Raw genomic sequence first — 72,089 nt, 5'->3', positions numbered from 1 at the left:
AAAGTGAAGCTTGTCGCATGCAGCATAAAACATAGTTTCAGCAATTATTTTTTTCGTTTTTTTTTTTAAATTCGTTATTTTTAAAAATACGTACAATAGCAATGAATATGATATCACAAAATTATAAATTTTGGACTTGCATCTTGCCAACTACACCGAATTTCCAATGAGGTACGAACATCGCGCGTAACGTCATAGCATTCCATTCTACAGATGCAGGATCATTCAAACATAAATTTTTGGGGGTGCTCGTGTTGTTTATTCTTTAGTTTTCTATGTTGTGTCATGTGTCATTTTTTTGTCTGTTTGTCCTTTTCATTTTTAGCCATGGCGTTGTCAGATTATTTTCGATTTATGAGTTTGACTGTCCCTCTGGTATCTTTCGTCCCTTTTTTATAGTCATTATATGTCAAAAATAAGGGTACAGTAGCTAACAATGAGTTATCATCTTAATCACTATAAATAACAAATAATTGTTAAAAAGAAGAATGGCATATATACACTATATGGACAAAGTACATAAGATAAAATGAAACGCACAAAAATACAAAATGCCTCTGCAGAATTACACAATAGCTGAATATATAAAAACCGACTCACGCAAAAGTATATACCCAAGATTGACCTAACAATAATTGTTAAACAAAAATACAAAGACAAATCAATACCACGATAAAAACTTTCACTTTTTTTCCTGTCAAACAAATACAACACAAAGAAAAGCTAACTGCGTTGATGCAAAATTCCCTCATTGTTGAGACACAATTATACTACGCGAAAACAATCCCACTCAGATTCAAATTAAACATTACTGGAAACTGACATCATCAATATACTTTTTTTTTTAATTAAGAACCCACATGTTTTGTGATATATCTTATTCAATACATCACCAGTCATTTGTTTTATCCCTTGGACAAGGTTCTATGTTCGTTTAAGTGAAATTTAAGACACGAGCTTTCAGGAACAATTCGCAGAAGTAGACTTATCCCTATATCGTGTATATTTGGTAGTGACTCGTGTTTATGTTCTGTTATATAAATGAAATTTTTGACTTAATATCTTTTAAGTTCATTGACTTACGTAAGGCAATAAAGTATCGTATTTAAAACACGAACCATCTCCTGTTCACGGGGGATTACTTCCTATATTTTATAGAGGTATGAGTGTGTCGCAAAAAAAATATTTGTATGGAACAGGATCGCTTATTTAACTCTTTTATATACAGTCTAGAACCCGGGTGTAGAACTGCATCTATTTTAAAAAGTCTAGAACAGGGTAAACATTTTCTGAGCTTGTATAGAACCGGGTGTATTTTTCATTATTAATTAACTACACTGTTATTGGACTTTATATGATGAAAACTGCCTATGCAATATAATGTGTAGACCCGGCCAATACAGAATAACTCGACCAATACAGATTTTTTTTCTGTATTGGCCGAGTTATTCTAGGTTTTGACACAAGTGCAGGATTTCGGAACGTCTCTAGATTCTACATCGAAAGTCACGATAAACACAAACTGAAAGTAAACAGTTGTTTGACGCAGTTGTCATTTAGTTATCTTAAACATGCTGAAAATATCAGTAAGGCATACATTTCAGGCGAAAGACGGCCACATTCATTTAAAATGTATTTGAACGCAGACGATAGAACTATTTCAGGTTTGGGGAACGAGTAGATTATCACAAAGTTCATTTCTTGACGACCTCATAATTTTCTCGATTGTACACATCGATTTTAAATTAGTTTCTGCATAACACATGCAATGGCAGTACCCTTCCAATTACTATTTATGTGTTGCATCTAAATTTAAGTTGTAACACTTTATAGTGACTGAAAAGGGTAGAAAAATTCATCAGATGGGAAAATGCTGAAGACACCTGGAAACAGCAACAGATCATTATACATGTATTGGATCTAATAAAAAGAAAGAAACTGAGATTTGGATAGTTCCACTTCAAGGTAAAAATATTTATTCTTTTTGAAACAAAATTAAAAAAATATTGAAACACTGTAGTTAATTAATAAAGATACTATTACGTGTATTTCTGTATTGGCCTTGTTATTGGTCCTCGGTCAGCTGTATTGGCCTTCGGCTTCGCCTCAGACCAATACAGCAAGCCTCGGACCAATAACAAGGCCAATACAGAATTACTTACGTAATAATATCATAATATTTTTGTTTAGAACAGGGTTTGTTTTTCAATGTCCCCCCCCCGGGGAACTGTTCTGGTTATATATATATACTTAATGACCGTTGGCGTATGTCTAATTGATTCTTTATTTCTTATTAAACGGTGAATTTTATAGCGATATTGAGTACCAGGCTAATCACGGTAATATCGTTGAACGGTCTTGCATAGATTGTATCAACCATGCTTTTCTCATAGCTTATCGCATACATAATGGTAAATTGTAGTTTAACACTAACCAATATTTTAAGTTTGCCTCCTCATTATATATATATATATGTTTCAGGGAATTTGTAAAATCACTGAACTGATTAGTGATTTTATAAAATCCCTGAGTTTGACTAGTGATTTTAAAAAATCCCTGAAATAAGTAAGATCTTTTTTACAGATTCACTGATTAAATTCAGGGAATTTGTAAAATACATGCATTAATTTTTATTAAGAATTTCTGTGTAAAAAGACTACAACAGTAACGGTGAGCGGTTTTTATGCACAAAACAACTAACATACTATAAAACAATAGCTCAGGCACAAATGTCCTGATATCAAGAGCAAACATACACACAAAAGTTGCTTCAAATAATTGAGGTAAAATCAAAGTGCAATATATGGAACCAGGGAAAATATGATAAACATTTTGAATATTTTGTCAATGACTACAGAAACAAGACAAAACAAGTTCTTATCACTACTGTGTTTGAAAGAAAGTTACTGTTTATTATAGTTTTTCTGTATAATTACTGTAGAAAAAAAAACAACTATATCATTTTTTTTAAATCAAATATAAAAACTGAACATTAGGTTGATTGCTGTCATTACAGAAGAAAAACAAATATGTAAGGTATAAGAAATTGAGTGGGTTAGGGTATGTGATCCAGTGGCAAATATTACATGCATATCAGATCAAGAGCATCTTATTGTTGCATAAAAATTGATATATAAAAAGCAAATAAGTATTGTATAATTAATTTGCTGCCTACAAAATAACATTTATATTCACAAAATAATAGTAAAAAAGACAACAGGAAATATTTGTAATAATACTTTGTTTTGTACTTGCATGTTTATGAATAGGTTAATCTAACCAAGCAAAACTAAACAAAGTTTTACCTACTTTGGTAATTTATCAGACACATGTATTCTATCACAAAGTGGTATTACTTTGAATAAGTTTTTAAAATTTCTCAACTCTTTTAATCCAAATGAAGTAAATATTTTGTTGATAAATGAAGGTATGAAGTTCTTCAATGTGGAGATTTGAAAAAAAAATGTTAACAAAGATGGTTTAAAAATATTATGTATGTCTTGAAGACATGTACAGCATAGTTAAGAAAATTCACATATCAATAGCTTATAGTGGTAGGGATGTCACCCAAACTTGTCTTGCAAAAATAAGCAAATTCAGAGTGGTCTAAATACCCGTTTAAATGCCTTTTAGCATCAATCAAAGACGGGCTTCAAAGTTATTGTGAAACTGCCTATTCTAGAGGGGGCGTGAATCAGATGTGGATACTTAAAAATTCCAAAGATCTTTTAGAGTACATACAATCTAACTCTCTTTCATCTTGTAACAGTATTAAAACATTTGACTTTTCTACTCTGTACACTAGTATTCCACATTCCAAACTAAAAGACAAATTGAAAGAGTTGGTATTGCTTTGCTTCGTAAAAAAGAATGGCCAACGTAGATACAAGTATCTTGTCTTAGGAAAGGATAAATCCTACTTTGTAATGGATCACTCTGATTCGAACAAAAAATTATCTGAAACTGATATTATCAAGATGCTTGATTTCTTTATTGACAACATATTTGTTAAGTTCGGAGGACGTGTTTTTCAACAGACTGTCGGCATTCCAATGGGAACAAACTTTGTCCCTCTACTTGCCGACTTGTTTCTTTATTAATATGAGGCTGAATTCATGCAGGAACTTCTTAGGAAGAAAGATAAGAAGTTAGCAATATCCTTTAACTCTACTTTTTGCTATATAGATGATGTTCTTTCACTAAATAATTCAAAATTTGGTGACTATGTGGAACGCATCTATCCTATCGAGCTAGAGATAAAGGATACTACAGATACAGTTAAGTCGGCCTCATATCTTGACTTACATCTAGAAATTGACAATGAGGGTCGATTGAAAACAAAACTTTACGACAAAAGAGATGATTTCAGCTTTCCAATTGTGAACTCTCCACTTCTAAGTAGCAACATTCCAGCAGCACCTGCATACGGGGTATATATCTCCCAATTGATACGATATTCCCGTGCTTGCATTTCCTATCATGATTTTCTTGATAGAGGTTTGCTGCTCACAAGGAAGCTATTAAACCAAGAGTTCCAAATGGTGAAGTTGAAATCATCCCTTCGTGAATTTTACGGACGCCATCACGAGTTGGTTGACCGTTATGGAATAACCATTTCAAAAATGATATCGGATATGTTCCTTATGTCGTACTTACAATCCCCTTCCCTTTCATGAATGTGACCTACCGAATTAGACTATTTACCGGATTTGTTATCACATAAGCAACACGACGGGTGCCGCATGTGGAGCAGGATCTGCTTACCCTTCCGGAGCACCTGAGATCACCCCCAGTTTTTTAGTGGGATTCTTGTTGTTTAATCTTTAGTTTTCTATGTTGTGTCGTGTGTGCTGTTGTTTGTTTGTCTTTTTCATTTGTAGCCATGGCGTTGTCAGTTTGTTTTACACAATCACTGATTAGTCCAGTGATTTTATTATTCCATTGATTTTACAAATTTCCTGATTTTACAAATTCCCTGTAACATATATATCTTTAAGAGAATACAATCCTTGATATTATATTCATGATCAATGGATCATCATAGCTTGCAACAGAATACGAAATTGTAACATTGATGCTCTTGATAATATCATGCACTTTGTAGTGGGTTAACACAATGTAATGTAAATGCAAGGCAAGTATATACGTTTTGACAATATAAAAGCCAGATGAATAATGTATTACCACTATTATGATGTGATGCAAAAGCAATCGGAAATTTCAAAACAACTTAAAACGACAGAGAAGGAATAATTGATGATCATAAGAAACAATATTAACAATGTCATTGTTTATATTCATTTTATTCCATTGAAAATATTGACCTGTCATTAGAGTTTTTGATCATTACTAATCGAATAACTTATCTAGCATGGGTCATGGTTCGATGAGTATTTCCTTAATTCGTGAATATGATCATCACAATTCTTTTAAGGTGGTACCCAACACTTTCACTAAAATAAATTTGGATCGTTTAATTTTCATAAAATTTTGACAAAGTATTTACTTTGACCCTTTAACAAAATTAAAAAATCTAAAAAGTTTTGAACCAACCATTTTATCAGAAAAATTACACTGGTAATATAGTAGTTTGGCAGACACCAATTTTGATCATTGAGAAGCTTAATATTCCCTTTACAACACAACGTAATTAAAACGTTTAGCTGACTTTACAGAGGTATCTCCCTGTAGTGTTAGGTACCACCTTAAAAACCAATACTTTATTCTTTACATTTACGAATGATTATCTGCGGGAGAGCCTTTTATCTAGTATCGATCTTTGTTTAAACCAAAGTGACTACCACAGAAACCATCGAATAGAAAACTGTAATGATGTCGAGATATAATTAATAAAGCCTATATATTTATAAATTGAAGAAGTTATACAGCGGCTATTAGAATGTATAAAATTTGCTGTTACTAAATTGTTGAAATCATATTAACTTAAAGAATATCTCTCCCTCGTGCAAACTTATCTGTAGTGATATTGATAGTGGTAGACCGTTCTATTAAGTAAGCAGGTTTGTAAATGAGATGTGAATTTAGATTAATTTGTATTTGGTTTCCATTGTTCGCAGGGCAATGCTTCTCAAAGAAAACAAATACTCTTAATCTTATTTGAATTGATAAATCAAACTGTATCAATGAGACAACTATATATCAGAATTACAATGAATAAAAGATAAACAATCATAGGTCAAAGTGTAGTTTTAGCAGAATCTTGGTTCACAACGATCATAAAACACTAAGTGTTAACAAACAATTTTAACCAGAAACAATCTGTCTAATCCTTATTAAAAAAGACAATCGAGGATCACTTATAACCCAACACAACTTATACATTTTTTATCCCCACACAATCAAACAACCATGATCGAAAAAAAATCACATTAGACCTTAGTACCTTCATACGCCCGAGAATACCATGGCTGGTCACATTTATATTCCCCAAATATCAATTTACATTCTTTCTTTTTCTCTTTTTTCATATGTTGATGTATAAATCAAAATGCTTTAAAAAATATAATACAATGTAGGACGATTCAAGTAGAGTTTTTTTTTTACATTATCTTCTCTTGATAGACATGCACTTGTTTGCAGCTTATAAATGCTGCCATGAACTCAGTTCGTATGAACGATATTATCAACCGTCCATATAATATATTTATCACATGATTCTTTCTTCAAATATATGTCAAAACACAGTTATCGATTAATCTTTCGTATGATAACCTCTTGTAGAAATATGCAGATATAATCTTAGCGAGGAAAACATTTGTTGTTTATACGTGTTTAATCTGAATTAAAAGAAAATGTATTAACTTTTTTAAAATTTTACGTTATTTCTGGATTTATTGCATTGAAAAAGTATTATTGTATTAAGGAAGTGAGACATAATGTGAAAGGAATTCCATTGTAATATATATATATATTTAATTTTGAAGGCATTTCGTTGTTAAAAGGATATACAAAATACCAAACGGTGAGTTAAATATATTTGATATTTCGCTTTATATTGTAACAATCATTTACTATACTACATATCATTATTTCGATTGAAGTTATTACTAAATCCAGGCAATACTAATTTGCTGACAAAAAGAAAGATATAAAAAAATTGCAAATATTTATTTCATTTTAAAAATTTCTAATAAGAACAAAAAATAAGAATGATAATTCATATCAACACAAAAGTGATGAATAACTTTGCTTGTATTGTGTTGGCCATTTTCTCTGTTTTTTTTTGTTTTTTGTTTTTTTTATTTTTGGCTTTTAATAGAAATACAATAATTCAATTCAATTTATTTTTTGCATGTTTACATATTTACATGAACTTATGCATCACTATCCAAAGAATTCGCGAGTTCCATACGACAGGTTGCACATGTTGTAGAAGGTATATTGAGAAAGTAACAAATAGTTAGTATGAAAATGTACTTAAATCCTTTTCGAAATTAAACAATAATTATAACCAAAGTAATTCAGAGTCATTTGAACATCATTTACTTTACGCAATACTAATACACTGCGTGTGATATACACTGGAAATGGGTAGCAACAAAGCGGTGAGAAAGCAAATTAAATAAGCAAGGTGTGAATCCCTCAATTTTAAGCATTTTTACTATCTCGATAAGGTTACCTCTTTTGAAATGATTTTCTAGTGGAAGCAGGTACAGTTTTTAGTGTCAACAAATAGAAAATAAAGACAAGATTGAGTGTTTGTATTTTTTGAAATACTAAGGCTTTTCTACCTCAGGCATAGATTACCTTAGCTGTATTTGGCAACAGTTTTAGGAATATGGGATCTCAATGCTCTTCAACTTCGTACTTTATTTGGCATTTTAAACTTTTTTGGATTCGAGCGTCACTGATGAGTCTTTTGTAGACGAAACGCACGTCAGGCGTATATATAAAATTTAGTCCTGGTATATTTGATGAGTTTATATACTCCAGAACTGTGCATTTGGTACCAGTAAATGTCGAGGTCGATCACCCCCAGTCGTCCTGTTGGCGAGCTATTCAATTCTTTTTCATTTTGTTTTCGACAAAGTATAGATATTGATAGTATCACTTCATATATATCCTGAAATTCGCTTTCGAAAAAATGTTTTTTAACGAATATCTCCCAATTTGTTGGTTCTTTTTTCTACTACGAATAGCATGACGTTGTACGGCAAATTGAAAAGTAACAACTTGTTTTCTGTATGGCGCCTTGCATTATACTGTTATTTTAAGATGATATTAATCCTTTTATAAATAATGAAAAGGGGTAAAACTTGTGTACATATCAATGTGTTACCATCCTACAAATATTTGAAATTAACTACATAGAACAATATGTCCAAAATGATATGCCGTTCATGTCACTATAATGTTTCATAATTTTTTTTGAATAATAATCATAAATACCGCCGGTATGTTAAAAAAACGTTATAGCATGTATGTATTTTGGAAAAAACAGTGACTATTTTTCAACCAGTTATCTAAATTATATGAGAAGGGGTCAATAAACCATTATTTACGTACCAGACCATCCTGAATGTTTACCGGAATATGACTTCTGCCCTGAGAAACGTAATGATTAATAGACAAATGGTTAAAATGGATTGTCCATATGGGTTGCCTATTTGATTATGTATGTTGTACTCACCATAAACCAAGAAGATATGTTTCCCTTTTGAATATTTCACATTTTGTCAAGCTGCGGACTTTTAAAGCCTACTATACAGGAAATGTGTTCATCATATTGTTGACGTTTGTTCAATGCCCTATATACGTTTTTATCATTATCAATTGGTTGATATGTGTTTCATTGGCAATTGTATCACGAGTATTTCATTTTATTACAAAAGTTTTTGTCATTTCTATAACGTATCAAATGCTTTCCTGTTGAGCCTTTTTCCAGAATTACAATTACGACTTCGTTCTAAAACAATACTATATAATTATAGTTGTACGTTTTCCAGCTTACATGTGAAAAAACTATGACTGAAGACAATATAACACGGATTAATACCAACAACACCTTTTTCATCGAGGACACAGCTGATAATATTAACATGAAGGTAAGTCTATTCTGTATTTACTCTTATAAAATTACACACCAACCATCGTTCTACATTCGTTGAAAAATATACACATCAATCCGTGTCCACATATTAAGGTAGATAGGGTGTCTTCCTCCATCTTGGATTTGGAAATATCAGAAAACAAGGTCTGGATCTTTAATAGAATATGCCAATGTTTAGAGTAGTAGGTTATTCATGTGTAACAAATTTCACTTCCATATAGAAAATGACATGTTTTATCATATTCATGGTTGTATTTTACAAAACAAAACAGACAACAGAAAACTTGTAAATAATTGTTTCCAACTTTGCCACATAAGGGGAGGCAACTCAAATACAAAGGCAGATAATTTTGATTAAGGTCCTTTTACAATAGAATGTGTTAGGAAGTTACCTATTTTATAATGTAGCAAGAAAACGGGTCCGGTGATCCCATGTTTTCTTTTTCTTAACTGAAAGCATACTATTAAAGCAAACATCTCATATGTTATCTCAAAATTCTATGGTGTAGTTTATGCTTTTATGCAGAAAATTGGGTTTTCAATGCATAATCTATACAAAATCTGTTAATTTTGAATACTGTGTAGCGTGCAAATAAGCCCCGTGACCCATTCTTTTTATTATCCTTTTTAAAAAGCATGATATAAACTACATTTTGGCAAATTATTACAAAAAATCTATGGATTAAAATTAGACACTCCATCTACCTTAACGTCAATGAAACAACATGATTTGTTCAGCGGTATATTATGAATCCTAATTCAACTATAAACAGGATCAGTGTGAAATGTACACAGTGCGTTCAATGCTAGTTACAACGGTAAATATGTCACAGTTATCTTATGAATGTAGCATGTTTTATAAAATATCAATGAGGTTGTAAGCGTAATGAATAGTTGACTAAAAAAGATACTGAACTCCCAGGAAAATTCAAAACATTGAAGACCATACATACTTGCAAAATCAAAATCTATCAACAGAACAAGTGAGAAAAACCTGTCGTATTTTTGAATTCGCCGTTTCAGAATCTAATGCATTCTGGGTAATATTTTCAAAAGTGTACATCAAAACGTCGTGATTGGTTAAAAACGTCCTAAACAATGGAAATTCAACCAATGACATAACGTTATTTTTATTTTGGGGTACGAACAATGAAATTACCCATAGTCCTTTAGATTCTGAAACGGTCAATTGGTACAATATTTTCTGAAGAAATTGGTAGGTTATAATTGGTGTTGTTGCTAGCGAAACCGTCCACTTAACAGTCAGTTAAAGTTCCGTTCTATGTTATGATCAACCAAACAATCACAGTAGGTCAATGTGAAAATGAGTGAGATTCGGCAGAGAAACACATATAGTTGAATAAGAACCGCGAATTTAGTTCTCTTTAATCTTTGTTCTTAACCATATATGTCATCACTTTACTGTACATTTTTGAAGATGTATTTTACTTTTATGATGTTTATATTCAATTACCCTACCATATATTTTTAAAGAATATTTCAATGGATCGTCTTTAGTATATTCATGGGATAGTATTTATTGTCTGGCCTATACATTGTTTATCATACTCTATACGTCGGTGTATACACTAAATTTATTCCTGGTATCTATGATGAGTTTATTTAATATCTTTACATTAGAATTTTGAAGGAATATTTAAATGGATCTCCTTTAGTATATTCAGTGGAATAGTTATATTGAATACTATCGTTATTGGGTTACTGATGAGACGAAAGAGAAAATCCAGAATGGGATTCTTTGTCGCTAATTTATCTTATGCTGGTAAGTAGCTATATATTTTTAAAATAGAGAAAACAATATTTCATCATTCTCTATTGCTTCATCAATTTCATTTATTTACCAAATCCTGTATTTAATCCTGTAACTTATTTGTTTCACTGCGGAGTTCAAATAAATTTCAATTAACAATGCATGCAATGTGAGAGCTAACGAAAAGAGCAAATATTATGTACGTGTCTAACTTTAAAATTTTAGTTTTTAAATGCATTTAGTGTTTGTTAATTTCAAAAACATCAATCTGAGAGAAGTTAAAACGGCGCAAAAATTAAGGAAGAACAATTATTGTTATGCAAACCCGTACAAAATAAAAACTCTATCAAAACTATCACGACAAGAAATTTAAAGTTATGTGCCTTTAATATGTATAAGACAGTGACAACGAAGCTCTTGGTTATATATATTCGAATTTTTCTAAATTCAATGGACGCCATCACGAGTAAGTTGACCGTTATGGACTATCCGTTTCTCAGATGATATTGGATATGTTCATTATTTCGTAACTAGGATATGACGTACCCTTTAGGTACGAATATTCATTTCTTTCATACTATTATATAATTAATTCCTTTTGTAAACAATATTCGCCGTGTTTGTCCACCCAATATTGAATCACGTATTGAGTCACAAAAAACAATAAAAGACAAATCTTATATGAAAACACGTGTTGCTTTGTTAACATTTGTCTAATATTCTATTTTCATTACTATTTAAATGAAAGAACATTTTATACATGATTACTACACACGAACAAATGATTATCGTGACGTGACGAAGAGTTTCGATATGACTTATATTCAAAATGACCTTCGATTTCTTGACATGGTCCTGCAAATATAATAGGAAGCTCAACAAAAGTCTGGGAATACATAACTGATAAGTTTTGATTCAGTCTGAATATATATCAAGTTTATCTCCCGCTTAATATTTAACCAATTGTCTTAAAAAGTCACCGATTATTTGTAATCTTGTTGGTTGAAAGTTTGATATTTCTGCCTTTTCTCTAACAATACTCCTCGTTTTTACTGCATAATACTGCCACTCTCATTGTAACGCATGGTAACATATAAAAAAGAAGATGTGTTATGATTACCAATGAGACAACTCTCCATAAAATTCCATCATGACACGGAAATTCACAACTATAGGTCACTGTACGTCCTTCAACAATGACCAAAGTTAATACCACATAGTAAGCTTTAAAACGCCCCGACATTACAACATGTACAATGTAAAACAATTTAAAACGAGAAAACTAACGGCCTTATAAAAATGAACGAATAACAAATATGAAATACATAAACAAAGCACTACCACTGAGTTATAGGCTCCTGACTTGGGACAGGCACATATAAGTGTACGTGGACGGGAACCTGTACATCCCAACAACAAAAATACACTAAGCACAGTCTGAGACTTCTCGCAGTTAACTGACAGCCAGTTCAAAGCCTCTAACAACTTAAAAAAATCCTGCATCTTAGACAAAAAAATCAATCCGTACACATCCAACTTCCAATGGATTTCGTTTAAAGACGTCATAAACATGCCTATCACAGGACACCTAGGAAAATCGGTATACTTGACTGATAGACATGTGCAACCCTTATGATTGGATGTAACACCTTAAAGAATAAAGGTCATCAAGACCTTCTTGTAAATCCTTAAATTGATTGCAGTTGTTTCTGTCCTGCTATAGTAACATGCTTAGATTATCATTAGAGTATGTTACATTTTTATAGAACTTTCATAGAATATTATAATAATCATTAAAACTTTCATTATCATATCATACATAACACATTTAATCGAATAAAGAAGTCGTTATCGGGGTCTAGAGCCGATATTATTTGCAATACCAGTCTTTTATAGTAATAAATTATAAATTCAATATGCATGCATACATTCATCTTAAATTGCAAAAAAATAATACAGATACAAGATATGATATCCGCAATAAGATAATTTGCTAGAGATATAGAGGGAGGGTTGAGATATAAAAAAAACAAAAACATGTTTAACTCCGCTGCATTTGTGCGCCTGTCCCACGTCAGGGGCCTCTGGATTTTGTTAGTCTTGTGCGATTTTTAATTTTAGATTCTTGTATATAATTCGGAGTTTAGTATGACGTCCATCATCACTGTACTAGTATACATATTTTTTTAGGGGTCAGCTGAAGGACGCCTACAGGTGCGGGACTTTCTCGCTGAATTGAAGACCTGTTGGTGACCTTCTGATTTTGTCTGTTGATCGGGTTGTTGTCTCTTTGACACATTCCTAATTTCCATTCTCAATTTTACAATATAAATTGCATATTTTAAAAAATAAACAACTTTCATATACATGTATTTCAGAGTTTTATATGACATCCATTATCCCTTAACTAGTATACCTGTTTGTTTAAGGGACAGCTGAAGCATGACTCTGCATGCCTGATTATTTCGCTGAATTGAAGACCCATAGTTGGCCTTCGGTTGGTATCTGCTCTTTGGTCGGGTTGTTGTCCCTTTTACACATTCTCCATGCATTTCCTTTCTCAATTTTAATAATACTTTACAATGATTGCTATACACATAGAATATGTCTAATCTAATTACAATACAGACCCTGCATCCAAGCTATGCTTACAAGGATCTGACAACACAAAATTCTACTTTCTGTTTTGATGTTTATGTAGGCAATCAATCAAATTACTGCTAACATATGTTTAGAGGTGTTTTATTCTGCCAAAATCAGAAGATACATGAAGACATTTAAAACAGAAAGTAGGACAGAGAGGTTTGATATCCTTGTAAAAAAGAACTGGGACACTTTTGATATGTATTTTAATCAATTTGGAATAGGTCAATACAAATGAATGACACAGCTGCTTAAGCCTTCGTATTACTATTGTTGACTATTTTATGTATCATATTTCAACATGCATATTCGTTATACATGTACGTATGTAACTATCAATAACGTTAAATTACTCTTAAACTTGTATTCTTTTAAATCTTTTAAATGTTTGTTCTTGACTACATTGTTGAACAATTGATTCTAATTTCAGATTTGTGTGTCGGACTTTTCCATGTTTTGCCGGAAACGATTCATGTTTGGTTCGAAGTTGATTGGAATAAGTTTACCTGTTATGTATTTTATGGATATCTTGCACCGTTTTCATTTTATGTGTCAACATATGCCATAGTTGTTTTATCTATAGACCGAATGAACGTGATTGTAAAACCACTATCAACCGTCACTAGATTAAAGACATATAGATGTGGACTAGCACTGTCTGCATGGATTCTTGGATCGCTACTTGCAATTCAATATGTTGTGCATGTGACTTACTACTCACCAAAAACATATTTAGAGGATGCATGCCTCCACGAATTTCCGTACGATCAAGTAAGTAATATGATATTATCACAATTTTCTTAACATTTCAGCGCGTCACATGCACTTAATATAAAATTCAGAATACAATGGGAATGTGTCAAAGATACAAACAATCTGACCAAAGAGCAGAAGCCGAAGGCCACCACTGGGTCGTGTCAATGCAACGAGACATTTCAGCTGACCCCTAAACAAAAATGTATAGTGATAATGGACGTCTTACTATGCTCCGAAATATACACAAGAAACTAAAATTAAAAATCATGGAACACTAACAAAGGCCAGAGGCTCTTGACTTGGGACGGGCACAGCAATGCACAGGTCATTATTTATGATGTCCTTTTAATCTTATAATAAATTCGCAAAAGAACAATTCGTGATATTTCCATAGTCTTGTATGATTGCTTTTTAAACAATTTTTAGTTCAGAATTAATGCGCTAATAAATGCAACTTTATCAATTGTGTGTCATTCCAATGTAACAGATTACATCCAGCATTAAAGATTACATTTTTCTTTAACGTTGCAATATCTTTATTGCATATTTGCTGTTACAGTTTAACTTACTAAGTTTATGTCTTATGATTTAATATCCCTTGTGGTTAGTTTACCTAATAGTTTAGGGAAGCCCTATTTGATAAGATATAACTTATTCATAATATTAGTATCTACAATATAATGAATTTCACAAATATAGATAATAAATATTGTGAATACACATACAGTACAGATCTTTGTTTTTATTTCCATATTTTATACATAACTTTTTCCGTTATCGATTTGATCATATGATCCTTGTTTAATTGAAAAAACTGGGCATAGTCCTGGTTCAGCAAACATGTGCGTTATCGGATGATCGAATGTGCCTAAATATTCTTATATAAACAGGCTTTAAATTATTTTATAAAATTTTGTGAGTATATAATTTTTGTTTAAGTTTTCTACTGATCTATTTTATGTCGTCGTTTATATGTATTGCACAAGTTAAATCATTCAGTTAAGCGTGCACAATTAACAGATTATTTCTCTACAGACTACACTATAAAAAAAGAATCGTGATGATACATGCCTATCTTTTTTATAATATTTATGAATCACACATACAGAAATCTAAAATAAAAACAAAAATATGTACCATGTCGTAACTTATGCATGGTTGAACATTCTTACAAACATATCAGGAACACATGCCGACATGCATGATTGAACATATGAAGAAACATGACCATATTTGACTTGTAAACAATTAACAATTGTGCTTACAATGTTTCGTACTTTTTATAAAATAATGTTTCAAAACATTTGATATTGATTTAATTCTGATTCATTTAATAATTTTCAATGAATCTATTAGTGTTTGGAATTGTCTTACTATTATTTTAGTTATCAAAATTGTTCATTGCAATAATATCTGAAATTTTTTTTGAAAAGTTTCAAAATGTATATTTTTTTGTCTTCTTTTCTGAGACATAACATTTTTTATATATTGAAAAGGATATTATGTTTAGTGTGTAGTTAATATTAAAGTATGCTGGGTCTTCACTTTTGTACCCTTTTTCTACATTTTCAAAACTTATAATGTTTTTGTCTATACCTAGGGAGTTCATTAATTTCAATGCTATCTTTAGAAAGTCTGTATTCTAATTGAGCAGCTGACAAAAAAATGTTCATCGTTATCTTTTTCTTAACAATGCTTACATGAGTTGTCCTCAGTAAATTTCCACTGTTTTAATAGTTCATTACATGACAGAATATAGTGAATAAGTTTCCATCTCCATATTTTCAATCTGTGATCATTGAGATATTGAAAAATAAAAATAAAGTTGTTTTTGAACTTGTAACTTAAGTTTTTGTCAGATCATTTTTTCCCACATAAAAAACCGTTTATTTTTTTTAAGATTTTTTTTTAGTTTCAACATTTTATGAAGTTCCCTTGTGTCCATTAATGGAGTTATTGTCTTGTACCTAATTTTAAGTCATTAACAACTTTATTTTCAGTTTTGATGGATTCGTCGGTACGAAGAATCAATTTCAAATTCATTGGTATTGCTTTTGTTAACATATGTATTTGTTTAATCCAATTTTGTTTATATTTACGTTTAGATAAGATGTTCATCAATGATATTTAAATCAATAATATCGTTTTTTATCCAATCGTCAAAGTTTAAACATTTTCTGTTAAACCAGGCCTTGAAGGCATAAAACTTTGCTCAGTGCTCAGAGCACAAAAATCATGCTCAAAACATGAAATCCAGCAATTTGATTGGTTGATTTTCGAGTCTGAGTACACAAATCATGCTCGAAAGTTTTATGACCGTGATGCCTGATATCATCATTTCCCCACAAAACTTGTTTTCTAAATTCCAAAAATCTTGTGGGATATTTTATATTTCCTCTTTTTTCAATAATCCATTTTAATTATTTGCTGTAAAAATCTGGAAAATTTTGTAACTTAGCTTTATCAATGTCTTTAATACTCTTTATATTCATTTTGAGTACAAGAAGATTGTTTCCTGATTTGTTGAAATAAAATTTTTATCCTCGCTTAATTTTAGAATCCAATTGATATGGATTTTATTTAAACATCAATGTCTGTCATCTTTTGAAAGTGTGGATCTTTTTATTTTGTCTGGATTACAGTTTACATATTAAACGTTGCATGAATATAAAGATGACTATAAATTAAAGTGAAGCGTTACAAAAGTGGCTCGTTTAATGCGAGACTTCCTTGTAAATTACTTTCAGACAATTTTTTACCAATACAGATTTGATAAAAGAACCTTTTAAAATGAGTTCCATGTTTCATATCCTATATAGGACCCAATATTTCGCGATTAATGATCAACGAAATTCCTAGTTATACAATCTCACGTTTACATATGCAATTATTACTTTGTAATTCTGAGGTTTGTAAAGTCATTAACTAGTTATGTCTCAACAACACTAACAAAAGCTGTTCTTTTTATAGGTTATTCGATATTTTGATGTGTGTGTCCTCCTCATAATACCGTTGATATTCATTATAACTTGTTACATAATGATTTATATGGCGATCCACAAAAGAAGGATGTACAAATGTATTAAAACAACCTCTAATAACGACGGTAAGAATGTGCATTATTTATAATCTTATTCATAGATAAGAATTGGATCAAGCAACGATATCCTCTCGAGTACAGTAAACCAACTTATGTTTGCTAGCAAATCATTTTTGCGGCTTTTGCTACAAGGAAGAAATGCTTACTAGTATATAAATCGTCGTAAATATTTTAAAAACAACGTTTATCTTTCTTTATTAAACTACATTAAGTAAATTATAAATCAGCGAAATTAAATGGCCGCGAAATGGACAAGAAAGGGTAACATGCAACATAAAGTATAAGTAAAATAATTTGGTGTACAGTTTAGAATTGAAATAGTTGGATAAAATGACCGTTTGCATGCTTATATTGATTTTTTAAATCATAATGAATCAAATTGATCCAGCGATAATTAATTTGTTATAGTTGTTTACCATATTTTTCTTATAGTAATTAATTCTTTGAATAATAAATTATAAAAACATGAAAATAAATTCTAGTTCTTTTGCAACAAACAGTAAATTGACATGAGTGCATTTCCGAATTAAAACATTAGCATATAACGTTTTGGAATCAACTTGAAAAAAATCTTAACAGGTACAAAACCTCCATTTTCCAGGTTGAAAAAAAGAAGAAAAGTCAATGAAAATATTTCGTCGTACGACAAATAGAGTACATGACACAACCGTCTTTGCCACTTTCATTTTTTAAGCTTTGGTCTGTTATAAGATTCATAGGTTACAATATGGTTCTTCAAAAACGCACATTATATGTTCTTCAAAATGTTACATTGGTTTGAATATCATATGGGTATTTCTAGGGATACAGGTTATCTTTTTAATTAAATTCATAATATAGTATCTTTTATACCATTGTAAGGGTTTTACATATACTTTGATTATTTATTTTATTATTATTCACAGGTATCTATATAAATATTAGTTATGATAAGTATGTCATATGCAAAGTGTAATGTTTTTGTAGATGTGCATGAACGTGTAAATTTCAAAGCTAAGATGAGGACTGTAAAACAACTGCTTGTGATTTCAGTAGGTAAGACTAAATGGTTTTAAATTCAAATCAAGTAATATTATGAATTCATTTGTTTTCGTGGGATGCTAATTGTTAGTGCCACAACTTGTATAAATCAATACTATTGTAAACTGCTTTAGTTTTCGTTATATATATATGTAGACAACAGTTTAGTCTAATTGGGTTCGACGATTTATCTATTGGTGATTTTTTTTATATGTGTCTATTTTGATAACGAACTGAAGTATACGTTCGAAAAAGACCAACTATTTGTTTCGTTAGAATAGTTTTATGTTTGTCATTTCGGGGCCTTTTATAGAAACTTTATAATTGATGTGTTATTTAGTCTTTTGTGGTGAATTGTCTCTCTGACAATACTACTTCATCTTCTTTGTGTAGCACAAGATCGTGTCTTTTTTACTGTTTGCAGCATTCATGTATCGACAGTTTTTATTATTATAAAATTTGTCAAAATACATAGAATAAAGAAAGGCCTTACGTTTCGGACTTAGAACAAGTGCAAGATTACGATGTGTTTGAATGTTATCTGTGATGTCTCAACTCTCCCTCTATAACTCTAGCCAATGTTGAATAAACAATAATTCACTAAAACGAATAGTAAACTCAGTAGGTTTATTTTACATTATATAGTTAAGGATGTTCCCTACTCTTTTTAAAAATTAAAACAAAAAATTGAAAGTGTATACAAAAGGAACCAAAATAGGAGAAAAAACTGAAGGTTCCGTGTGCTTGTACTCAAAAATATAAGTCATTGAGAATTTGGGGAGAAATAATTTTCTGTAGATTTTCAAATATTTAACATCGACAATCTTTTGCTTTAAACATTTTAAAACGATTAATATAACGAGGATTTGTGTAATACTTTCAAATAATGATTTTTACCTATATGTTGATAAATTATAGAAAGAAGAGTAGAGTTTAATGGGGAAAATGTTTCAATGGCACTACCTGTATAAAACCGCAGATCTATCATCAATTCCAAAAACCTAAAAGTAAAAACGTCATATTTTTGGAGCATATGTGGAACATTTAAATAAATCAATAATATATGACCAATAAATATATCTCTGGTCGAACGTCAAATTTCCGCTCAAAATAAGGTGAATTTGACTCCAACCTTAATTTGTTAAATGTCAATCGTCGTGCAGATGGTTGTTCCAGTTATTCTGTTTCCAACACTTATTTAAACAGACTTCTATCATACTAATTACAAAGCTAGTATTACTTAAACAAGCTTAAAATATAAACCAAGAATTACAAATTAATACATTTGTCTTTATAAGTCGGTTGTTGTTTGAGGGAGTTATGCTTTATATATGTATATGTAATTTAATCGTTTTTAATTTCAGTTTACGTGATATGCTGGACTCCATTATTTTCTGCATCACTGCTAAATTACTATGGGGTGTTAGATTATGGAATAACATTCAGAGTACTTTATGGACTAGCACCATTGAACAGTTTGACAAATCCAATTATTTTTCTCTTATTTAATTATAACATGTTCTGCAAAGTTCGTAAATCTTCGAACAAAAATACCATTGTTTTGAAAACCAACAGTACATCCACTAATTCTAATGCTACGTATCTGTAAATAAAACTTGCTTCAAATTGAACCTTTGCAACCGGTCATCAGGGTTCTCACTAGAAAATAAAACTCTGGAACGATGGCTTCCGCGTTGCTGATAATCGACACTGACTTGTATATAATCACATTATGCACGAACAGTTTTGTTGTCATTGGTTAAGTGAGCTCAACGTCAAACCACTTTAATAAACGTGCATGATCATGATGATTGTTAGGTAAAACTTTATTGTGATTGAGGACTTTGTTACCAACGATGCAAGTTAAGATTTCCTTTATACGTATAAAATCGGACAACAGTGTTTACATTATCTCTGTGACTGGACGTCCTCTAAATTCTGTCGGGATGCCCGTGAATCATGAAAAAACATAAATGTCAAAAACACATTATAAAGTCAATATTTTCTGACAAATGAAGTATTGCATCCAGGAAAATTGACACTGAAGTATTACCTCATATAAACAAAATGTGTACGTTGCTATCAAAGATGTGGAAAATCAACAATATTAGTGAGCATGTATGGTGTAGGAATGAGACACAATCAGTCAACTAATTTCAGCATCATTCTAGCATAACGGGATTACTCATGAGATCATGTCTACGTGGTTATCAAATATGCGTAAGATTACCATTATTAGTGAGCATGTATGGTGTAGGAATGAGACACAATCATTCAACTAATGTCAGCATCATTCTAGCATAACGGGATTACTCATGAGATCATGTCTACGTGGTTATCAAAGATGCGTAAGATTAACATTATTAGTGAGCATATATGGTGTAGGAATCAAACACAAGCAGTCAACTAATTTCAGCACCATTCTAGCATAACGGGATTACTCAATAGAACAAGGTTTTATTAGCAGAAACAAATAAAGTAAAAGACAAACCTCCAATGATTTTTTATTGCCAAATAAGACATCTATTATATAGACGCAAACGGACAGAACTTATACCGCAAAGCAATTTTCAAAAAGCTTTGAATGACGAATATGTAATACAAATCAAACGAGAAAACCAATCGTTTGAATAATGTTAAAAACATTAAGGGACTGAGTGTTGTTACTTCTCCTTCTTCTTACAAAGGTATAATCAATTTCTTATTGTTTAAAAGAGGTTTGTCATAACTTTTATGATCTACATAATCGCTCGTTGTAACAAAATACTGAGAATGGAACAAAATGAACAACTACTGAATTCATTAACAAACAGCGATATACAATGTTTTGGAAACAATGCTTAATGTAACGATAATTCGTTTCTGATATACAATGACATTCTCTTTTTACCTAAAGCATATTTTACGTAATAGTTATTTTACGGAAGTATACAAATAATACCACTTATCACATATTTGTTATGAATACCTTAGGTTTTGCATATGCAATAACCTCAAAATTGCCCGGGGCAAAAAAGAGTATATTGATATTGTGCCCTGATTCCAAATGACGTGACGTCATTACGTCCTTAACGACAACGGCGAACAATGACGGTGTTGTAGTTGAACTTTTTTCTCCTCTCTGCAAAACTTAAATATGTGATAAATAGATTATAACATGTCTTTTCCATATTGGCCTTGGTATCATCCCTCGACCCATATCGGCCCTCAGCTAAAGCCTCGAGGCCGATATGGGAGTCTCGGGATGATACCAGGGCCAATATGGAAAAGGGCATGTTATAATCTGTACTTAGTAATATAGTTGTGTCTTGACCACTGATTTCATATTAGATCATCTTCTTGTTTAAGTATGGACATCTGATCGATTTAAAGTGTTGAAAATGAACATTGATTTCGTATGCTTTTAAAATAATTGATCTGGGCATTTTTCTGTCTGATTAATAAGAGCCGAATTGTCACTTTGCACAAAACGCCAAAGTTGAAGTTATTAGTAATTCTTTTTTTCTGATTGTCTCTTTATATAGATATAAGAAAATGTGTTATGAGTGTCAAGACATATTTGTAAAGGCCAAAGTACGGTCTTCAACACGGAACCTCACACCGAACAACAAGCTACAAAGCGTCCCAAACTGACAAGGGTAAACCATTCCAAAAATTAAAAAAAACCAAAAAACAACGGTCTTTTATCTATATAAAAAAGACAAACACACATCTACAAACGACAACCATGAATATCACTTCCTGATTTAGGACCGGGGCAGCGGGGTTTAATGTTTTAATATGTACCAGCCTTTATCCTTGCATTTATGATTTAAAGCAAGGACAAATGAATGCTTAAATGTATTATGATGAATTAAGGTGGTACCTAACACTACAGGGATTTACTCTGTAAAATCAGTTGAACGTTTTAATTACGTTGCGTTGTTAAGAGAATATTAAGCTTCTCAATGATCAAAATTAGTGTTTGTCAAGCTGCTATATAACCAGTGTAATTTTTCTGATAAAATGGTTGGTTCAAATTTTTTGAAATTTTAATATTTTTGTCAAAGGTTCAAAATAAATACTTTGTCAAAATTTTATGAAAATTAAACGAGCCAAATTGATTTTAGTGAAAGTGTTAGGTACCACCTTAATATATGAGTTTTGTCATGCTGCAATTTTTACAGTCTACAGTGAATATAGTAAAAACCACAAACACACAAAACGAATGCATAACAACTGTCATATTCCTGACTTAGTACCGCCATTGTTTTATAAAGGGGACTGGTGAATTAAAACTGGTTTAAAGGTAGCGAAATGTATTACTTGTATAATGGTCGAAATACATTCCATTATACCTAAAAAGGTGTGTGAACCAAACAAACCGACGCACCTAATAAAAATGGCAACAACAAGGGTACATCAGTCAATATTGTTTTATAATCTTAATCAATATAAAAACAACATTTTGTGATAATCTTCAATACATTGATATTGATCTTGACAAGAAATTACAGATTTGTTATGTTAAATGAGACAAATTATATATTACAGACTACAGTTTGACCGTATGTTGTAATTTTTTTTTATGACTTAAATGATTTCTTCTCCTTTAAAAAAGAAGGACGAAAGATACCAGAGAGACAGTCAAGTTCATAGATCGAAAACTGACTGACAACGCCGCCATGAATAAAAGTAAAAATACAAACAGACAAATAATAATGCACAAGACACATCTTAGAAAACCAAAGACTAAGCAACACAAACCAAAAAAAATGGGGTGATATCGGGTACTCTGGAATGCTGAGCAGATCATGTTCCAAATGTGGCACCCGTCGTGTTGCTCATGTTATTACAAACCTGTTAAATAGTCTCTCACTGTTGTCTATTATTTATTAAGTTGATTATTCATAAGACTATTAGAATTAGATGTCAAAGAGGTAGTGCCAATTTGCCGGGGATTAATTTCATTCGATAAGATAGGTAAATCATGTTTTTTTAATAGCCCGATAGATGCTAATTATGGTACATGAAAATACGTCACATCATCTATTTTCGTACCTTGAACAGGTAATCCTACAAAAACAAGGCCAAGACTATTGTTTGTTTTTAATATTGATGTTATTCTATTATTAGCATCCTTTATGCAAGGTGCCATACCACGTAACTTGTCAAGGAGCCAAATAATATCGAACAAATTCAAATCGTGATTTTCTCTAAATATATGTATATCTGTATATGTCCTGGTCTTTTAAGGTTTTATCGTCTATAAGATAAGATAAGATAATACATGTATATATTTTAACCGGAGAACATCTTACATCAGTTGGTAATAGATCACCCTGTGTTACTAACACATGTTATATTGTCTTTTCTGTCATTTTAACAAATCGGCCCTTCGTTCTGATACAGATGCAACAGCTTCTTGATGTTTTACCTACAATCGCGATGTGTGGTGTAATTGATTTGTTCTGTTGTGTTGTTTTATTTTCAGATGACTTAGGTATCTGTTTTTAGAGACGGTGGTAAAAAATTCAGTATTAGTTTCTATACAGTTTGGGAATTGGCGACAAAATTATTGTTGACTGCATCTGTTACATATGATATCATGTTCAAAAAAGGTTTCGAAAAATTGTTTGTTTCGTTTTGAAACTTGTATACAATGGCCGTATTTGAACTTATGTGTATATTACACCCGCAACATGTAGGCTTCATTGCTATAAATTAATTCTCGTGTTATTGGTTATGTACAGGCACCTACATCAGTTTGACGGCAGTTGTTCCTTGAATATACGTAATAAATGTAAACACATGAATAGAAAGTGAGTCAAGAGTATGGACACTTATAGGAATGCACACAATAAGCAATACCTATTTTTTTCTTTGTTACATGTAAAATAATATACTAGTAAACTATATAGTCAAAATAAACCAGAATGACTCTATAGAATTAAGCAAGCATCCGAAACATATGGTAGAAACATTAAAGTTTTATATAACAACACAAACAATGAAAATATTCTGAACGAGATACGAACCCTTTCTTCAAAACCTTCATTTATTAGTAGATCTGTGCTCTACTGATGGAGCTACGGCGATGCTTATACATATAACTCTTATTAAGAAGCTATATCGGTACAATTTCTCGATGTTACAATATTTTCTGTAAAAGGTTGTTTTTTTTATGTAATAAGGACACACTAAACCAATTTCATTTTTGAGGGAAAAAGTAGTATGCACAACAACAGTCATAAAAAGCATAACTTTTATTTTGGTTTGAAATGTCCTTCTGGGGGATTCCATATTTTTCCCACCTAAAAAAAGCTAAAATCCGCATATTGGAGTGTCATCCTTTTTTAGGGTTAATGTAACTATTGATCACACATATCATAATATATGTAAATCGAGATATTGATCAAAAAGCATTTTTATTTTTTGTTTTTTATAGTAAATTTTATTCTGTCGGCCCTTTTTGAAATTGGCCCTTCTGTGAAATAAATCCCTGGCAAATTGGCTCTACCTCTTTATTCACACCAATTTAACTTGCATTTTCGTGTTTGATATATAACATACTAAAACTGAATCGTATGTTCAAATACAAAGTTTTAGAAACAATTATCGAAGGACGGACTTATGTATGAGCATAATAAGTGCATTTTCTGCTAGAGTGATATTTTGAGATGATTTTTCATAAATTCAGACAACAAATATCGAATCGATAAATGCATGTGTATCGTTAAAATTTAGTGGTGTCAATATAGTTCCTTGACGAGTTATCTGCTTGCTCTTTCTGTTTTGATTTAATGTTAAGTGCTCATGATTTATTTTCCAATTGTATTGTATATTCCAAGTGTCTTGACTATTGTGTGTTATTTGTTTTAATGATGCTACACATTTCTCTTTAAAAAATTATCAACACACTTGGCAATATCCGCTCATTTTCAATCGTCATTGGTTTTATATCAAAACAATTATTTATGACCTAATTTCTAATCTCCATATTCTATTTCATGAATAATGAATATGCAATGCAAATATGAAAAGATATTAACCAATGACCTATAAAATATTATCACTGGAATGAAATTGTATCACAGATATTTTGTCAGAAGAGTTAGGTCTCATACTCAATATGATTTCATGTGTCGACATTATTACCCATAGCGGTTATTTGCTACTTTAATGTCATTTTTACTTCCTTGTTTTACACTTGCTTTATTGTTTTGTGTACTCTAAGCACTCGTCTCCACTCCTTAGTAGCAATTTGTTACCTGCGGTCCGAAAATAATGCAATATGATTTCCCTCTGTGGATAAAAATTGTAAAGGAGCTATATATCATCAGTTAAAAAAGTTAAACTTTACAATACGGCTTTATGTTTTAAGAAATTGTAAGGCTTTTAGTATTTTGACGACCTTTAGTTCCATAGAGAAATCATTTACAAATTTATAATGAGATTTACTGGTATCAAAGTAAGGTTGTTTTGTTATATAAATTTCCATTTATAACAAATTGGAAATTATTTATAATTAAGGAATAGATCTCTTTCATGCAAAGTTTAGATTGGTTGTCCGACTTTGGCTAAAGATTGTGTCCTTTTTTGGTTCGTCAATATATTTTTTTTATAATAATTTCCAAGTTTTAATTTTCAATGTTTTCAGCATTACTTATGTTACTTAAGAGAAAATCGTCGACATGTGCATTTGTTGCAGTAACATTACACTGTTACGTCATTGCGGGTTATATCTGATTAAATTACGCCATCAACATCAATAAGAATCATGATCTGGACAATAAAACAAATCATAGATCAAAATATATCAGTTGTGTTTATGCTGCGATTCGTTAACAGTGTATATAGTCTAATGTATGCTTATCATCAATAAATCATGCAAGCAACTTTCTTTAATAAACGAAAACAAAATAATATCGGTTCAAACAACTTCAGTATCAAGTTTTATAGGCACTTTATACGAGATATAGCACAGTCCCTTTAATATGCAAATACTTAATGATTTATTCACAACTCCACATGCATTCATAATGGATAAAAGTTGTGTAGTGCTACATATTGCGATTGAATGCAATTTGAAATAACAATTGTAAAGATTCATATTCTTTCAAAGTATGTGCCAAAGGGACACATGTTGTTGTCATTTGACAATGCAGGGACGCACATTGCAAATATCGAACATTGTCGAAAGTTTAAGCATTACGAACTTACAAATTATTTTTACGCTGATTGTATATTAGATAAGTTCAACACGGACTCTTAATGACGTTAAATATATGTATCATTATAACCCGTAATTTTGATAGGCATAAACAATTGCGGGACACTCCAATATTATATTTTATTTCATTTCAGAATATTCTTTGTGTTCTTATAAAGTTTTAAAACCATGAATAAATCACAATCTGAACGTATTTTTACTTAAATATGAAGGAACATATTAGGGCTTATGAAGATAATTGATAATCTGTTAGCACATACTTTTAACGAAATTTGTATCCAACGAACAGTTGGAGTTTCTTATCACAACAAAATTACTGATTTAAATAAAGCAGATGTGCCGGGTTAAATATGGAAAGGTAATCAAGTTTTACAATAGTCATATTGAAACCATTTATAGCTTACTATTCGGTGTGTTGGAGGTCGTTTTTTAACCTATAATGATGTACTTTTTACACATTATGACTTAGAAGGAGAGTGGTCTCATTGGCACTCATATCATATCTTCTTACTTCCTAATCATAAAACAAGCTTGATACAAGTTTTCGATCTGAATTACATTTGTTAGACAGTGGGACATGATCTATCTAATAATGTGTTTAAAAGGATTTACTGTTTTTGAATTAACCTCACATTCTATAACAAATTACAATCAACATTAAAGGCTAAATTGATTAACTTTGAATGGTTGTCATACAGCGCGAAAATTTATATACATGAACTGCGAGGACACAAAAAAATCACTTCTAATAATTTAATAACGTGTGCTGTTATGATTGCCTTGTTGTTATGGGTTAGAATGAATATGTGAATGCATTTTATAAACGAATAAACCTGAAATGATTTATTGTAGTCTCTAAATTAGTTAATTAACGTAATATACCTTAACTGATATTAAATTACGTATTTATAAAGGATGACGGAGAAGGCAATTGATCATTAGTATAAACTATTGATAGTAGAAGAAGACTAAACAAAATTCATTTTGTAACATAATACAGAACTTTTTGCAAGCAATTGCAATTTGTGAGAATAACTACATTTCTCAATAACATTACAAAAACACATGAAAAAAGGAGAAGGGGCTTTCAATTGCTACGGCGGTGTTTTTTTGTCCCTTCCAAAAAGATTGATAATAGTCGAAGTTCGAATGATATCCGGGAGTGGATATTAGTAAGATATACATATTGATGGTTATGTGTCGTATGTGAATGATTTTTAGTCTAAAAAAATGTCACAAATGTCTACTAAAAACCAAAAAGAACAATCCGTTTTAAATAATGAAGACAAGATGGCCGACCAAAAAACTCAAGAGGAAACATACTCATCTGCAGTAAAAAAAAACTTTGTTATTGAGAGCGTGCTTTCTAGTGTTAAACCTGTATTCATATTAGAAAATGATATATTTGGATCAACAAAACCAAACAAAGAGCAGTTCATAACACATATAGAACTCTATAAAACAATTGATGCCAATATATGTCCAGGTAGCCATCTTAAAGCACTCCAAAGAGTTAGAGGTCTCTGGAGAATTTATTTTGATGATGATACTGACAGAGAATACATGATTTCAAAGGGGATGTGGGTTAGAGACAAAATAATCCCAGTGTACACGCGCAACCCAAGAATCATGGTAAATGAAAATCCTAATCATCTAAAAGTACGTGTGAAAAATGTACCCTGCTCAGCTGAGGATGGACAAATTGAACGTGCACTAGAATACTATGGATGCACTGTGCACAAATCCTATCGTGAACGCCTTCGGGTAGATGGTGAGTTGACTAATTGTCAAACAGGGGACAGAATAGTTATATGTGACCCTGTTAGTGAACCATTGCCAAGATCTATGTTAATAGGCAAATATGTTGCTACTGTCTTGCATGCTAATCAGAACTCTTCAGAAGGTCACAAAATCGTATGCAGAAAGTGTCTACAGACAGGACACAAGGTAATGCAATGTCCTAATGATTGGATATGCCTACACTGCAAAAAACCTGGCCACAGGCAGGCTGACTGTCCTGAAGAGTTAAACACTTCCAACTCCTCTAGTGAAGAGGAATCAGATGCTAATGATGCCGACACAGAAGTCACTGAAGTCCCGCCTGCTCATACACATGACGCACTTCAACCTTCCAACTCGGGTGACGTCCTTAGTATTATTCATGCCAAAGATAAAGCCCAATCAGTAAATAACCATTTACAAGATAAAATTCAGTGTGATCAAGAAATAGTGAACGGTGGGGAAAATGATGAGAAAAAAAAGCTGAAGCATAAAAAAAAGAAGAAAAATACGGAACCCGGTGGCAATATTGAACAATATTTCAAGGGACAGACCGTTAATACCAATACCCCCGCAGCAAAAAAAAATGGAAAAAGAAATGCCAGCACGCCAACAGAAGATAAACACAAAGAAGCTGTCCCTATTCAAAAGACTAAAACTTAGGGTCAGTTGTAAACGGAAATGTATTCATACCAATAAACCGAACACAAAATAATCAATGAAATCCAAGTGTAAATATTTGTATATATTTGTAATATTTAGCCTGTTTTTATATAACAAAAAAAAATAAAAATAAAAATGAGTGTGATGTAATTAAGGATTACATACATTCACATGTGTATGAAAGTAATTCAGACAAATCTGAAACAAACAAAATGATGTATAATAAAAAACAAAAGTATGTCAATTTAAATCTCTTTAATTATAATTGTACTAATCAAATACGAAACAGTTGTAGCTTGTACAATATTTTTTTCAATAGAAAAGAAAATATAATATTTATGCAGATAGATGTATTTGAACATTTTACAAACATTATTCACAAGAAAAAGAGAATAGAAATCTTGGAAAAAGTAAATCTATTAATAGTACCTATTCTGTTTCAAACAGGTAAATTCTTGTTTATGTCCCAGATATTGAACTCAACAATTTATTACACAAAAAAGCTCACATCGTTTTATTCGTACAGTTGTCAATGTCTATTTTCCTTTTGTTCAGTACTATGCTATTACATCCTTCTATTTTTTCATGTTCAGTACATTTCAATTCTTTATACGCACTACTCAATTTCCTTTAATAGAACACTAAGTTTTACGAAATCACTATTCCAATATTCACACGATAAGATCCAATCACTCTTGTATCTCCAACCATGCATACACCGACGTTGTCTGGTGTCTAAAAATAGAAAACAACAAGTGTTACAAAATGAAAGAAATCAACTGTTTATTATATTGTCATTGACATGTCACAGCATGATTTTTAGAGACACATATTTCTCTGATGAGGTGTATTTGATTTTGATCAAATGTTCTGTAACAAATTTATTTGTAAATCTCTGGCTTGTATTATTATTTTTAACTTGTGTATTAATGAAAAATGAATATTGTATATTTTTGAAATATGTGTATACTTTTAAAAAAATAATAACTATGAGAATTCAAGAATGTAATTGTTTAGGCTCAATAAACATTCAAGTAATCAAAATTCTAAAAACAAAAGACTTATGACAAAAACAATTCACATATGTTCTTTAAATTGTCAAGGTCTCAGAGTAAAAGATAAAAGACATAGATTATACTTGTGGATGAAATATCAAAAATGTAATATTTTGTTTGTTCAGGAAAGTCATTTCACTGAAGATTTAGAGAAAGACTTAAATTCTGAAATTAAAGGTCAACAATATCATAGCTTTGGAACCTTACAGTCCAGAGGAGTTTCAATTTTTATTAATAATGATTTAGAATGCAAATTTATAAATATATTCAAAGACCAAGAGGGCAGGCTACTCTTAATAAATGTTGAAATCGAAGACAGTATTTACACTTTAGTAAATGTCTATGCACCAAATATACCTAAAAACAGAAATATTTTCTTCAAAAAAGTTAAAGAAATAATTACAAAAAATAGTTTAGGAATGGTTATAATTGGAGGAGATATGAATGATACTTTAACAAAAATAGATAAAAAAAATAAAGTGTCAACACAAAAATTAAAACAAACAAAACCAGTTTTTAGCCTTAAATCTTTAATTAAAACTCAAAAGCTAAGTGATATTTGGAGAGAGATTCATGGCAAGGAAATACAATTCACTTGGCGACGTAAAAATAATTTAAATGAAGCATCTAGAATAGATTTTTTCTTAACCTGTCCTGAAATAAGAACTAAAATAGAATCTACTGATATTAGGCCAGCTATTATAACTCATACAGACCATCAGGCAATTTCTATAAAAATAAAAGGTCGATCAGACCAAAAAGGTAAAGGATACTTTAAAATTAATAATAGTATTTTAGAAAATGAAGAATATCAAAACCTTATTAAAATTCTGATCAAACAATATGAAAAGAAAATTTTACTCACCAATGATATTGGAGTCAAGTGGGATCTTTTTAAAACCGAGGTAAGAGACCATACCATAGCATTCTGTAAAAGAAAAGCACAAAATAATGTTAAAGATATACATATTTTAGAAAACAAATTGAAGAAATTAAATAAGGGTATAAACAAAAAATGTAAAATAGATGATATTAACTCTCTTAAAGAGGAAATTAATATTATAGAAGAAAAACTTGGTAAATTATATGATTCAAAAACAAAAGGAGCACAAATAAGATCCAGAATTAAATGGGTAGAAGAAGGCGAAAAAAACACTAAATTCTTCTTGGGACTAGAAAAAGCTAGGCAAACAAGAAAAACCATTACAGCGCTCAGAGACAAAGAAGGGGTGATACATACACATCCTACAGAAATACTTAATATTGAAAAAGAGTTTTATGAAGAAATCTATAAAAGTTCAAATCCCGATAAAAATTCTATTAAAGATTATGTTATGAATACAGAATGTGATCATGTCCTAACAGATAAAGAAAGCGATAGTATGGAAGGTTTATTAAGCACTCAAGAATGCACAGATTCTTTATTTAAAATGAAACTTAATAAAGCCCCTGGAATTGATGGGTTAAGTGTCGAATTTTATAGAACTTTTTGGGAACATCTTAAAGAGTTTGCAGTCAAAACTTTTAATCTTTCATTTGATAAAGGGGAGTTAACAAATTCACAAAAATTAGGAGTTATTTCCCTTTTACATAAAAAAAATGATCCTCTCAGTTTAGACAATTATAGACCTATAACATTATTGAATGTTGACACAAAATTAGTTGCTTATTCACTTGCTCAAAGGATAATTAAAGTATTACCACAAATTATTCATGGAGACCAAAATGGGTATGTTAAAAACAGATACATAGGATATAATATTAGACAAATTCAAGATGTCATAGATTATGCAGATAAATTTAATATAGAGGGTGCCTTATTATTTTTAGATTTTTCGAAAGCATTTGATTCATTAGAATGGGACTTTATGTTCTTTGCTTTACAAAAATTTGGATTTAAAAATTCTATGATGAGATGGATAAAACTTTTATACACTGACATAAAAAGTTCAGTTTTAAACAATGGGTGGATCTCTAAACCCATGAGTATATATCGTGGTATACGTCAAGGCTGCCCTTGCAGTGCGATAATTTTTGTTATTGCTGTTGAGATCCTTGCTTGTAAAATTAGGCAAGACCATAACCTAAAAGGATTTGAAATCAAGATAGATGGAAAAACCCACACTTTAAAAATAAGTCAATTAGCAGATGACACTACTCTTTTTCTCAAATCAAAACAAGATATTTCAAAAGCTCTTAACATGATTGAAAAATTTGGTTCACTTTCAGGATTAAAACTTAACAGATCTAAAACAGAGGGTATTTGGCTAGGGAAGCAAAAACATTGTAAAGAAAAATATGAAAATATTAACTTTACAGAAAAACCAATTAAGAGTCTCGGGATATATTTTGGGCATAATAAAAAAGAGTGTCAAAAACTAAATTTTGATAAACAGCTAGAAAAGACTGTAAAAATTATATTAAACTGGAAAAAAAGAAACTTAACCATGATAGGAAGAATAACAGTTATTAAATCTTTAATTATTCCTATAATCACTTATTTGGCTACAGTGTCAACCTTAAGCAAAGAATACTTGGACAAATTTAAAAAAATCATATATGAATTTTTATGGAACAATAAGACAGAAAAAGTTAAACGCACCGTATTAAGCTATAACCAACTAGCTGGTGGATTAAAAATGGTAAATATAGATAAATATATAGAATCTATAAAGATAGGTTGGATAAAAAGATTAACTGCTGATAAATTTCTTAATTGGATGGTTATACCAAAGTTTTATCTTAATAAATTTGGTAGCAATCTACTTATCTTAAGGATGAATACTAATAATATATATTCTATACCGGGTACTAAAGAGCTACCAGAATTTTATCTTGATATGATTAAAGTATGGTTAAAAAATAAAAATAATAAAACTAAAAATCCAAATAATTACAGACTTATCCGTCAAGAAGTTATTTGGGGAAATCAATTAATTAAATTTCAAAAGAAAACACTCCTTTTTCAAAATTGGATAGACAGTAATATCATTCATATAAATGATATCATTGATGAAAATGGAGTTTTTTCAGAAAAAATTATAAGTTTAAAGTTAAAAAATAAATCAAACTGGATAGCTGAATTCTCAAGATTGAGAAAAGCAATTCCAAAAGAATGGTTAAAAATATTAAATGAAGAATGTTCAATAAAAACTAGTGTTTTAATAAATAACTCACTATATATAAGTGAAAAAAATAATTGCCAACATAAACTAGAAAAATTAGATTCAAAGAAAATTTATTCAATTTTAATAGAATATGATAAAGAAGTTCCAATAGGATATCATAAGTGGAATAGAATTTTGAAATGTGAAAACATACAAATTGAAGCTCAATATGTGCAAAAATTTATTCATAATTACTTAAAAGATAATAAACTGAAAATGTGCAGATGGAAATTATTACACTTTATTCTTCCAAACAAAGTCTTATTAAAACAATGGAAAATAAGCCATAACTCTACTTGTAATTTTTGTAACGTTACAGAAGACTATAAACATTTTTTTGTAACATGCCACTTTTTAGATGAGTTTTGGGGAGAAATATATAAGATACTTGAATTAGTTAAGATTGGTAGACACATTCTCACTGAAAAAAATTTAATCTGGGGATATAAAATTAATGATGAACATTATTATGAAATAAACTTTCTACTTACAGTTATTGTATTTACTATTCACAAAATACAAAAACACATGAACTTAAATTCTCTCATATCTAATTATTCGCCAACATCTGCCTTCTATAATTCTCCTAAACGTTTTTGTTTTGTGTTTGTGTACCACAAATGTATAGTGGAATTATACGCCTTCCTGACAATAAACTTGACTTACGATCATATCCTATAGACGTATATAATGTATTGTTACTTCAAATTGGTCGATATTTAGAAAAAGTTGACAGATTCTTGCTATGCATTTAACAATAATTAATGCCACCTAAGACATTAATGTGTGCCGATCTGTGGAAAATAAAAAAACGAAGCAAGCAACACAACTGATGATATATGCTATAGGCGATTGTATGTTCAAGGTTTCTTAGACAACTAAAGGCAATAAAAGAGGGACGAAATATACCAAAGGGACAGTCAAACTCATAAATTTAAAATAAACTGACAACGCCATGGCTAAAAATGAAAAAGACAAACAGACAATAGTACACTTTAAAGGTTTGCAAAACGAGGAATTGGATTTGGGGTCTAATCTACGACTGTACGTTCAATTTCAATACAAAAGACTAACACTTTCTTTTTAAAAATATAAATGGAAAATTATCCCTCATAAGTTAATTTTCGGGTTACTGTGGATTCATTTATTGTCGTCGTTATCAATTATCGTGAAAACTTGCATATTGGTGGATATTTGATTTCGTGGTTTTGCCATTCTCTGCACTTAAGCCTATTGAAGTATGGTATTCATTGAAAATTTGGACTCGTGGTTCACCTGTACCAACGAAACCAACGAAAATTGATATCCAATGAATAATAATGAATCCTCGGTATTTCTTTTCAAAATCTGCATCTTTAGCAATAAATGATGACACGTAGTATTGTAAATGCAGGGCAGTGTCCATGGCATATACGTTTATATTCACGAACTCTATGTTATGACATTAGATTGTTCAGCGAATTATGGATACTTTTCTTTAATAATGTTTCGAAATACATAAATCTGTCGTTTTCTACTGTATAGTATGTACTGATAGGTTGACGATGAGTGGAAAGAGTTACATGTGTTCATCTTTATTTTGGAAACATATACATTTTTGTAGGTATTATATCATTTGACTAAATCATTAACATTAATCATGTGAAAAAGAAATATAAACCTTCATCAATGACTTGCACGCTACGAGTGTAACCTCCACCATGAACGCTCTGATATAAAGGTTTGTGAGGTAACAATTAGGTAGAAATACATAATGTAGTGTAATGGGTATGGTCCCTCTAATAAAGCACATATAATATAAAGCAAAGGTGTATATATGTAAACAAAAATTGAAAGCAAATATGTATAGAAACCATTGAATTCGTGTTTTTTTATTCATCCATTAAAAAACTAATTCTTAAAGACTAGTTTCAAATCAGTTATCGCAGAAGTAAAAACTTGTATATTTTTGTATCGGTTATCACGTTGCATTTTGTTTAAATCAATGTATAACTAAATGTATATTGATCTATGTTGATACATGTGTACTGTAACGACAACCCATGATCCTACATCTTTTTGAGACTGTTTACGTACATTTTGACTTTGAGGAAGATCACGTATAAGTGACGACTCCACTTTAAAAGAGGGACGAAAGATACCAAAGGGACAGTCAAACTCATAAATCTAAAACAAACTGACAACGCCATGGCTAAAAATGAAAAAGACAAACAAACAACAGCACACACGACACAACATAGAGAACTAAAGAATAAACAACACGAACCCCACCAAAAAACTAGGGGTGATCTCAGGTACTCCGGAAGGGTAAGGAGATCCTGCTCCACATGCGGCACCCATAATATATGTTTATGGGTGCCGCATGTGGCAAATATCAAACTGTTTTCGTCAATGTTTTGCAATACAAGGCATGCAAGCTTTATGATTAGCTAAGTTGCAAAGTTATGATACCCTAAGCAATTACTTTCAAATTATTTCTTAGATTTATTACATATTTATTGCATTTTGTATCATAAGGATTGGACAATCCTGTTTTTAATTTCACACATAATTCTTTTTAGACAGATTATTTATAAATATCTAACAAATTAAGGTTTTCGTTGGAGAGTCATAAGGACATATCAATATCAAGCTATTTTGAAGAGAAAACAATATACGCGACGACAATAGTGTGTGTATAATAATACGAGAAAGTGTTATTGGATTAACAAGAGATGTAATGTTCTTTGAAATAAAGGAGTATATATGACCCGCCATCACATTTCCAGGCTGATGGTGGTAAACGTCGTAATGCGAAAACGTCGATGTAAAGTTACATAACGTAATCGGGGTACCTGTTATTGGATGTTCGATTTGTTTAACTCATAAACTTAACTTAAATTGCCTTTTTCATCTTTAGGATTTTGAATATAATTTTGAATATGTAAACGGAAGATTTTTTTTTTTTACGAACAATATTTAATCACGCGGGATCAAAAATAATCTATAATTACGGCATAGTTAATTTACGCAACTTATTACTTAAAGCTTTGATGTTTACAACATTGTTCTGCATATCATTGAAAGGGTCTTTGGTTGTAATCTATAAATTATAGTAGCATTGCAGATAAAATAAAAAATAAAATAGTAGCGAAGGACTATAAAATTCGTAAATTAATTTCCTGTCCCGTATTAGTTTTAAGCACTAGGTTTTCATAAAGGGGGACTACTCACGTTAAACTATATTTAGACAACAAACGAATTGAACTTCCGGTTGTCCCATGCAGACGATGTCAAAAATTCTTGAATGAAATCCACTTCAATCGATGGGATGCTATTGTTATTGAACTTTAAAATTGTGTTTTTTTAATTACCGGAAAAAAAGATTACACATATGGCAGGATATTTTCTGAACTACACCTTGTGAATATAGTTTTAATAATTCAACAATGCCAGCTAAGAATACTACGAAACAGGGCAATGGCGGAAAATTGTTCTCGGACATGTGTACTTTTATAAAGGATAAATGTAACGGCATGAAGGACGATAATATGTCAGGTAATGAGACTATGGAGGCTCTCAATGAACGCTTCCAAAAGGAAAGTGATAAACTTCAGGATAGTGAGAAAACTGCATTGAATGTAATGACACTGCTGATGCCCGTCTTAGATGCTTTCTCGGCCCGTAGGGATGAAACTTTAATGGTTCACGATACGAAAATCAACCGATTGCAGGTAGGAGTTCGTAACATCGAATACGCGAATGACGCGCTAGATCAGCAGTCGAGGAAAGACCAAATCAGAGTGACCGGCATACCGGAAGTGGAAGGCAATGAAGTGGTAATAGATGCTCTAATGGCTTTAGCTCGTGCAATGAAGGTTGTCTTGACCGGAAAGATCGAGGACGCATACCGAACTGGTAAGAAAACCCCAGGGAAAAACAGGCAAGTGATCGTAAAGTTTGAAAACCGCACTGATCGTTTTAAATTCCTTGCTAGTAGGAAAGAACTTAAACAAACTGAGTTTAAAGACGTATATGTAAGCGAAGATTTGACATCGTTGCGTTTCAAACTCTTTCAATTGGTAAGAAAAAATGATGACGTCAAAAACGCACACACGTGTGATGGTAAAATTCATTGTTTTATGAAGAATGGTGGTGATAGAGTGGTGATCGCATCCCCCGACGACCTATTCAAACTAGGAATTGTGGACGTTGATTATAAAAAGTTGGGACTTACTGAGCTGTAGGAGCGCGCGGAAGGGAAATGTCTAGACACCGAGTCAGTGCTTGATGTCAGTGATGATAAATCTGTGATTCAAAAGGAAGTGCTTGAAAATGAAAATATCTTGCAATTTAAAAATATAAAAATTTTAACCCTTAATGTGTGTGGTCTTGTCTCTAAATTGAAAAATCCAGATTTTATTGAATTCATGTCTTTATATGATGTAATATGTCTTACTGAAACTAAAATTGATCAATATGATGATATTGAGGTTAATGGATTTAATCTACTACCCTGTGTTATAAGGCAAAATTGTACATCTAAATTAGGTGGTATTTGTGTTTATGTAAAAGAATATATATGCAACTATGTCCATGTAAGGGACCCATTTACTTGCTTTAGTCATTGTGTACTATGGTTCACCATTGATGATAAGCTATTGTTTCAAAAAACTTTATTTGGGGTTGTTTATATTCCACCTGATGGTAGCTTATATAGTAGTGTTGATATGTTTAATGAAATTGAAAATGTTATAAATGAATCAGATTTACAAGTTTGTTTACTTGGTGATTTCAATGCACATTGTAGTAACTGTAATGAATATGTTGACATTGACAATAATATTCTTGACCTTTGTAATGTGCCAAATATTGAGCAAAGTCTTGTTAATAATTTACATATATTAGAGGAATGTGGTATCCCTCTTTTAAGACAATCTCAAGATAAGCATAAAGTTGATAAATATGGCAAAAAATTATTAGAACTATGTAGAAGTTTAGAACTGTTCTTTGTTAATGGTAGATTGGGTAATGATAAGGATATTGGGCTCACGACTTGTAATAATTCTGTTATTGATTATGCCATTGTATCACCAAATCTATTCCGATCGATTGTTGATTTCAATGTATTGATATTTGATCCAATTCTTAGTGATATTCATAAACCTATTTGTTTACATTTGTGTACAAATTTAACTTGTGTTGTTGATGTAGATTTGAATAACTCTTATGTAAATGACAATGATATGGACAATACAAATGACGCTAACATTGTAATCACCTTGCATGGTGAATCAGAGTCTATTGTAAAACCAATATGGGCCAGAGACAGAGCACCAGTTTTCACGGAGAACCTAGACGATACCAGTATAGATGAACTTTTGAATAAATTAGAGGATATTGATCCTCAAAATACTGATAATGTAACTGTCAATAATGTTGTAAATGATTGTGTTAATATTATAAGGAATGCGGCAGAACAAGCCAATATGTTTGTTAAAATCAATGATAAAAATGTTAAAAAAAAATGTATCTCTCAATTTGTACATCGTAAGAAGTATTTCAATAGTGAATGCTATGTAAAACGTAAAAATTATCGCAGGTCTAAGAAGTATTACTATAGAGTACGTTCAACAATTAATTATGATGATTTGGTATGTAAAAGTAGAGAGTACAAGAAAACTTTGAAAACTCAATTTAACGAGTTTCAGAAGGCATTTATAGAAAAATTGCGTGGTTTGCGTACCACTGATCCAAAGTCTTATTGGTCATTGTTAAACAAGGGCTGTGAGAAAGGTAAAAATGTATCTCAGAAGGTTGCTCTTGATTTATTTTTTAACCATTTTAAAAATTTGAATAATGTAGAAAATGATATTGATGTTGTATTACCAGAGAATATTAGCGAGTATAATACTGTTATTAATCAGTCTATTTGTGAACAAGAAGTTGTAAATGCAATTAAGTCTTTGAAAAATAACAAAGCATGTAGCGATGACATGATACTTAATGAATTTTTGAAACATGCAGCTTGTAAACTTATGCCTGTATTTTTGAAAATATTTAATATTGTATTTGATAGTGGTATTATACCAGACTCATGGTCAAAGGGTTTTATCTGCCCTATATTTAAAAAGAAAGGTGATCCTGCAAATGCTGACAACTATAGAGGTATTACAATATTGAGCTGTTATGGAAAATTGTTTACATGTATTTTGAATAATAGATTGTTCAATTATTTGGAAAGTTTAGGATTATTATGCGAAGAACAGGCAGGCTTCAGAAAGGGGTATGGCACTGTTGATCATATCTTTAATTTGAAATGTCTCATTGATTTGTATTTATTTAGAAGAAAAAAATTGTATTGTGCTTTTGTTGATTTTCGTAAGGCTTTTGACTCTGTCAACAGAATATTATTATGGCAAAAATTGTTACGCAATGGTATAGATGGTAAATTGCTGATTGTATTACAAAACTTGTATAAAAATGCAAAATCTTGTGTAAGAGATGGATCTAATTGTTCAGATTTTTTTGCATCTAATATTGGTGTGAGGCAGGGTGAAAACCTTTCGCCCCTATTATTTTCTATTTTTCTTAATGATTTGACTGAGTTTATGTCACATGCTTATAGTGGTCTGAATGATGTTTGTAATATGTCTCATTTATTGTTTGACAATGATGATATTGAAGTGTATTTTAAATTGTATCTGTTGTTATATGCGGATGACACAGTAATTTTTGCAGAATCTGCAGTTGAGTTACAATCAGCATTGAATGCAATGTATTTATATTGTGAAACATGGAATCTCAAAGTTAATACTGAAAAAACCAATGTTGTTATATTTTCTAAAAGCCGACAGGCTGATAATGTTCATTTCACATATAATAATGACCGTTTATCTGTTATTGATGAATTTCAATATTTAGGTATTGTATTTTCTAGAAAAGGTACTTTTCATGTTAATAAATCTAGACTGGTTCAACAAGCCAGAAAAGCAATGTTTTATGTATTACGTAAGGCAAGAAAATTGTATTTACCTATAGATGTATTATTACAACTTTTTGATGCTATGGTTGCCCCTATATTAATGTACGGTGCAGAAGTTTGGGGGTATGAGAAAAATGATGTTATTGAATCACTGCACTTAGAATTTTGTAAATATATAATGAAAGTTAAAAAATGTACACCTAATTGCATTGTATATGGTGAACTAGGTAGAGTACCAATGTCTGTTAATATTAAAGCAAGAATGGTTGGTTTTTGGAAACGTATTGTTACTGGCAAAAAAGAGAAAATTTCTCGTACATTGTATGAAATGCTATATAAACTTGATTCTGGTAATGTTTACCACTCCAAGTGGTTGAATTGTGTAAAAGATATTATATCTGAATGTGGTTTTATTAATGCCTGGAATAATCAATATATAGATACAAATTGTCAGTTGTCTAAAAATGTGAAACACTATTACCACAATTTGTTTGTAAATGAATGGAAGGCTCAGATATTTAATACCTCAAAATGTTTAAATTATAGAATGTATAAGTCTGAGTTTGGTTTTGAAGATTATTTAACTACATTGCCTTTTGATCTTAGAATAAATTTGTGTAAATATAGATGCAGTAGTCATAGGTTACCTATTGAATGTGGTAGATTTTATAGCATTGATAGATCAGAAAGAATATGTGATTTATGTAACAGCAATGTGTTAGGAGATGAATTTCATTATATATATGATTGTACTTTCTTTAATGCTGAAAGGCTGAAATTTTTGCCTGCAGATATTTGTAAAATTAAAAATACTATGAGCTTCTCTAATTTAATGAATAGCAAAGATAAATTTGTTCTTATTGGCTTAGCCAAGTTCTGTAAAATTGTAATGTCAATTTACAAATGATATTTACCTTCCCATTTATTCATGCATTTGTAAATATGTTTGTTATATTGTTGTACTATCATGCCTCATGTGAGGCCTTTAGTGAAATAAAATGTTTCAAATGTTTCAAATGTTTCAAAATGAAAATGTAAACACGGAAGACAAAATATATTTTGTACATACTTTGAAGATGAAAAGGAATTTACAAGTAAGGCAAATTAATGGAGGGTAAAACGATATAATAATATGGCAAGTCAAAGTAGTGTTTTCCCTAAAGCAAGTACTGTACCGCTGGATTTGATTGATGAACAAGATGAAGATTTCGTCAACGAAATTGAAGAAGTCGATAGATTTTTTTGGGGGGAATGTAGAAATAAATGAAATCAATGAACATGACTTTAACACAAACGATGATGATGACACAGATAGTGATGATTCTGATAAAGAATTGTTTTGACATGAAACCAATGACAATTGAAAATGAGGGGATATTGCCAAGTGTATTGATAATTGTTTAATGGAAACTTATAGCATTATTAGAACAAATAAAACTCAGCAGTCAAAGCAAATATTTATGAAGTTGAGGAGCATTGATGATCCAAAATTCCAAAAAATTGTGCCAAATACGGCTAAGGTAAGCTATGCCTGGATAAAAAAATCCTTAGTTTGTCGAAAAATTCAGGTTTTTGTAAACAGGACATTTATAAAAATGACCACATTAATTATATAAACTTTTCATTTCCTGTTCGAAACAAAAACATACAAAATTGAATATATTTTATAAAAAAAGTATGAATACTTCTTAAAAGATTCAGCGACGTAGTAGAGACGTATGTTTGTCTTATCAATTCGTCAAGGAATTTATTTGTGGCGACACAATCTTGACAGCTGTTTGCAACGGTTATTTTGAACAGGTCTTATTCTTTGTTAAAGATTACTACATTGGTTTGATTGCATAAAACTATTTTTTAAATGACATAATACCAAAATAGTAGTCGTTCGTGCTGGGATTGAATTAAATAGCACTAACAATAGCCAGCTGCAAACACAATTATTTGCATTAAATTAAGTGACCATTAATAGATATAAGAATGTTCGTGACACCTACGTGCACAGCATGTATACACATAGTTAATTAACAGTTCATCAATTATATAACATTTCTTCTTCTTTATCACACCTCTTTCTATCTACAGTGATCAAGATTATCAAACAATGTTGTTTTAATAGTGATTAAGATTATAACACAATATTGACTGCTGTAATATTATTTTGACATTTCTATCTTTTATGTCTGTTTGTTTTGTTCACACATGTTTGTCAATACAATGGAGAATTATGAGAATGTCATACAAGTGAGAGATTTCGCTAGCTTTGAACCAGGTTAAATTCATGATTTCCCTTCATAATGCCAGTAATAAGTCAGGAATATGACAACTGTTATCCATTCGTTTGATGTGTGTGTGGTTTTGACTATAATCACTGCAGACTGTAAACAATGCAGCATGAACAAAACTCATATACTCACTCAACAAAAGAGATGATTCCAGTTTTCCAATTGTGAACTTTCCATGTCTAAGTAGCAACATTCCAGCAGCACCTGCATACGGGATATATATCTCCCAATTGATACGATATTCCCGTGCTTGCATTTCCTATCATGATTTTCTTGACAGAGGGTTGCTGCTCAAAAGGAAGCTATTAAACCAAGAGTTAAAAATGATGAAGTTGAAATCATCCATTCGTAAATTCTACGGACGCCATCACGAGTTGGTTGACCGTTATGGAATAACCGTTTCACAAATGATATCGGATATGTTCCTTACGTCGTAACTACAATCCCCTTCCCTTTCATGAATGTGACCTACCGAATTCGACTATTTACCGGATTTTTTTATCACATAAGCAACACGACGGGTGCCACATGTGGAGCAGGATCTGCTTACCCTTCCGGAGCACCTGAGATCACCCCTAGTTTTTTTTTTTTTTTTTTTGGGGGGGGGGGGGTTCGGGTTGTTTATTCTTTAGTTTTCTATGTTGTGTCATGTGTGCTGTTTTTGTTTTTGTTTTTTTTTTATTGTCTTTTTCATTTTTAGCCATGGCGTTGTCAGTTTGTTTTAGATTTATGAGTTTGACTGTCCCTTTGGTATCTTTCATCCCTCTTTCATCATTTCACACTTAATCTTTCAAGTGTCATTCATTTAATCATCTTTTATATAAGAGTGGTACCTATTGCATTTGTGTACACCTGTCATTAATCAGGAACCAAGGTTTATTGGTCGCGTAATTTGATGTAATTCACAATATTTCTTGTTTTTCTTTTTTTGTAAAAGAAGACCATTTGTTTTTCTTTGTGGAATGGTTCACTAATCATTTTGGGACGCATTAAAGCTTGTTGTTCGATGTGAACCAAGGTTCGTGTTGAAGACCGTACTTTGACCTATAATGGTTAACTGTTACAAATTATACCTTGACACCCATAACACATCTACATATATCTATCTACTGAGACAAATCAGAAAAAGAATGACTATTAATTTCAGTTTTGGTGTTTTGTTGAAAGTGACAATTTAGCTCTTATTTATGAGGCAGGAAACTATTCCAGACCAGATCAATTACTCTAAGAGCATTCGGAATCAACGTTCATTGTCAACACTTTAAACCGATCAGATATCAATACTTAAATACGATGAGATTATTTAATATGAAAGCAGTGCCCACGACAAAACTATGCTACTAAGTGGTATAATTTTTATATTTCCCTAAAATAATTCTTACGTAACATAAACTGCAGGTAAAAACGAGGATGAAATTGCATTTCAGAAACGAATTGTCGTTACGTAAAGCATTATATGCAAAACATCGTATGTCGATGTTTGTTGATGAATTCAGTAATTGTTTCATACCGTTCTATTCTCAGTTTTATGTTACAAAGATCAATTATGTAGGTCATAAAAGTTATGAAAAAAAAAACAAACGTACTTGATTAAACTTTTGTAAGAAGTAGGAGATATTACAACACTTAGTCCCCTTAATTTTCTTAATATTATTCAGAAACTTGGTTTTCTCGTTTGATTTGTATTACATATTTGTCACTCAATGCTTTTTAAAGATTGCTATGCGGTATAAAATTTGTCATTTTGCGTCTATTAAATAGTTGTCTCATTTGGTAATCAAAACTCCTTGGAGGTTTGTCTTTTACTTTTTGTGTGTCTGTTGATATATCATTGTTCTTTTGAGAAATCCCGTTATGCTAGATTGGTGCGGAAATTAGTTGACAGCTTGTGTTTCATTTCTACATCATACATGCTCACTATTACTGTTGATTTCCGGCATCTTGGTTAGCCACGTACACAATTTGTTTTAAAAGAGATAATACTCTAGTGTCAATTTTCATGAATGCAATACTTCATTTGGCAGAAAATATTGACTTTATAATGTGTTTTTGACATTTATGTTCTTACATGTCTATGAATTATCGTTCCCGCCAGTATTTCCAGGAAGTATTTCCAGGAAGCCATATTATTAATATTCACACTGTTTTTATACGTCTAGAACTGACAACTAAACGTGTGTCGTTGGTAACAAAGTAGTTGATCGCAAGCGTTACCTATCAATCATGTACTTTTATAAGAGTGGTTTACGTTGACCTAACTAAACCAATCACAACACAACTGTTTGTGCAAAATGTGGTTAGGTACAAGTCATTGTCGATTAACAGCGACGAAGAAACTATCGTTTCGGAGTTTTTATCTAGTGAGAATCTGGATGATCGATTACAAAGATTCAATTAGTAACAAATTTTATTTACAGATGCGTAGCATTAGAATTAGTAGATGGACTGTTGGTTATCAAAACAATGGTATTTTTGTTCGAAGATTTACGAACTTTGCAGAACATATTATAATTAAATAAGAGAAAAATAACTGGATTTGTCAAACTGTTTAATGGTGCTAGTCCATAAAGTAATCTGTAAATTATTCCATAGTCTAACACCCCATAGTACAGTAGTAGGGATGCAGAAAATAATGGAGTCCAGCATATCACGTAAACTGAAATAGAAAAAAAGAAACGGCAATCCCATATACATATATAAAGCATAACTCTGTCAAACAAAAACCAACTTCTTATGACAAATGTATTAATCTATAATTCTAAGTTTATATCTACAGCTTGTTATGTAATATTGGCTTTATATATAGTTTAATAGAAGTCTGTTACATAAGTGTTGGATGACAGAATAACCGGAACCAATATCTGCATGCAAATTGGCAATTAACCAATTAAGGTTGGAGTCAAATTCACCTCGTTTTGAGCGAAAATTTGACAGACGACCAGAGATATATTTATTGGTAATATATTATTGATTTATTTAATTGTTTCATGTATGCTTCATGAAACATGACGTTTTCAAGTTTAGGTTTTACCTTTCTTTCCATAATTCATTAACATATAGGTCAAAACGCCACATTTGAAAGTTTTACAAAATTCTTCGTAAATTCTTTTAAAATTTTACAAGAAAAAGAGTGGCGATGTTAAATGTTTGACAAATCTACAGAGAATACTTTCCCACCAAATTCTCAATGACTTATATCTTGAAAACCAGCACACGGAACCTTCAGTTTTTTCCTTCTTATTTTCTATTTATATGCTATCAACTATCTTTTTTATATTCTTAAATGGAGTAGAGGCCATCCTTAACTATATACTGTAAAATATACCAACTGAGTTTACTAAGCGTGTTGGTGAATTTTTGATTATTCAACATTGGCTAGAGATATAGACTGAGGGAGAGTTGAGATATCACAGATTACTTTCAAACAAATCACAATCTTATACTTCGAAGTCTGAAAATTCTTAATTCTGTGTATTGAGGCTGCAAACAGTAAAAGAAACAAGAAAGACAGATGAAGTAATATTGCCAAAGAGAAACTTCACCACAAAATACTAAATTACACATCAATCATAAAATCTGCTATACAAGATCTCAAAATGACATATGTAAAACAATTTTAACGAAGCAAATATTTAGTATTTTTCAAACGTGTACTTCAGTTCGTTATCAAAATAAACACGAATAAAAAAAGATGCCAGTACTAAAAAGTAAAATCACAAAAATACTGAATGTAGAGGAAAATCAATTCGGAAAGTCCATAATCACATGGCAAAATCAAATATCAAAACGCATCAAAAACGAATATACAGATCATCGAACCAAACATATTTTCTACATATATAACGAGAACTAGAGCTGTAAAAGATACCATGCTTTTATACAAGTTGTAGCACTTACAAATGGCATCCCATTTGTAATAAATAATAAATCCAGGATTTAACTTTTGATTTGAATTTTAAACCATCTAGTCTTACCTATTGAAATCACAAGCAGTAGCTTAACAGTCCTCTTCTTAGCGTTGAAATTTACACGTTCATGCAAACCTACAAAACAATACAATTTGTATTTGAAATAGGTCTATAATTGGTACATGATGGTTCTTACTTCATTATAAATGGTTCATGATGGTTTTTACTTCATTACATTTACCATTACTCATTTTGAAGTCGTTTGTTTATACCATTACTTGATTAATATATTCTTTTGTTTGTTTAACCATTACTACGGTTTAAAAGAAATTATACTACTTATTTAATTGAAATAAATTTGTTCTTTTATTCCTAGAAAAAAAAACCATGATAGATAAAGGCAACAGTAGTATGCTGATGTTCAAAGCTCATAAATCGATAGAAAAAACCAAATCCGGGTCACAAACCAAAACCAACGGAAACGCATTAAATACAAGAGGAGAACGACGACACAACAATAAAATGTAGCACACACAGAAACGAATAAAGCAAAAATATACAAACCAAAATAACATTTTGAAGAACATAGATTGTTCCTATCCTAGTAACATGCTTTTACCGATGAATTTAATTAAAGACTAAAGCATTATAAGATGCATCGTATTAATTCAAATGCACAGTAGAAAGTGACACAGATTAAAATTGTGCTTGCATCATCATATTCAAGTTTAGGACAGGACAATTGACTACTAACGAGTTTAAGATATTTTTTAAAACATGTTAAAATATCAAAGCATTCAAGTAAAAACAATATTTTCATTACATGTTACTCATTTGATTGTCATATGCATTATCCTAAGCTTACATGATAACGTCTATAGTAATTATGATATTTGTATCTAATGTTTGTGACATATTCTTTAATCCTTATAACTATTTCTATTTGTCGCACGAAGATATATCTCCATTGCTTTTTCGTTGTTGTTCCTCCTTAGAAACGGAAGTTTGTAATTTCGTCGATGCTATACAAACCTCTCACGTTTTGCACCTGTTGCGGTTCATATTGTCAATTTAATGCCATAGGCTTAAAAAAATTGTAGGTAAATCATTTAAACTGGAAATGAACTCAAGACATATTACTATTTGTTGCAAAGGGAAAATAGTCTTTGTGAATTTTGATTTTTAATTATATACATGCAAAGTTTTATTAACTATAATAAAAACATGGTTAACATAGCAAATTAATTATCGCTTGATATCAACTCATTTTTTTTTATCTTATATATAATGTTTAACTATCGTCATTGAATTTCAATAAATAATATAAACTTGCAAACAGTCTGTTGATCAACGTATTGAAATTATATACTTTAAACCAACATGTTTTCGCTGATACTTTATGTCGCATGTTACCCTTTTTATTCCACTTCGCGGTTATTTAATTTCCCGGTTTTCTTATTTACTTGATTTAGTTGAATAAAGAAAGATCCAAGTATTACATATTCGCGACAATTTATGTAAACGTTAACTTTCTACTAGCAAAAGCCGCTAAAATGAATCACTCGCGAAAATAAGTTGCTTTACTGTACTCGAGTAGATACCATTACTTGATCCACTAGACCACTTTCGAGCTCATCCATCACCGGTAAACAACTAGTCAATTATGAACGCCTTTATGACGTCATTTACCAGATAGAGAGGATCGCCAGTATCCTTGCACCATTAACGTTTATCAAGCGTCTAAGTGATCGCTATTGTGCAGGATAAACTATAAATAGTGTTTGTTTTGTAAGTACTTAATCATAATTCCCTAATAACAGCAGTGTTGGTTGTATGATAATTTAATTTGCCGAATAATTCGTGCAATATAGCATTAAGGTTTCTAACCATTTGCTCAACATTAGAACGGAAGTGACGATGCCCCTAAACGCACGAATGATGTTCACTAAAACCAGACTTTTTGACGGAAATACATAGAACTCGAAAGTTGGTTGTTCTCATTTATCAAACAAGTTATCAATAGTGCACACTCTTACCGTCGTTTTTTGAGTTTGTCGTTATACTTTTGGACATCTGTCTTCTGTGGATCGCCATATAAATCATTATGTAACAAGTTATAATGCATGTCAACGGTATAATGAGGAGGACACACACATCAAAAAATCGCATTATCTACAAAAAGATTGACTTGGTATTTTTGAGACATTACTAGTAAATGAATTTAAAAAACCTAAGAACAACAAAATAATAACTGAATATTCAAAACATGAGATTGTATAATAAGGGACCATAAGCATCATTGAACGCGAAATATTGGATCTTGTTATAGGATATGATACATCGTATTCATTTGAAAAGGTTCTTTTATCAAATCTGTATTGGTAAACAATAGTCTGAAAAAAATTTGCAAGGTAGTTTCGCATTATACGACTCATGAGCCACCTTTGTGACGCGTCACTTTAATCCATATTCGAATTATGTTTTTGTAAGTATTTTGTATGGATGGCATCATGCACAAATGAAGTTACAAAATAGTCTGTGATATACATGTATCATATATTGTTAAATGATGTTGCCGACATGAAATGTTTTAATATTTCAAATTTATTAAGAAAAATAACACTTCACAACTGATTTAGATACAAATTTGATGAAATGAATTTGTTATGAAATTATGATTTTTGATGATTCTTACGTGGGCATATCATTGTTAGAATAGTCCTCTTTATATGCATGCAGCGTTTAATATGTAAACTGTTATCCTTGATGCAATCCGTTACAGTGGAAATACAAACAATTAATAAAGTTCCATTAACCAGCACATTAATTTAAACTAAATATTGTTTAAAAAGCAATTATACAAGACTTGAAATATCAAAAAATTGTTCTTTTGCGAATTAAGTATAAGATCAATAAGTCAAGAGCCTCTGGCGTTTGCTGGTCTTCCATGGTTTTTCGTGTATACAGTTTAGCAAGACGTTCATTATCACTATACATTTTTGTTTATGGGCCAGGTGAAGTTTCTCGCTGCATTGAAGACCCATTGGGGGCATTCGGCTGTTGTCTGCTCTTTGGTCGGGTTGTTGCTATCTTTGATACCTACCCCATTTCCATTCTCAATTTTATGCAAGTTGCGCGCTGAAATATCAAGAAAATTGTGACATATGATAATATCTTACTTACTTGGTCGTACGGAAATTCGTGGAGGCATGCATCCTCTAAATAATTTGGTGGTGAGTAGTAAGTCACATGCACAATATATGGAATTGCAAGTAGCGATCCAAGAATCCATGCAGACAGTGCTAGTCCATATCTATATGTCTTTAATTTAGTGACGGTTGATAGTGGTTTTACAATCACGTTCATTCGGTCTATAGATAAAACAACTATGGCATATGTTGACACATAAAATGAAAAATTTGCGAGGTATTCATTAAATACATAACAGGTAAACTTATTCCAATCAACTTCGAACCAAACATGAATCGTTTCCGGCAAAACATGGAAAAGTCCGACACACAAATCTGAAAATAAATTTCAATGTTCTGGTGTATAAAATCATTGGTACCTTTAATACCTAATAATATATACACATTTCAACATGAAGTCAAAACAGAAATTTCAAAATTCATACAAATTAATTAAATTTTTAAATCATTGATTAAGGGAGTAAGATATATATACAAAATAATAAAGCACGTTGAATAGTTATCAGAGGTACCAGGATTATAATTTAGTACGCCAGACGCGCGTTTCGTCTACCTAGGACTCATCAGTGACGTTCATATCAAAATATTTATAAAGCCAAACAAGTACAAAGTTGAAATTTGATATACAAAACAGTTTTCACTATCAATGTGAAGTTTTAAGAGATTGTGGCATGTTTTATGGTGATCTGTTTCAAATTTGCTAACAAGGATCTGAAACCTCTCTGACCTACTTTCAGTTTTAAATGTCCTCTTGGATCCTCTGATTTTGTCCGAATGAGAAAACTTTCAAAAAGAGGGACGAAAGATACCAGAGGGACAGTCAAACTCATAAATCGAAAATAAACTGACAACGCCATGGCTAAAAATGAAAAAGACAAACAGACAAACAATAGTACACATGACACATCATAGAAAATTAAAAAATAAGCAACAGGAAACCCATCAAAAAGTAGGGGTATCTCATGTTCTCCAGAAGGATAAGCAGGTCCTGCTCCACATGTGGCACCCATCAAACATATGTAAGCAGTATTTTGATTGACAGTTTAAATGAACGTCCGAGCAAAAAGTACGATAGAATGTTATCAGATCATTGTACGCAAAGTTTGACACAGGATCTGTATTTGTTTTTTTTTTATCAAATTTGACATGTTCGTGATATATAGCAATCATGATGAAGTCGAAATAAAATTACTGATGATAGCATATCTTGTATCTGTATTTTTCAAAAATAAAGAGGAATATTTAGATGCATAATGAATAATTGCTTTAACAGACTTTTAATTGTGGTGAGTAGCATTTATATAACTAATGGTATCAGTTCCAAACCCATATAACGACTTTAATATGTGATTAAAGGTAATGGTTTTATGTATGATATGATAAAAATAAGTTTTAATAATGATTATGATATTCAATGAAAGGTCTATACCAAAAGCAAGCATACGCGAATGATAAACTAAGCCTGTAAGTATTAAAGATGCTAAGAGACAACAGCAACCAATAAATGCATTAACAACAAAGTCTTGATGACCTTAATTCTATAGGATGTATCATGCAATCCACAGGATTCCACATGTTTATCGATCATCTATACTTATGCTTCTAGTCATTGGCATGTTACAACAAATGAGAGCGGCAGTGTATACAGTGTAAAACAAGAAAAGGCTGAAATATCAAATTTGATGAAGCAATATACTGATCTTTTTATATCTCTATTTTGAGAATATTTAATTACTTACCTGCATAAGCTAGATTAGCGACAACAAATCCCATTCTTGCTTTTCTCTTTCCTTTCATAAGTAATCCAATAACAATAGTATTCAATATAAATATTCCACTGAATATACTGAAGGATATCCACTTAAATATTCCTTCAAAAATCTAATGTAAAGCTATTAAATATAGCGTGTGACATCCAAGTATAGGCCAGACGGTAACTACTATTCCCATTAATATACTTAAGTAGATCCATTGAAATATTTCTTCAAAAAACTAAGGTTAGGTTATTGAATATAAACATGATAAAGTAGAATACATCTTCAAAAATGTAACGTAAAGTGATGAAATATATGGTAAAGAATAAAAATTAAAGGGAACTAAATTCGCGGTTCTGATTTGACCATATGTGTCTATCTAAAGTTATGACTTCTGAATCTCACTCATTTTCAGATTAACCTACGTTGTGGTTGTTTTGGTTGATCATCGAATAGAACGGGACTGTTTAGTGGAAGGTTTTGCTAGAATCAAAACCAAGTATGACCTACAAATTTCTCCGGAAAATATTGTACAAATTCAAAAATACGACAGGTTTTTCTAACTTGTTCTGTTAATAGCTTTTGATTTTGCAAGTATTTATGGTCTACAATTTTTTTAATTTGCCTGGGATTTCAGTATTTTTTTTAGTCCACTACTCATTACGTTTACAACCCCATTGACCTTTATATACACATGCTACATTCATAAGATAACTAACTGTGACATATTTACCGTTGTAACTAGCATTGAACTAGCTGCGTACATTTCACTCCGATCGTGTTTATACTTGAATTATGATTGATAATTTACCGCTGAACACATAATCTTGTTTCATTGACGTTACGGTAGATGGGATGTCGAAATTATAATCCATAGTTTTTTTTTTTTAATAATTTGCCAATGTAGTTTATATATTGCTTTTTAAATAAAATAATCAAAAGAATGAGTCACGGGGTTTATTTTCGCGCTACACAGTATTCAAAATTGACAATTTTCTGCATAAACTACACCGTATAATTTTGAGATAACATATGAGAAGTTAGCTGTAATAGTATGTGTTCAATAAAGAAAAAGAAAAAAATGGGGTCATCGGAACTGTTTACTTGCTACATTATAAAATAAGTAAATTCCTAACACATTATATTGTAAAAGTACCTTAATCTAAATTATCTCTCACTGTATTTGAGTTGCCTCCCATTATGTCAAACAAAAGTTTTCTGTTTTTTGTAAAATACAACCATAAATATGATAAAACATGTCATTTTCTATATTGCAGTGAAAGTTCTTACACATGAATTACCTACTACTCTAAAAATTTGCACATTCTATTAAAGAACTAGACCTTGTTTTCTGGTATTTTCCAAATCCAAGAAGGAGAGAGACACCTTATCTACCTTTATATGTTGACACGGATTAATGTGTATATTTTTAACAAATGTAGAACGATGGTTGGTGTGTAATTCTATAAAGAGTAAATATTGAATAGACTTACCTCCATGTTAATATCAGTCGATGTATCCTTGATGAAGAAGGTGCTATTGTCATTATTCAGTGTTATATTGTCTTCAGTCATAGTTGTTTCACATGTAAGCTGGAAAACGTACAACTATAATAATATTATTGTTTAAGAACGGAGTTGTAATTGTAATTCTGAGAGAAAAAAAAAGCATAACAGGCAGGGATTTGATACGTCAAAAGTAATGAAATGAAATACTTGCGATACAATTGCCATTAAAACACATATCAACCAATTGATAATGATAAAAACGTCTATAGGGCATTGAACTAACGTCAACAATATGATGAACACATTTCATATATAGTAAGTTTCTCATGGAGGAAGTCATATTCCGGTTAACATGCAAGATGGTTCGGTACGTAAATAACGGTTTATTGACGCTTCCCCAATAATTTGAATAACTGGTTGATAAACAGTCACTGTTGTTAAAAATATATACATGATATACCGATATTTGAATATACCGGCGGTATTTAGGATTATTATTCAAAGAAAAAAACATTCATGAAGACATTTTAATGAGATTAACGGCATACATTTTTGAAAATATTTTTCTATATTGTTAATTTCAAATATTTGTAAGTTGGAAACGCGTTGATATGTACACAAGTTTTACCCCTTTTCATTATCTATAAAAGGATTAATATCATCTTTAAATAACAGTATAATGCAAGACTCCATACAGAAAACAAGTTGTTATTTTTCAATTTGCCGTACAACGTCAGGCAATACGCAGCAGAAAAAAAAAACACAAACAAAATCATTTCGGGGATATTCTTTAGAAAGCATATTTTCGAAAGCCAATTTCAGTAAATGTATAAAGTCATACTATCATTATTTATCACTTTGTCGGAAACAAAATGAAAAAAGTTGAATAGCTGGCAAATAAGACGACGGAGGGCGTCGACATTTCTTGTACCAAGTGCACAGTTTTGGAGTAATACACTAAATCTTGTCTTTATTCGCTACTTGTTGACACTAAAAATGGGACCTGTTTACACTAGAAAATCGTTTCAAAAGAGGTACGAGTAACCTTATCGAGATAGTAACAATGGATGAAATTGAGAGATTCACACCTTGTTTATTTAATTTTGCTATATCACCGCTTCGTTGCTACACAATTCCCCGTGTATATGATACGCAGTGTATTAGTATTGCGTAAAGTAAATGATGTTCAAATGACTCTGAATTACTTTGGTTATGATTATTGTTAAATTTCTTAAAGGATTTAATTACATTTTCATACTAACTATTTGTTACCTTCTTAATAAACATTCTACAACATGTGCAACCTGTCGTATTGAACTCGCGATTTCTGTTGATAGTGTTTCATACAGTTCATGTAAATATGTAAACATCAAATAAATTGAATTGTATTTTTATTTTAAAAAGCCAAAAATCAGCAAACTTAAGAAAAACTCATGACAAATGACAAAAACAATACACGCAAAGCTAATCATCACTTTTGTGTTGATATGCATTTTCATTCTTTATGTCTTGTTCTTTTTCGAAATTTTTAAAATGAAATAAATATTTGCAAATTTTTTATATCTTTCTTTTTGTCAACAAATTGGAATTGCCTGGATTTAGCAATAGCTTCAAACGAAATAATGCTCTTTAGTATTAAATAAAAATATACAGTAAACCTCAATAAAATCTAAACTCATCGTTTGGTATTATGTATTTCCTTTGAACAACGAAAAGCCTTCAAACTGAAATCTATATTTTTACAATTGAATTTCTTTCACATTATGTCTCACTTCTGCTATAAAATAATACTTTTTTCAGAGCAATAAATCCAGTAATAACGTAACATTTTTAAAATGTTAATACATTTTCTTTTAATTCAGATAAAACACGTATAAACAATAAATGTTTTCCTCGCTTAGATTTTATCTTTCGACAAGAGGTTATCATACGAAAGATTAATCGATAACTGTGTTTTGACATATACTTGAGGAAAGAATCATGTGTTAAATACATCATATGGACGGTTGATAATATCGTTCATACTAACAAAGTTCATGACAGCTATTATTAGGTGCAAAAAAAGTGCATATCTATCAAGAGACGTTATGTAGAAAAAAATCCACATGAATCATCCTACATTGTATTATTTTTTTTAAAGCATTTTAATTTATACATAAACATATGAAAAACAAGAAAAACAGAAAAAAATGAAAATTGATATTTGGGGAATATAAATGTGATCAGCAATTGTATTTTCGGGCATATGAAGGTACAAGGTTCACACGTGATTTTTTATGCAATGGTGGTTATTTGATTGTTTGGGGTTATAAGTGGTCTTCGTTTGTCTTTTTTTTTAATAAGGATTAGACAGGTTGTTTTCCGGTTTGAATTGTTTTGACACTAATCATTTTCTGATCGTCCTGAACTGAGATTCTGCTAAAACTTCACTTCGACCTATGATTGTTTATCTTTTATTCATTTTGATTCTGATTTTGAGTTGTCTCATTGGCACAATTTGATTGATCAATTCAAATAAGAATAAGAGGAAAGGTTTTTCCCCTATCAAACCCATTTATTGCTTTGCAAACAATGGAAACCAAATACAAATTAGTCTATATTCACATCTCATTTACAACCCTGCTGACTAAATAAAACGGTCTAACACTATCAATATCAATCCGGATAAGGAACCTAAACTTTTAATGAGAAGAAATATTCCTTAATTTCGTATGATTTCAACAATTTAGTAACAGCAAATTTTAAACATACTAATAACACGAACAACCACAGTATGGCTTCTCCAATTTATCTATAGATAGACCTCAAATAGATAAATCTCAATAGCATAACAGTTTCTGTGGTAGTTACTTTTGTTTATACAAAGATCAGAACAAGATAAAAGGTACTTCCGCAAATGAAAAAAAACAGCGCACCATGATCCATACCATGTAAGTCATCATTAACGGACAATAACTCTAATGAGAAGATCGATGTAATATCTTTCTCAATGAAATAAAATGAATATAAGCATGACATTGTAAAAAGTGGTTCACTTGGGTCATCAATTAATCCTCCTGTGTCGTCAAAGTGGTTTTAAAATTTCCGTATGCTTTTGCATTTTTAATTGTGTCTCAATTATGAATGAATTTTGTATCAACGGATTTAGCTTTTCTATTTGCTGTATTTGTTTGATAGGAAGAAAAGTGAAAGTTTTCATCGTGTTACTTATGTGTCTTCGTATATGTTAACCTGTACTCTTCGGTCAATCTTTGGTATATACTTTTGGTGTGAATTGTATGAAGGTTTCAAAGTTAGTTTACTTTTACTTAAACCAGATTAACACATGACGTAATATACATTGGTGGCCTTCGGCTGTTGTCTTCTCTACGGTCGGGTTGTTGTCGCTTTGACACATTCCCCAATTCCTTTCTTAATTTTATGTATATAACTTGACTTACACTGAACACAATGCTGTTTAACGGTTTGTCATTAGTGTTGTTTTTTTAATGGAGAACAAATGATTCTCGGGTATTTTATACAGATGTAGAAACAAGGTCCATAGTCCGAATACGTTCATATATTATGTTTGGTATCAACTACAACATTGGATTAATACATTTTGAAAGATTCCCGTTAATCTAATAAAAAAATATCATTCAAAACAACGTGCAGTATTAGACTATCGTAATCCTTCCAATGGTAAAGAAAACTTAAATCACATAATCCACTTAAACCTGTTTATGATTGATTTTCATTTGTACAACAAAAACGATAACAACAGAGACGACTCTTCTGAGATATCGAGTTTAATTTTCATGTGTTTTGATTCTCTTATAGTCAATTTTTGTCGGGGTAATTTTTTGTGTCTTTAGTTTTTACCTATCTTTATCTATAAATTTATGAGATAAGAATGATATCTTGGATTTGTCTGTTAGTTTGATATATCGTCTCTTGTATTATTTAATTGTTATTTCCTCTTCGTCTTGTTAATCATCAAACACATTAAAAATTTTAAAACTGAAGTATTGATTAAGAATCCATGTTCAATAATATATTTTGGGGATAACATTATAAAATTAATTGAATGCATAAATAATTATCCATACAGATGTACATCAATTTCATCTTTATCGTCTGCACATGCCAGCATATGGCATGAAACTAATTTTGAGTTCTTAAATTGAGATTCATAGTTTGCACTTTATGTTCTGCCGATGATTTGATAGCCAGACTTTATTAATAACATGATAATTTATCTTTTGTTTGATGTACAACATCAAACGAATAAAAACTATATGTTGTATTCCTAAATTATTGCAAACATTTCTGTATGTAGAAAATCGTGGATTAAAACTGGTGTTTGATAAATGAACGGAATCGATTCAGGTTCTACTCAATTCAAACATCAGATGAAAAATGTAACTGATTCTTACAATTTGGAGCACAACACATTTTATCTCTTTCTAAATTACACATGTCTTTATACCCAGGATTACACTTATGGCATGTATTTATATCTATATATTATGGTTTTAAAACTTATTATGAAATTTGACGTGGCGGCATGGTAATTTATATTATCATCCGTTTAAACAGGCAAAATAACTGATCTTAAAGATACACGATCTACTTGTAACCTTACATCATGATCATATGTACTTTGTTATAACCCTAGATAAATCCTACGAAAAAGCATTACATCGACTACCGAAAGCAATATTGTTATGTAGCCTACTTTGTTCAGTTATCTTTGTCACAGCCGGAAGGCTTCGAATCCCGTTGAGTAAAGAACGCACATTTGCGAGCGGAAATTAGAAGTCCTGATATTGTTTGATGTGGAAGTATTGATTTGATATAGAATTCGCCATTTATACCATGATGTCAATAATTGCATACATTGGACTTTCGTTTGCGTACTTTTTAACTTTTATCAGTTTGACCTACTACTGTATGATCGAAGTTCCAAAACAATTCTTAAGATTAAATCAGTTTTTTTGCGGACAGTTATCGTATAAAAATATATAGAATTTTTTCTGTCAAACTTCGCTTATTACTTATTTCTGAGGAACTGTTACGTGAACCGCAATGAAAATATATATGGTATCAAATAATTACTTCAGCTAATTTGCAGCATCTCAACCAGCGTGTACGCTATAATAATTCATGCTGTCATTTTCTTTGATTATATGTATGTCATTATTTCAGAATTCGAAACTTACTTTGATTAGTCTGAACAACGTTTATATTCTATTAGTCTGAACAACGTTTATATTCTAATAAAAATAACAAGTTCCGTTTTGATTTTTTTTCAATTCAATGTTGAATATTCCAGGAAAGCAGAACAATTTAATTACAGTTCATCATTGTTATAGATTACATTAGCCGTATTTGGGAAAACTTTTTGGAATTTTGGATCCTCATTGCTCTTCAACTATCTCTTTGTTTGGCTTTAAAATATTTTAATATGAGCGTCACTGATGAAACAAGTATTTGGCGTACTAAATTATAATCCTGGTACCTTTGATAACTATTTAATGGCACAATGTTTCTTTAAGATACATACCAACAAACTTAACTATGATATAAGAGAATAATTGATAACTAGATCAGATCACCATTTCAACTGTGGTTAACTGTGATAACACTAACATAAGGAAACACAAGAATTCACACGCTGAAATGTCTCACCTTCTTTACGAATCATTGAAATTGTGTTGTTAGTCTTAAAAATAAAGCTTTATTACAACGGTCACATAAGCTCAAAATCAACCATAAAAACTAAACATTGAACAATGAACCATGAAAATGAGGTCAAGTGTCAGATGAACCATGCCAGGCAGGTATGTACAGCTAACAATTCTTCCATACAACAAATTTAGTTGACCTATTGCTTATAGTTTAAGAAAAACAGACCAAAACACAAAAACAACACTGAGCAATGAACCGTAAAAATGAGGTCAAGGTCAAATAAGACCTGCGCTACTGACATATAGATCATAAAATATTTCCATTCACTAAATATAGTTGACCTATTGCATAAAGTATCATAAAAAAGACCAAAATTCAAAAACTTTACATTGACAACTGAAGCATGAAAATGAAGTCAAGGTCAGATGACACCTGCCCGCTACACATGTACAACTTACAGTGCTTCCATACACCAAATATACTAGACCTATTGCTTATAGTATCTGAGATATGGACTTGACCACCAAACTTTAACCTTATTCACTGATCCATGAAATGAGGTTGAGGTCAAGCAAAAACTGTCTGACGGGCAGCAGGACCTTGCAAGGTACGCACATATCAAATATAGTTATCCTATTACATATAATAAGAGAGAATTTAATATTGCAAAAAATCCTAACTTTTTTTCATGTAGTCGCTGAACCATGAAAATGAGGTCAAGGACATTGGTCATGTGACTGATAGAAACTTCGTAACATGAGGCATCCATATACAAAGTATGATGCATCTAGGTCTTTCACCTTCTAAACTATAAAGCTATTAAGAAGTTGGCTAACACAGCCGCCGCCGCCGCCAGATCACTATCCCTATGTCGAGCTTTCTGCAACAAAAGTTGCAGGCTCCCCAAAAAATTAAAACAATAAACTGTTCCTTATTCGAATTGCACATTAAAAATCATAGTCAAGTCCCGTCATTTGTCTGGTTAAATTTGGTACAATTTCTCTTTCAATTAAATACAGATATCTGTATGTGTCAGATTGCTATTTAAACGTATATTAAACAACTATGTATCCAACAAATACCTAACAGTGGTAAGTAAAAATACAAATCTTGAGTTCAAAATAGAAAGTATAGCTGTAATTAAATGGGATAAATAAAACTGTACATGAAAGTTTTTTTAACCCCTATTTGATCAATTTTAAAACCTAGTAGTCAGTCCGGAATAACAAAAACCAGCATTGTTTTTTGTATCAATAAACTACAAACTGTGCAAGGTTTATAACATATTCAACGAACTATAAACTAACGCATAAGATATTTTGGCTGTGTCATATATGCAAACATTTTGCTAGAACTCATATATCTAAATAAAAGTCTTTTTTTTCAATTTGAAAAGATATAGAATAATATTTGTGTTAGTTTGTCATTTCAAACCACTAAACACCAAAATAAAAAGAAAAATATAATAAACTCTAAAGTGATCGTAATACGTTATCATATAATATAATTGCAAATCCTTGTTATTTCCTTGTTGCATAATAACTATATCATATATCTTATTTAATTATGCAGGGTAACAATGGTAATCTTACCTTCTGTACATTTATAAGAACATTGTTAGTTTAAAGCGACCACAAGGAGACCGTGTATGCTAATTATAGGGTTGGTTCTGTTACCCATTCTGACATTGGTCTCGGTTTTTTTAACCGATTTGTTTTGTACTTATCGCTGTGTGTTTGTTTATTCGACATTATTTAAAGGTACTGGGCGGAGGGTGAGACCTGCAAAGTCTTGTTTAACCCTGCTGTTTTAGCCTCTGGTCTCTGTTAATTTTGTATGTTTTTTTTTGTTTTTTTTAATTCTAGATCATTTATATTTCTGGAGCTAGAACACAATAACAACAACAACAAATAATTGATCAGAGTCTCACCTCTTTAAAACATTTGGTATAAAACACAATATGATATTAACAATTTATAAAATAACCACTCTAAAAAGAGTTATGAGAGACTGTAAAAAAAAACCAGATCAAAATACATTTATATTACATCTATAACATATATCACTATATCTTGGCATAAAATACCATACTATTAAAAACAATTATATAAAAGAAACCAAACAACATTATATACACTTATTACGAGTATAAAATACATTTTCTCTTAAAAAGTACTTCATGGCAGATTTTGGCTGTAAAATAACAAACTCTATCACCATGAAACATAAATAAAAACTTTTCTTCATTACTTAAATAACTAAAACTTCTTTCTATATTACATACACTGTTAAAAAATATCGTTCGCAAATCTGCATATCCTGGGCATTCTAATAAAACATGTTTTTCATCTTCAATTATATTCAAATCAAGTGTTCTACAATTAAAGCAAAACCTTTCTTTTATAAATATACCTTCATATCTGCCAGTTTCAATTTCAATCGGAGCAACACCTGCTCAAAATTTAGCAAATGCACTTCTATATTCACCGGGCATAGTAATACTTAAATATTTTTCTGTACAATAATATGATTTAAATAACCTGTGAGTACGCAGTTTACTGCTTTCATTAGCTAGTAAATCTAAAAACCAATTATTTTGGTCCATAATAAATAGTTTGTTTTCCATATCTTTAATAACAGACTTGCTCAAAATACATTCAATATTTTTTTTTTTTTTTTTAACTTTTTTTTAACTTTTAATCTTTTCAAAATACATTCAATATTACCGTACTGATTAAGATCAAGTTCTTTAAACTTTGTATTCACTCTACAGCTCCAATTTTTTACTTTAGACATCTTATTAAATCGTGACCATGTCTTAAATATGGAAGACCATTTTTAACAATACATGGTTTCCATCCCATATCGCCATAAAGTGCTAATAGTCCTATGTTTAACAGCGTTTATACATGAAAATTCTTGAGTAATTCTTTAATACCCCAAATAGAGGCAACATAGTCAATCACTGACCATACAATTGAATTGTACAATTTTGTAAATACATCACATTGAAAACCACCATGAGCTTTACATTTTGCTATTAATAACCCTAATGCCCTACTGGCAGATTTGGCAACTGCTTTTGCCATATCCTCATAATTCAAATGTTCGGTTAATAATAAACCTGAATATGTATAATTTAATACTTTATCAACACATTTGCCATTAAAAACAAAAGGAAAATTAGTACATGGCATAGAAGGTGTTCTAAAATGTATAACTTTTGATTTTCCTAGATTAACCTTTATCATGTTTCTATCACACCAACATCTTAAAGAATTCAAAATGATTTGTTGTTCACTTTCACTTTCTGTTACGAAAACTACTAAAAAAGCGATATAATGGCTTCAATCTCAAACAAATACAACATATCATAAATTACGCCGACAAATTTAATGTTGAAGGTGCAATTTTGTTTCTAGACTTTTCAAAAGCATTTGATACTTTAAAATGGACCTTTATGTACCAAACTCTCGAACATTTCGGCTTTAATAGTTCATTTATTAACTTGATCAAGACGTTATACTCTGATAAAAATAGCTCAATGTTCAATGATGGATGGATTTCTGCACCAATTAGTCTAAAAAAAAGGGGGGGTGCGTCAAGGCGGCCCTTGCTCTGCCATGATCTTCTTGATCGCAGTTGAAATCATGGCATGTAAATTAAGGAAGGGTTATAACATTAAGGGCTTTGAAATCAAACTTGACCATTCAAAACATAATTTGAAATTTCCCAGTTAGCAGATGATACCACTCTGTTTCTTAAATCAAAAAATGAAATTATAGCAGATAAAGATAAAGTAGATAATATAAAATTCACAGATAAACCCGTTAAAGTGTAAGGTTTGTATTTCGGCACAAATGAAGCAGAATGCGCAAAACTAAATTTGGAAATCAAGTTTGAAAAAGCAAAACAAACTCATGAAATCTTGGGAAAAATACATCTTACCGTAGATACTCGCCTATAAGTCGATCCGACTACAAGTCGGATGCCCTTTTCAGCTCCAAATTCTGAGGATTTAGTCTTGACCCTCGTATAAGTCGGACAAAATTTGGACATTTTTGTTTGCAGCTGACAGTTACTGAACGCCGGTAAAACCAATGCAAATCCAGGAATTATATTCATTTTCTGCATGAATGTTTGAATTTAGTTGATGTTGATTATGATAATTTATATAGCTGTTTAATAATAAAGATGTATTTATTCCTGTTGTTTTGTTCACTGTTTGATTACAGATACAGATTAGCCATGTGTTGTTCACGTAATGCATCAATGATTTTGTAGGGTATGACTAACAACCTATTGTTTGAGAAAAGCGAACATAAACCAATATGAACCTGAAAAAAATTAAAGTCAATTAATATTTTTACAGCATACATAACTTAGTGTTAAAGGAGCATGTACACTTCATAATTCTCATTATATTGTGATGATTAAAGGATTAAAAAAATTAAGTGAAGCTAATCAACTTTATATTAAAATAACTCCCAACTCATTAGTGTCATCTATTCACCTATCACTGATGTTTTTCACACCTTTAGTGAATACAACTCTTTGTCTCTTAATTAGGGGTTATCAATGGATTATATTGGCTTGCCAATCAATTTTGTAATCTTTGTCACTCACTCACAGTTTACCTGAGACATTTTAATGAATAATATTTTGATTTTGGGAATGAATCTTAAAATTATTTTTGATTATTGTATGATTTATAAGTATTGAATTGATATCATGATATCACAATAATGACACAATAACTCCGCTGAATACATCCTTTTACATAGTTGGTACATTGTTATCTCGTTTTCATTTTTGGTTCTTGGCTCTTTCTTTTGGGTTTATGCACGAACCATTTGACCATGAAAATCAATACACAAACCGGAAACATTCGGAAATTCAAAACAAATTGGTACTATCATTGGTAAAATTCTTATAATCAAATCAAACTTTTAATTTCATTTGGAACGGTAAACAAGACAAATTTAAAAGGTCAACTCTCATAGCAGATTACAGTACAGGAGGAGCTACTTTGATACACTCAAAATTAAATAGGTATCAAGATTAATGGAGTCAAAAAATGTATATTGGTCAATTATTCCGAGGTTTTTTTTTTTGGATAAATACGGGAAAAACTTCCTTATATGAATTTAGAACTAAAAAATTTAAAACCACTTAAAATTACAACTGAATTACCAGAATTTTATCTACATATTGTAAAAGCTGGATACGGAAAGGTGGAGGTCAAACTAAATCACCCACTAACTTTAGAGAAATACACAAAGAAATTATATGGGGTAATAAAAACATAAAAATAAAAAATAAACCATTATTGATGCTCAATTGGATTAGAAGCAGTATAAGCTATATCAATGAAATTATTGACGAAAACGGTCGAATCAACGAAAAGACAATACTGCACAAGTTAGAAATAAAACACAACTGGACAGCAGAACTATCAATACTAAAAAAAGCTATTCCAAAATGTTGGATAGATATCCTGAAAACAAATAAATCTGTTTAAACCCGAGTTAGTATTAACGAAAAAATAATCAGAATGAATGAAACAGAAATAAATTTAGCAGATCTTGATAACAAAACCGTCTATCAACATTTTATAAAAAACAAAATAACTCCAAACATTGGAATAATAATTCGCAAAGAATATTATGCGTAAAACCATTACAAATTAGACACTCCTTATCATTAACAAACAAAGAAATATACACAAACAAACTTAAAGTTTATAAATGGAAATTATTTAGCTGTATATTGCCGAACACAGAAAATCTTTTCAAATAGAAAATATCTAATACGTCAGAGTGTGCTTTATGTAAATGCACAGACAATTATCAACATTTTTTTTTATCGATTGTGAATTTTAAAAGACTTGTGGAATAAAATAACAATAAAAATGAATATCATAAACTTCTGTAAGAAAATAAACTTAATATATAGTATTTGGATAAAAAATTGGAGACCGACATTATACTGACATAAATCTTATTATTACGTTGATAGGTTTCTCAATGTACAAATCATTTTAAACGTCAGAACAAAGAACAAAATCCGCCGACATATACAACATCTTCAAAAAAGAATTTGAATTATATTTTGAAGTTAACAGATGTGTAAAAAAACGTAAAAGTAATTTAATTCGCAAATTTCAAAAATTTCTTTAAACTGTTAGATTATAAAATATGTAAACATAATATTCATAATTATATAGTTTCAAAACATAACGTACAAAATATTTACTCAAGTATCTTTAAAATGAAGTACTACAAATGCAAAATAAAAATTGACACCTCAGCGGCCGTAAAGAAAAACCATTAAATTACACCTGTTCTAAAACTTTAAATCAAAACACAATAAGGTACATATTATGGAGAAATACAATGAATTCATATTTCGATAATAATAAACATATAATATCTTACCTTTTGATAATAATCCAAAAGCGAAAAGATTAACACATGAACTATATTATCCTTCAATCATGTCAGGTTACGATTATTTGATCACACTAAGACACTTGCACGATTTTTCTAAACGAGCAATATGTTTCAGGTATCCTGCATCCAATAATGAGGATGTAAAAGTAAAGGTCAAATACGGAACAAAATTACGTAATTATAAATGTGAATGATTTGCAATTACATATGCTTATACTGTATTTTTTCTATTTGTAGTTGACTAACAATTACTTGGATTATACTATAATTTATAGATTATGTTTTACAGACAAATTAAATTAACAAGTACTAACAAAATTTACTATATATTACTAACGGTTAACGAGGCCGGGATAAGGTACCGGTATTTGATGTATCCTAACAAATGTGAAAAACTATCAATAAAACATGATTTACCTTAAAAAAAAAGAAAACTACATCGTCTGAATATGTTTGTTAATGGTCCAGCTCAAACTCGGCTCTGGGTGCATATTTTACGATGCGTTGACGACACTTTTATAGCAATGTGCTGTTTTCTGCTCTGTGGTCAAGTTGTTGTGTCTTGAACACATTCCAAACTTTCATTCTCAATTTTATTTATAGGTGTGTTTTATTTTAGTACATGGTTATCAGTGGTATTAAATATCATTATCAAATCAACACGACGTTGAAGAAAAATCTGAAACATTTCGCCTGGACAACAAATGAAGTAATTCACGTTAAACGATTGAAATGAATGCAGAAAACAAACCAAAAACTACCAAGGTATTATTGTAGGCATTTGATTTTGTATAGAGCAATAGCCGGATGTTCATCATACTGACGAATTGATTATGATAACAAACAAGTGTTAATGCCACATGTTAAGATACTTGTAGTCGCTAAAGTAATATTTGATCTAACACCGTTTGAAATTTACAGACTCATATGTATCGTTATATGCCAACATCACATCGTGTAACTGATTATATACAATGTATGCGCTGCAGTCTAAACACCAAAAAGATCACTTCAAATTACTTTTTTTAAATCTTGCATGTACTGATCTTTACACAAAGTTATGCATACTCAACACTTCTATAACAGAAGGGGAAAGAAGCTGGTTGTTCTAATGTTATTTTTGAATCTTATCTATGAAAAATGATGAAAGTAAGCTGAAGTTGATGAAGTTCGTTCAAAATGCTCATTGATAAGCAATTGCTTTAAAAATATTATCTAGATATAAAAGTTATGGTATTGCAAACGGTTTTGATAAATAAAATCTTTTTCTTTACTTAATGTTAATGAAATGACAAAAAAAAAATATCTTCAATTAGTTATTCATACCATGCAAGCAGGTGTCTAATCAAATCGTAATCTCTTTCAGCGATTATTTAAATAAGATAATGCAAATACATCGTTTTTGCAGCTGGCTATTCCATGCAACGCCATCAAGGACGACTGCTATTGTGGTATTATCTAATTTAAAAAAAGCATTTTATGCAAACAAAATTATGTAATAATCCTGCACTAGGAATAATACATGTTCAAAATATCCGTTACACACATATGTCAACAAATAAATTCATTGACGGATTGATAAGACAAATACGCATCACTGCTACATTGCTATCAAAGATGAAACACTATTTTTATGCTTACGGTTTGCGTTATTTTGTTCGATTGTATAAAATATATGCCGATTTGTCTTTCAAATAGGTAATAAAAAGTTTATATATATATAATTGTCATGGTTATGTGTTTGGCGAAGCACCTGCATCGTTATTATCTCTCAACACTTAGATGTGAAATTAATGTTTCAATTAATGCGAATATCAATGTCTGACAGAGAGGTATCAGAGAGTAAGCACTGTCAATTATAATAATACAACATTCAGACTTTTATTGGTGATATTGTTTCTACTTCTATGACTGATAAAGTATGGTTTGTATGATTGCCCCATCGTTTTTTCATGTTTTTAAATGGTATCTAACAACTTGACTAAAGTTAATTTTGGTCATTATTTTACATAGAATTTGAGCAAAATATTCAATCTGAGAAAAACTAACTGATAGTGGCAAATTATGATTTCTATATTTCGCTTTTGAAAATATTTGAAACCAAAAACAAAATTAAAGTTCGTCGCTCATGTCGTCTTAAAACCCTCAAGGCGACATGTTTCCAGATGTTTCGAGATAATTCTCCACATATTCAGAACCAACAAATTGAATCGATGATTTAGTCAACTTGTTTGGTGCCAGTGTCATTCTTTTACGAGTTATTTGTTTGCTCCGTTTTGATTTTCTCTGGATATATTTTCAATATATTCCTTGTGGCTTTAGGTCTCATATTCAATATGATTAAACCCCTTAAAAAATAATTTCAGTGGGTGATGTGTCGAGATTATTCATCGTAGCGATATTCTTTTCAATTATGTCTGTCAATCGGCTTAAGATTTTTTTCAAATTTGTTTTTTTTTTTTTTTTATATATTTTTAGCACTCCTCTCTACTCCTTTCTTGCAATTTAATGCTTTCAGGACGAAAATAATTTAATGTAATTTCCCTCTGTGGATAATTTTTTTTCTAAGGAGCTATATAGCATTAGTTACAGGTCTTCAAGACGGTGTCCTATTTTAAGATATTGTAAAGTTATTAGTTATCTGACGACAATTTGTTCCATAGGGAAATTAATCATAAAGTTATCATGAGATATGCTGGCAAGAAAGAAATGTTATTTTGTCAGACAAAAAATCCATTTTATAACATTTTAGGAATAATTCAGAATGACGGAATAGATCTCCGTTATTAATTGTCCGGCTTTGGCTAGAGATTTTGTCATTTTTTATTTGTCAGTTCTTAATTATTTTTTTTAAGTTTTGATTTTCAGTTCTTTTAGCATGACTTACGAGAGATACATTGCCGAAATATGCATTTGCTGCAGTAACACTTGTACTTTTTATGTCAATACGGGTTATATCTGAATAAAATGGACTGTACACATCAATTTGGATCATGATATAGTCGATAAAACAAATCTGAGATCAAACTATATAAGTTTTGGTCATGCTGCAATTAGTTAACAGGCAAATGTATGATGATCATCAATAACTCATGCTTTCCATAAAAAACGAAGATAAATTAATATTGATTCAAAAAAAACATTACGAAGTCTTTAAAGGCACTTTTAAGGGGATAGAGTAAATATCCTTAAATATGCAAATGCTACATTGCACACTTCCACAATTCACATGCATTCATAATATATGAAAGTTTTGTAGTGCAACATATTGCAGTAAAATACATTTGAAATTGAAACTTCTAAGATTTCTATTCTTCAAAAGTCAAAGGACATTGTTATCTTAATGACAATATTGGTCTCTGAAAAAAGTCAATTATTATTCTAGATAACTTTCGAACATTTGTAATGATTAAGACTGTCCTTCTCATGAATGATGCGGTTGAGATATAAAACATGTCAATGTTTTCCTTATTAGCTTTTCTTAGCAATCTATTTCCATTGTAACAAATGCATAACGTTGGTAAAGTATTAAAGTGCATCTATACTTCTAGACATCTGTCCTGCTGTGAAAATTCTGAACAGAAAGTCCAGTAGCATATGGCAAAGTCAAAAGTCAAAACACATCGCATGAATGGATATTCCTGTACATACATTTTCTTATGTGGCAATTGGTGGATTTATCCTTGTTTATCAAGCCCCTCAATTTTGTGACAGCCGTATACATTTTCCTTATAGTGAAAAAGATGTATGAACAAAACACACCCCCATATAAATAAAAATGTCAGAAATATGGGTACATCAGTCAATATTGTATTATAATCTTAATCAACTTTAAACAATAGTGTGTGGTAATCTTATTCATCATTAATATAAAGGACTGTGATTAAGTAGAACAAAAGTTATATAATTAATGAACTGTTAATTTACTATGTATTCAGTAAGCTATGTATTCATACCATGCAAGAAGGTGTCACGGACATTTTAATCTCGGTCAGTGATTACTTTTGATAATGCAAACACAATATTTTTCGCATCTGCGTATTGAATTCAATTCTAGCAGGAACGACTATTATTGTTGTATTATATCATTTAAAAAAAACCTAGTTTTATGCAATAAAAAAATGTACTGCTATAGAATTAGATATGTTTACAATATGCGTTGCAAACAGCTCTCAAGATTGTATCGCGAAAAATAAATTCCTTGACTGAAAACATCACTTCTACGTTGCTAAATAATTTAAGCTGTGTTTTTCGTTTGAATTTCCATTTTTTATTATATATTCAATTTTATTGGATGTTGTTATACAGGAAATAAAAAGTGCATAAACATATTTCTCAATGGCATGTGTGTGGGAACGCATATGGGTTTATCATTATCTCTTCAACACTTGTATTTGTTTACTCAATGTCTAATTTATATGACAGTTCTTGTCCATTCGTTTTTGATGCGTTTTGTTATTTGATTTTGCCATGTGATTATGGACTTTCCGAATTGATTTTCCTCTGAGTTCAGTATTTTTGTGATTTTACCTTTTACTGAAAAAAAATATAACTAACAGAGAGGTATCAGAAAGTACTTATATTAGTATTCAGTCAGTATTCACATGCTATATAGTTTGGATTGATATTGACGATAGATTACAGATTTGGCTGAGTTCTTTAATGGGGGGATAATGTTTCAACTTGTCTGACTTATAGTGTTGGCTAGTAGATTTGTACTCTTGGATTTGTTTTGTTTTGTTTTGTTTTTTATGTTTAAAGTTGGTACCATACACCTTAAGTAAAGTTAATTTTGACAACATGTTTACTCTGACCATTTGTCAAAAATGTATTTGAAATAACATAGAACACACTTTATCGGCAACAGTTCATTGGCTAAATGACAGTTTGAAAACACTGATTTTGATGTCTATAAAAGTTATCTCCCAAGGACACATGAGCATGGTATTGAACAATATTGGGAGTCATTGAAATTATTGATCAATGCCGAATGACCACTAAGGGGATGGGGTGTAACGACCTTGATTACTCAAGAACGGATGATAAATTGTTTTGACCACTGAATACAAACCAGATAATTTCACCATGGACTCCTTATATGACGTTGAATACAAAGAAGGGGCAAAAGTTACCAGAGGGACAGTCAACCTCGTAGATCGAAAATAAAGTGACAACGTCATGGCTAAAAAATAAATAGGCAAACAGGCATATAAAAGTACATAAGACACAACATAAAAAGCTAATGACTAAGCAACAGGAACCCCACCACAAGGTTGGGTTTATAAGTATCAATATAATCCGTATTTTGATAGGTTGAAAACAATTATATTATAATTGATTTTAGTTTAACAAATTGTTTGCTTTTTATATTTCTTTAAACCTGAAACAGTTTTTATCAAACGTTAAACCATTTTCCAAAGCAAAAATGGTATTCTTGATCTTTCATTAGTTGCAACCAATGTCTCAATCAATGTATCAATGACTCGTATAGGTGTTCTGCTACTTTATTACTTATGAAGTTTCAGCACAAATAACAAACGTGTCAAACTAAACTCATCATAGACCAGGATTGAAATTTTATATTTACGCCAGACGCGCGCTTCGTCTGAAAAAGGTCAAAGCAATTTCAATTTACATTATGTTACACAACGAGATTTGAGGTTGGCAATTTCTGTCAAATCAGCATTCATAATGTTATCTTTCTTTATACGACCAACAAAGAAAAGATACAAAGTCGAGAAAGTTAAGATATCGATTCTTAAATTTTATGGACGCCATCACGAGTTGATTGACCGTATGAAATAACCGTTTCACAAATGATATAGGATATGTTCCTTACGTCGTAACTACAATCCCCTTCCCTTTCATGAATGTAACCTACCAAATAAGACTAGTTACCAGATTTGTTATCACATAAGCGACACGACAGGTGCCACATATGGAGCAGGATCTGCTTACCCTTCCGGGACACCTGATATCACCCCTAGTTTTGGTGGTGCTCGTGTTGCTTATTCTTTAGTTTTCTATGTTGTGTCATGTGTATTATTGTTTGTCTGTTTGTCTTTTTCATTTTTAGCCATGGCGTTGTCAGTTTATTTTCGATTTATGAGTTTGACTGTCCCTCCGGTATCTTTCGTCCCTGTTTGAGAAGAAAGCAATTAAAGAAATGATAAAGTTAATGTCTATGTAAGGGGTAAAGTGCAGCATAAATAATTATCATTGAATAATGAGTCTATTTAACTTTTGGAACACACTAAAACATTATGAAATAAAATTATGAAAATCCCTCAGACTTAAGACATATATCTCAATCATGCTAATATGCGATTCATTGCTTGCTTTTGACTCTGATACCCGTATGTAACAAAGGTCAGAACCATCCCTTATGAAATGTAATCTTAATTGTTCACCATTTCATTAAAGTTAATTTAATAATAATTATAAGTTTAAAAGGGAATTCAAATCAAGAAGCGTTCACTGTATCCTGGTTCTCCGGTCTACTTCCTAGGTATTAGCTGATGTCGTTACACTTCACGATGCTATTTGTATATCTGTTACTTACTGAATATGGCGATCGAGAACCATTCACAGCAATAAGACCCTACTTCTGTGGGGTTTATGTTTATGTTGTTTAATCTATAATTATATGTGCACTGTAGTATAACTATCGTTTTGGTGTTCATGCTAAATTATTTTAGGACTGTGGAAATAAAAGAACGATAGTTCTATCCATGGACAATAATTTAAGCCATACAGGACATCACATATATTTTATGTATATATCTGTAAAATTACTGTATAAATACTATTATATATATGTGTATATGCTTAGAAACAGGCTTTGATTGGATTAGATAAATATTCATATGCTTATTCTTATATTGACAAAACTTTATACCCTCTTCCCCCATGAAGCTTCCCAACAAGAAGGTGTAAATTTGTAAGGTGTTGAAACGTAATGAGTATTATAACTACAAATTAATTTCATCATTAGTTATTATCCTTTATTAAAGCGATAGAGTATTATAAATTATCTGAATATATTGCGATATGAACACAAATATTGATCATGATTGTGTTGATATTGCATTTAACTATCTCTTTTG

At 30.9% G+C, this 72,089-nt stretch overlaps 2 protein-coding genes and 3 long non-coding RNA genes across 6 annotated transcripts; 3 read left to right on the top strand and 2 right to left on the bottom strand.

The window, feature by feature from the left end:
* Positions 1-6,803: 6,803 nt before the first annotated feature.
* On the top strand, positions 6,804-10,820 carry LOC143058874 (uncharacterized). Its single transcript, XR_012973267.1, has 3 exons — positions 6,804-6,982; positions 8,967-9,065; positions 10,712-10,820. It is a non-coding gene; the product is annotated as an uncharacterized LOC143058874 (long non-coding RNA).
* A 3,099-nt stretch (positions 10,821-13,919) lies between these two features.
* LOC143059024 (uncharacterized) lies at positions 13,920-21,307 on the top strand. 2 transcript variants are annotated; one of them, XM_076232487.1, is made up of 4 exons: positions 13,920-14,255; positions 17,211-17,346; positions 18,307-18,371; positions 19,725-21,307. In XM_076232487.1, the coding sequence occupies exons 1-4, from the start codon at positions 14,073-14,075 to the stop codon at positions 19,731-19,733; spliced, it is 393 nt and encodes a 130-aa protein (XP_076088602.1). In that variant the 5' UTR covers positions 13,920-14,072; the 3' UTR covers positions 19,734-21,307. The 2 variants fall into 2 exon arrangements, with proteins under 2 accessions (XP_076088602.1, XP_076088601.1); XM_076232486.1 differs by having other exon boundaries at positions 18,307-18,375.
* Positions 21,308-29,485: 8,178 nt separating this feature from the next.
* Positions 29,486-32,281, bottom strand: LOC143058550 (uncharacterized). Its single transcript, XR_012973110.1, has 2 exons — positions 30,935-32,281; positions 29,486-29,749 (listed from the first exon to the last, which is right to left on the bottom strand). It is a non-coding gene; the product is annotated as an uncharacterized LOC143058550 (long non-coding RNA).
* A 4,318-nt stretch (positions 32,282-36,599) lies between these two features.
* LOC143059213 (uncharacterized) lies at positions 36,600-37,756 on the top strand. Its single transcript, XM_076232695.1, has one exon. The coding sequence runs from the start codon at positions 36,665-36,667 to the stop codon at positions 37,460-37,462; it is 798 nt and encodes a 265-aa protein (XP_076088810.1). The 5' UTR covers positions 36,600-36,664; the 3' UTR covers positions 37,463-37,756.
* A 7,174-nt stretch (positions 37,757-44,930) lies between these two features.
* LOC143059640 (uncharacterized) lies at positions 44,931-49,909 on the bottom strand. Its single transcript, XR_012973546.1, has 4 exons — positions 49,574-49,909; positions 48,427-48,562; positions 46,457-46,525; positions 44,931-45,138 (listed from the first exon to the last, which is right to left on the bottom strand). It is a non-coding gene; the product is annotated as an uncharacterized LOC143059640 (long non-coding RNA).
* Positions 49,910-72,089: the final 22,180 nt, after the last annotated feature.

This window comes from Mytilus galloprovincialis, chromosome 14 (genome assembly GCF_965363235.1).
Source record: "Mytilus galloprovincialis chromosome 14, xbMytGall1.hap1.1, whole genome shotgun sequence".
NCBI lineage: Eukaryota > Metazoa > Mollusca > Bivalvia > Mytilida > Mytilidae > Mytilus > Mytilus galloprovincialis.
Note: the sequence above shows the minus strand (reverse complement) of the source record. Positions and strands in the feature narration are given on the sequence as shown.

What these genes read in the sequence shown, in the direction of transcription:
- LOC143059024 (XM_076232486.1), top strand. Translation starts at nt 14,073, where the DNA reads ATGAACGTGATTGTAAAACCACTATCAACCGTCACTAGATTAAAGACA. An exon ending in AACAACCTCTAATAACGACG is followed by an intron (nt 17,347 to 18,306) that starts GTAAGAATGTGC and finishes ATGTTTTTGTAG; the next exon opens with ATGTGCATGAACGTGTAAAT. An exon ending in ACTGCTTGTGATTTCAGTAG is followed by an intron (nt 18,376 to 19,724) that starts GTAAGACTAAAT and finishes TTTTAATTTCAG; the next exon opens with TTTACGTGATATGCTGGACT.
- LOC143059213 (XM_076232695.1), top strand. Translation starts at nt 36,665, where the DNA reads ATGCCAGCTAAGAATACTACGAAACAGGGCAATGGCGGAAAATTGTTC.